We start from the raw sequence: 72,089 nt of genomic DNA, 5'->3' as shown, positions 1-72,089 counted from the left end.
AGTCCGTCAGCAGCACACTGCATGGGACATTTAGCACATTGGTCTTTTTTTGACTCTCTCCACTGATAGCAATTAAGTTAATTGTGAATGAAGTGTGTAAGAAATATGATCCAGCCGCTCCACACCGTAATTCAGAGCTCCTGGACAGAGAACAGCTCCTTTCCAACTGTGTTTCGAATTGTGAAAAACAATGGTGAATACTGGAAACATACTGTCAAATCAGAGATTGATGTAAAACTGTGGACCGTTCCGAACCGCAATTTAAATTTCGATTCTAAAAATGATTCTGGTAATTATTTTAACGTGTCTGTGTGAGAAGTCCTGAGATTGATTTCAATACCCTTGTTTATCCCTTTAAAATTAAACCTGCTAAAATATATAGGTTAAAGATTGCATTAAAATAGCAGCCAGAGGAGTTCACAGGATCGTGTTAGCCGATGCTACAATTGGGAGTCTTCAAATCGAACAGTCGTTCCTGATGCCGAGTGGCAGCTGTCATTCTGAATAGGCACAGTTGCACATTTGCAATCACCTTGCAGTTTCCCTCAATGTTGACTTTATCAGCACCTGCAAAAGAGCTTTGTGCCGATAGTTGTTTTTATAATAATCTTTATTGTCACAAGTAGGCTTACATTACACTGCAATGAAGTTTCTGTGAAAAGCCCCTGTTTAGGTACATGGAGGGAGAATTCAGAATGTCCAATTCACCTAACAGCACAACTTTCAGAACTGGTGGGAGGAAACCAGAGCATCCGGAGGTAACCTACGCAGACACGGGGAGAAGTGCAGACTCCGCACAAACAGTGACCCAAGCCAGGAATCGAACCTGGGATTCTGGCGCTGTGAAGTAACTGTGCAAACCACTGTGCTGCCCTAGCAGATTCATAAGGCACTGGTAATGACATGGTGGCGGCATCTCTTCCTGACAATTGCTTGGCAATATCATCACATGCTCCAACATTCCGTCAAGTGGCATGAGTTTGAAACCTCTCACCAGTGGCCTCTGATATCTGTCCAGCCTGAGGCTAAATAGGTTCTGTTGTCAATTTTGAAATCGGTGAACTAGTTTTGGAGCATTTATCTACAATTTATGAATTGGGCCATGTAATGCTGTGCAATGTGAGAGGGTCCATTTCCCATTTGAGGTGCACATTTGCTTCCCCAATCCTCCCCCCCTCAAAAATAAGACCCAATCATGGTTCTGCTGTATTACAAGCTTAACCTTCTTACAAAGAACAAAGAAAAGTACAGCACAGGAACAGGCCCTTTGGCCCTCCAAGCCCGTGCCGACCATGCCGCCCGACGAAACTAAAATCTTCTACACTTCAAGGGTCCGTATCCCTTTATTCCCATCCTATTCATGTATTTGTCAAGATGCCCCTTAAATGTCATGATCGCCCCTGCTTTCACCACCTCCTCTGCCAGAGAGTTCCAGGCACCCAATACTCTGTGCAAAAAACTTGCCTCGTACATCTACTCTTAACCTTGCCCCTCGCACCTTAAACCTATGCCCCCTAGTAATTGACCCCTCTACCCTGGGGAAAAGCCTCTGACTATCCACTCTGTCTATGCCCCTCATAATTTTGTAGACCTCTATCAGGTCGACCCTCAACCTCGTTCCAGTGAGAACAAACCGTTTATTCAACCACTCCTTATAGCTAATGCCCTACATACTAGGCAACATCCTGGTAAATCTCTTCTGCACCCTCTCTAAAGCCTCCACATCCTTCTGGTAGTGTGGCGACCATAATTGAACACTACTCCAAGTGTGGCCTAACTAAGGTTCTATACAGCTGCAACATGACTTGCCAATTCTTATACTCAATGCCCTGGCCAATGAAGGCAAGCATGACGTATGCCTTCTTTGCTACCTCCTCCACCTGTGTTGCCCCTTTCAGTGACCTGTGGACCTGTACACCTAGATCTCTCTTACTTTCAATACTCTTGAGGGTTCTACCATTCACTGTATATTCCCTACCTGCATTAGACCTTCCAAAATGCATTACCTCACATTTGTCCGGATTAAACTCCAACTGCCATCTCTCCACCCAAGTCTCCAAACGACCTAAACCCTGCTGTATCCTCTGACAGTCCTCATCACTATCCGCAATTCCACCAACCTTTGTGTCGTCTGCAAACTTACTAATTTACAGTATGTTTCATGAGGAATTTATTTCGCTTTTTCTGTGCAACCATCCTTATTATGGTGAGGAATTGCTTTTCCTCTGCTATTATCCTTATTATATCTTCTGCTTTTGATCTTACATTGACCAGCACATTCTTTGACATTTTTACTGTTTACAACAATATGTATTATTTGCCTTCTGTACCACTTCACTTCTTGTGTTGCTTGTCATCCATTTGCACCTTTCCTCAGCTGTTACCATCTATGACGGCTACTCCAGCTGATGCAACAAAGCAATCCCTTGTTACCTTTACACACCTGGAGGTTGTCAGGTGTTGCTCGTTCTGGGTGAGTGTGCTTAACACTCAATTTGGCTCTGTTTCATTACTTAGCTCTGGAGTCGCCAGGTATCGTTAAGATACCTCCACAAGTTTCAAGGTTACGTTCAAAGCAATAAAACCATACACCAATTAGTAAGTTCAAACAACTGAGTTTATTATAATACAATTATAATCCTACCCATGCACACGCTAAGAGGATTAAACTATTCCTACCGCTAAATAAACAAATACTTATCTCGAAAGAACTGCCGGATCGGGGACAAGGCCTCTTGCTCTGGTCTGCAGATTTCAGGTTGGTACGGGTTAAAAAGGGGTCAGGAGTGTCTATCTCTGGTCGCGATCATTGTGAGACACTTACTTGCTGGCGGCTGCTGTCCCAAACCTCTCCTCTCTCTCGTTCAAGGTCTTCTTGGCAAAAAGTGGTCGAAATGCTGTTCCGGAGAGGAGGGCTGGTCAAGAAGAGGAGGGCTGGTTCAGAAGAACAAACTAAGTGTGGGACCTGTCTTTTATAGGTCCCAGGGATCCACGCCCCTTTGGGCGGACCCCTTTACCTGCTCGGAATCGTTTGGGTCTCTTCCCAATCGATATGTTTGAATCCCCCCAATACTGAGGCTGTTCCTTGGCTACCGGGCGGGCCTTTCAGGTGCTTTGTTTTCGGACCCCGCTGGTGCCGGGGTGTCTGGTTTCCCATACACTGTTGCAGTTACTTCCCCATTTGTGTTCATTGTCCCTGGGATTGTTCCATTACTATGTTAACTATCCCGGAGATTGCCTCATTAGTATGCGGAATGTTCGTTTCGGTGCTGTCTGCTCTCTTAGCAGACAGAATCCACATTTGCTTGGTGCAGCCTGCTGGTGCTGCAAACATTGTCCATTTTAACCTGTAAGCTTTTCGTTCCTCCATTTTGTATTTAGGGAATGGCCAACATCGGTCGCTACACAGGTATGACCATTTCTGCAGTATTTGGAAGCAGTTCAACAAGTAATGTGGTCTGTACCCATCATACGCTTAGAGGTGTTTTACTCTCTTAATAGTGTTGCTTCTGGGACTAATGAGGACAAAATGGAAGAGGCAAGGGGTTGTTCATGGAGTGTTTGCAAATTAAGCAGAAACGGACATGGTCAGGCAGCATCTGTAAATGGGGTAGAAAAGTGGGCTAGATCAGGAAAGCTTGGCCAATTGAGGAGAATGAGATTGGTCGGGGACCATCTGGAAAAGGTTGAGAAATGCCAAATTGTGAAGGGTAATTGCAGGAGGAGGCTCCAGATGTCCCCCTCCTGAGTGTGGAGATGGTGATGTAGCCGTCATGTCACACAAAATTAGTCATTCAAAGGCCCACACTAATGTTTTGGGGTTGCAAGTTCTATGGCATCTGGCAGAATTGCAATCAATTAATTAATAATCCTGGAATTGAAAATTAGTCTCTTGTATAGGCGACCATGAAAGTACCATAGTGTTATGGCACAGAGAAAGTTTGTTGAGACACATGTTTGGTGAAACGACGTGTGAGAAGGGCTGTCTGTACTGAAAGTTGATAGGATTGGATGAGCGTATCCAAGGATACGGAGGCAAGTAAGATTGGAACACAGGAGTTGGAGTAGGCCATTCAGCCCATTGAACCTGCTCCACCATTCAATATTACCATGGCATCCACTTCAATGCATTTTCACACACTATCCCCATACCTTTACTTTTATATCATTAGTGTTTAGAAATCTATAAATCTGTGATTTAAATATACTCAATGTCTAAACTTCCACAGTCCACTGGGATAAAAAAATCCAAATATTCACAACTCTGAGTAAAAACAATAATCTCTTAATCTCTGTCCTATGGAAATTTCCCTTACTTTGAAATTGTGTCCCCTAGTTCTAGACTTCCCAAACAGGGGAAATACCTAACAAACATCTACCCTGTCTGTCCCTTTAATTATGTTGTAGGTTTCAAAGGGATCACTTCCCGTCGAAACTCCAGAGAATACCGGCACGATTTCCCCAATCTTTCTTCATAGGGCAGTCCCTCCATCCTGGGAACAAGTTTGGTGAACCTTTCCACATTGTCAATGGCAATAACATCCTTCCTAAGGTAAGGGGCCAAAACATCATACCATACTCCAGGTGCGGTCTAACGAAGGTTCTGAACAATCGAAGCAAAGTTTTGCTAATCTACTCAAATCTCTTGTGGTAAAGGCTAGCATACCATTCAGCTTCCTAATGGTTTACTGTACCTGTATTTTAGCTTGCAGAAGCAGTAGCCATAATTTTCCAATCCGCCGTAGACACAGGAGTTGTGCCGTAGAATTAGAGATTTGCATGATTGTTCAAAAAATGGCATTTGGATAAGCCCAGCAACTACAGACCAGTCTGTTTAACCTCCATATTTGGGAAGTTTGTAAACAATTTAGGACAGAAGTCACTTGGGGAAACACAGGCTAATTAAGGAAAGCCAGCACCAATTTCTTAAGAACAAATTGTATTTAACTAACTTGTTCGAGTCTCTTGATGAAACACTTGGTGCACGTAGACTTTCAAAAGGCATTTGATAAAGTGCTGCCTCTGTAAGCTAAGTTAGAACTAATGGAATAAAAGGTAAAATAGCAACATGCGCATGGAATTGGCTATTTGAGAGGAAAAAGAGTAGTGATGTGTGGTTGTTTCTAGAACTGATGGAAGGTTTATGGTGGCATTTTCCAGCGTTCCATATCGGGTTTTTATTAATTTCAAGAAGGAATTCGATATAGCTCTTGGGCCTAAAGGGGTCAAGGGATATGGGAAGAAGACGGGATCAGGGTATTGAACTTGCTGATCAGCCATGATCATAATGAATAGCAGAGCAGTCTCGAAGGCCCAAATGGTTCCTGCCTCTATTTTCTTTGTATGCTTCTGTGAAATGAGAAGGTTATTGACCTGAAATGTCAATATCAGTGGAGGGTGAAACAAAGTTAATCTGCTGTGTTTTTAAAATGTTCATTTTAATGGTTTAGACATGCAGGACTAAGAGCGTTTGACCTTTTTGTATGAGAACTTGTTAAGGATGTTGTTCATGTAGCTGTGATGGTCAAGTGGCTGAAGTGTTGGACTTGAAATCCAATGGGGATTGGAATGCATAATATGTAACAATGTTTCAAACAGCTCAATTTATTTCACCACTTCCTCTGGAAGGATTCTTGAATATTGATATCGAGACATCCAGATTAATTTCCTGATAATGGACCCAAGTTTGGTTAAAAGTATTATGAACTCTTAATAATGCTGCAAAGCTTGTCCAAATACCAAAGCATTCAGCTAACTGTCCAGAAAGTTGCAGGTGGGGAGGTTTTGGCAGACTGTGGGAATCGATCGTATACTGGGTTGCTGTTTGGTCGCAGCAGTCTGTCCCAAAAATGTGCCGCTATGTGGTACACCAATGGGAAGTTGCTTTTGTCAACAGCAAAGCGTAAAAAATAAAACAAAAATACTGCAGATGCTGGAAATCTGAAATAAAAACAAAATTATTTTTAAAAAACCTCATCAGACTGGAAAGCACTTGTGGAGAGAGAAACAGTTTATGTTTCAGGTCTATGATCTTTATATCCTTCAAATCATACGTTCCCATTTTTAACAAGGATTCCATAGGTCTATGATCTTTATATTCTTCAAATCATATGTTCCCATTTTTTAAACGAGGATTCCAGCCAAATATATTATCCTGAGCTCAACTTTCCAGACTCTGCTTATTTCTTCCTCTTATTGTCCTTTGCAGTAAACCACAGCACTCAGCCCTGAAGAATTTGGAAATTGAATTGTGCAAAAAAATGCTGGGAGCATACCACAGGTCTGGGGGCATCGGTGTATGAAGGAAACAAGTGGTTACTGTTGCATGTCATTTTTAAGTAAAATTGTTTCTATGTAATACATTTCCACATGTAACTTCTAGACCTATTTAACCTTGGCATTGTTAGTGCCACATGCTAGTTCAATAACTCAGCTAAAACCCGAATATCCAAGTCTTGCCCTCGTATGCAATTTCAGGCGAGCTCTTGATTTGTATTCAAGGCATGTGTTTAACCCCTCACAAATTGTCAAAGAACATCACGCACTGGCTTCTCTACATATAGGCTGCATTGTTGAGTAATACTGGAAAGGTTTGGAATACTCGACGGTTGAATCATAGAATCTCTAGCGTGGAGAAGGAGGCCGTTCAGCCCATTGAGTTTTCACAACCCTTCGAAAGAGCAATCTACATAGATTCCCACGGCCTGTCCACATAACGCCACGCATTGATCACGGACAATCGCCTCATCTTGACGTTTTTGGACATTCAGGGGCAATTTAGCACGGGCGATTTAGCACGGTCAATCCACCAATGCACTGGCAGCACTTTAACCCCTGGTGAAATGTCGGAAGCCTGAAAGTTTACTTCTGCTTGTCAAAATGTATTGCCAGTCCAGCTGAATATTTCCAGCATTTTTGTTCAGTCTTTACTTCATGCTTACTAGATATGGGTTATTTAGCTTAGTGTGAAGCCAGGCATTATTTGACAAAGTCTGTTGACAAAGCTCAACATGGGCACAAACCAAAAGCAAAGTGCCCACCCAATGAATTCCGCATTGCAGCACAAAGACAAAGGTTTTAAACAAGCAGGCTTCTAATTCTTCTCTCCAATGCAAATTCGCGGACTTGGTGGGCAGTCAGGTGGACAACTAGCTTTCCGTTCACAGACATCAGCTTTGAAACTCGCATCAGCTGTCTCTGGTAACCTAGCTGAAGGGTTCCACGATGAAGTCATACAAATTCAAAATGCTAACTCTGTTCCCCTTTCCACAGATGTTGCCAGACCCGCTGGGTCTTTTTAACATTTTATGTTTTTAATAAGCGGTTAAAGCACTGGTTTAAATCTCTGATTGTTGTTTCGGTGGCTGCTGAGTTTTATTGCAGTCAGCATTTTCTAGGCATTTTTGTGAGCAATATTTTTGACAAAGATAGGCAAGAAAGCAAACTGTAGCGAACTAAGTGAGTGGGCTAATGTGGGAAATGTGAGATTGTCTACTTTGGTGTGAAGAATAGAAAAGTAGAATACTGTTCAGATGATGGAGCACTAAAAAATGTGGTGGGACAGAGGGTACTGGGTGTCTGGGGAAATGTGCCACAAAGCATTAGCATGTTGGTAAAGCAAATAATAAGTGGAGGGTACTCAGCGGAACACATTCCTCTACCACAATTTTGAGAGCAAGAAACTTGTGTCAGAAACAACTAAGCTACATTTAAATGAGGGTAATTATGAAGGAATGAGGGCAGAGTTGGCTGGAGTGGACTAGGAAAGGAGTTTAGCAGAAAAGACGGTTGATCAGCAATGGCAGATGTTTCTGACTCAGAACAATGATATGCCAGTGAGGAAGAAGGATTCGCAGAAGGGGATACATCAACCAGAGTGAACCAAGGAAGTGAAGCATAGTATTAAATTGAAAGAAAAAAAACGTGTGGCAAAGATTAGTGGCAAGCCAGAGGATTGGGAAAGTTTTAAAAACGAATAAAAGTGTTCAAAAAAGAGGGAGAAGGTGAACTATTGGGGGTAAATTAGCAAGTAATATAGAAACAGACAGCAAGAGCTTATTTGAATATATAAAAAGGAAGAGCGAGGTCAAGGTGAGCATAGGTCCCTTAGAAAAGGAGACTGGGGAAGCAATGGTGAACCAGGAAATGGCAGAGGAGTTAAACAAAAACTTTGTATCAGTCTTCATGGTGGAAACACTAATAACATTGCAAAAATACTAAATAATCAATGGGCTCGAGATGGTGAAAGACCTACTTTGGTCTCGTACAGGCATTGAATGAACCAGCTCACTGAGCAGTGTGATATCCAGTTTGTTGTAGCCAGAGAGCTGGGGCCATTCTGGGCGCCCTGATCGCATAATGGTTAGTACTCTGCGTTGTGGTTGCAGCAACATCGGCTCGAATCCGAGTCACGGCAAGGTTTGTTTTAAACTTTTCGGTCTCTGTTGCAGAACATGAAAGAACAAAATGGGAAAACAAATTTCTTGACACCAAGCAATATTATTTTGAAAATAAGCATCTCTTATTGCTTCTTCTAACGCCGTCACACGTCCATTCCTGATCCACCGGACCACAAAGCCTGCTTCTTCCTACTATATGATTCTCCTTTCTGTAATCATCAACCGTTCTCTCCTTACCCAAGCCCCCCCCCCCCCCCCCAACAAATTAATTCCATTGTCACTTTGCTGAGGCACTCTGGTACTCATTTCCAAGACTGACACCATCATTGTCCCTGAGGGAAGCACCCATCCCCCACGAAGGACAACAGGTGAACTGAAGAACTGGGTTCGTTTGCTCAGCATTCCGAAAGCAAAACACTCCGAATGTTAAATCTGAAATTTTAAATGAAAAGAAACACAGAAAACGCTGCAAAAAGCACAGCGGGATCTGGCAGTGTCTGTGGAGGGGGGGAACAATTAACCGTGGCTCTTCAGGGCATTGTATTAGGTGTATGAGCGATTGGGCTGGCAGACTGTGCAGGGTAGGATTCCAAGTGTTGCGAACTCATCTCATCTGTCGAGACGCGCGAAATTGAAACGGGTGGACGACCAAAGGCCACCAGTGGGAAAAAGTGGGACGACCAAAGTAGGTCGGCCTTGAGATAAATGTCTTTTGAACCTCAAAGGTGCCGAACGGAAAACCTTCACTTGTGCGTTTTGGAAATTTAAAGTGGACTCAACGGTCCGGCGGCAGCTATGAGAAAAAATACTAAATTCTAGATCATTCTAATAGTATGCTGTCAGTGAGCTTTGATGATGATTTTCGGTGAAACCTGACCATTCTCACGCTCAGCTCCAATAAGTTAACAAGGTCAAAGGAAGCCATTTTAAATATTGCAGGCAGCCACCTCCAGCCGCCATCTCGCCCTTTGTGTCTGTTAACTTGCACTGACAGTGATTAGCCTCCAACTGATGATTTAAAACAAAACATTCGCCTCGATTAATTAGATTAAAACAATCAGCGGTTACTTAAAAATGGCGTGATTATATTCTTAAAATATACTTGCAAATCTTGAAAGAAGAGCTTTTGTAAGAAAGGAACGTGTACATCAGCTCGGAATACCTAGCAAACAATTAGCCTCAAATGGTCATTTGAAAACAAATGCTATTGAATGAACAAAGGATAATATCCAACAACAGATGTCTCAGGTAATGGAAGGGGTGAGTTGGAAGTGATTGCATTGGCATCATGGTAGCATTTGACTAAGTTCGTCATCAAGGAGCTCCAACAAAACTGGTCAATGGGAAGACTCGATGCTGGATGGAATCACGCCTGGCACAAAGGAAGACGGTCGCAGTTGTTGGTGGTCAATCATCTGAGTCAATCAGGATATCGCTACAGGCATCCCTCAGGGGTAGGCCCAACCAATCTTCAGCTGCTTCACCTTCCTTCAATTGTAAGAAGGTCAGAAGTAGGAATGTTTGTTGATGAGTGCAGAATATTTATTACCATTCATGACTTCTTAGATATTGAAGCAGCCCATGCCAAAACTCAGCAAGTTGTGGACACTATTGAGGCTTGAGATTATAGAATTAACAGTGCAGAAGGAGTCCATTTGGCCTATCGAGTCTGCATTGGCTCTTGGAAAGAGCACCCTACCCAAGCCCAAGATGACGAGTGGTGGAAATATTCATGCTACACAAGTGCCAGGCCATGAATATCTCCAATAAGAGAGGATCAAGCCACCGTGCCTTGACATTTAATGGCATTACCTTCACTGAGCCCCCATTGTCAACATCCTGGGGTTACCACTGACCAGAACTAGCCATATCAATAACATGCCTACCAGAGCAGGTCAAAGGCTATGGATCCCGTGGCAAAAATTCACCTTGTGACTCACCAAAGCCCATCCATAATCTACTCAGCACGACTCTGGATTTCAATAGATGCTCTCCAATTGACTGGCTGAGTGTAGCTCCAACATTGAAGAAGTTCAACAAAATCCAGAACAAAGCAGCCCCTGCTTGGTTGCTACCCCTTCCACAATCCCTCCACAATGAACAGTGGCAGCAGCATGCATCATCTACAAGATGTACTGCAAGAACTCACCAAAGCTCTTTAGGCAGCACCTTCCAAACCCACAACCACTACCATCGAGAAGTACAAGGGCAGCAGACCTGGAGGTTTGCATCAGAGTCACTCATCATCCTGACTTGGAAATATATTGCCACTCCTTCACTTTCACTGGGTAAAAATCATGGAACCCTCCCTAACAGTACGATGGATGTACATAAAATACATGGATTTCAACGATTGAAGAAGGCAGCTCACACAACTGCCTGAATTCAGAATGAACAATAAATGCTAATCCAGCCAGCAATGCTGACTTTTCATGAATTATAAAAGAAAAATAGTTTATCTTATTAGGAATGATGTGGAGATGCCGGCGTTGGACTGGGGTGAGCACAGCAAGAAGTCTCACAACACCAGGTTAAAGTCCAACAGGTTTGTTTCAAACACGAGCTTTCGGAGCACTGCTCCTTCCTCAGGTGAATGAAGAGATTCACCTGAGGAAGGAGCAGTGCTCCGCAAGCTCGTGATTGAAACAAACTTTTTGGACTTTAACCTGGTGTTGTAAGACTTCTTATTAGGAATGCACCAAGTTAAAAAGGTAATTCAATCACACACACATTAAAAATAATATCTTCAGCTAGCTATATGACCAAGTATGTGCTAAACCTATGAATCTCAGAATGACCACTCGATGCCCAGGTTTCTTCAATAAACAACAACATTATTCGTTTATTATCGAACCAGACTTGTCAATTAGAAGGCAAAGCTTATTCATATATATCATGAAATATGAAAGCATAATAATTACTCTTTCTGAATACTGGAATTCACACACGCACAAATCAAGAAAAGAGAAATTTGACAAAAGGTGAAAGGTCAATGGTTCAAGGGCCAAGATAGATGATGAAGTCCTCGATATTGTGTTCAGGTTATATGGTAGGTCTCTCGGCACTGATGTGCAAAATATTTGTTGACTTATGCACGACATTTCAGCTGTACTTTGTGGAAAACTTGCAGTCAGTCAATTTCAGAACACAAGAGCAAGCTTGGAGCAACTTCCATTTGTTCTTTGGTTTGGACTTTGTCTGCAGCTTCATGAGCTGATGTACTCTTCACCCAAGTAGATGATCTTCCTACTTTACCCAAAGCGAAACCAAAACCAGCTGTTAAACAAAGCTTTGCAGGCATGTTTTCTTTTTCAGCACCACCGTGTGACCATTTGTAAATAGTCCACCAGGGTGAAGAGGTTTCTAACTCCTTCAAAATGTCTCAATTTCCTTTTGTGGTGAAATATTGGCTTTAAAAGGAACCACAGCAAACAAGGTCCATGCATTCATTCTTTAACAGACAGTGTTTTGAAAATCAAACACATTTATCCCAGAGTCATTTTAGTCCTTGAAGATGAACTGAACTATTTTCTGAGATTAACATATTCATGACAAAATTTTTACATAGATACATATATTCAAAAGCCTAAGATGTCTTCAGCAGTTATTTCAGATAAGAGGAATATTTCAAATCCTTTGATAAGTGACAGAAAATTCAGACTGCCAAATTCTAGCTCAGCAATAAAGCATATTGTTCATAATCTGATCAAGATAATGAATGAGGAACCATTGTCTTCGATGGACTGCCCCGGTGAACCAAGGCATTTTCTTTAATTACACAATTAAATGCCAATCAAATTACCCTCACAATTGCCAGGAACAGTCAATTGGTTAAAGTTCCATGGCCTGACAAGACATGATGACCACTAAAAAGAACAATAATAGACCGGCGGGGGGGGGGGGGGGGGGGGGGGGGGGCATTTTATTCGCCCTTCACTGATTAAAGGCCTGTTCAAATGAAGAAGAGATAAGTAGGATACAGGTCATGGCTTTATCACACATTGAAAGTCGTAAAGTCTATCAGACTTGATAAATATACTTTCTTACTTTTGGTTCTTTAGTATCAGCCTAATACCAAAAGAAGATAGTGAATGGTTTGAATTAAGACACATGCTCTGTGTGTTAAAACCAAGAGTGCTTATTTGTATGAATACATGATCATTATACATTTTGACTAAAGTAATTCCTATTACAACTCTGAACCGATTAATATTTCCATTTGAATTAATATGTTTGAATTTACGACCTGAAAACCGCGTGCAGGAAGATGGGATTAGAAAGAGCTCCTCGGTGTCCTCAGGCTGGCATGGACAAGATGAGCCAAAATGGCCTCCTTCGGTGCTGTAGCTTTTCTACGATTCTAAATGTCTTGTCTTACCATGTTAGAAACTAAAAGGGTCTTCATTGAACTGTATATTTTAATGCACATTTAAAGCTGAGATTGCAATTACATTTTCAGGGTTTGGGTTTTCAGTTTACTCTCGCCATCCCTGATCAACTTTTGTTTATCCAAATATTCAAGATTCTGTAAATATGTTTTGTGTTTTTGTTATTTATTATAAGGAGTTATGCTGCAGTAAACCACTGAGGATACTGGATGACATTGCTCAGTCAGCTGCAAACATCCCTATTTCTGCCCTTCCATCATAAGGTCAGAAGAGGGATGTTTGCGGATGACTGCACAATGTTCAGCACCATTCACGACTCCTCAAATAATGAAGCAGTCCATGTCGAAATGTACCAAGACCCGGACAATGTCCAGGCTTAGGCTGACAAGCGGCAAGTAACATTTGCGCCACACAAGTGGCAGGCAATATCATTTCCTGTAAGAGAGGATCGATCTATCGCCCCTTGACATTTAATGGCATTACCATCTCTGACCCCCCCCCCCACAATCAACATCCTGGGGGTTACCATTGATCAGAAACTGAAATGGACTAGCCACATTAACACTGTGGCTACCAGGGCAGGTCAAAGGCTAGGAATCCTATGGTGAGTAACTAAGTTCTTGAACCCCCCCGCCCCCTCCCTCCCAAAGCCTGTCCACCATCTACAAGGCACTAGTCAAGAGTATCTTGGAATACTCCAACTTCCATGGATGAGTGCAGCTCCAACAAAACTCAAGAAGCTTGACACCATCCAGGACAAAGCAGCCCACTCGATTGCTCCCCCTTCCACAAACAGTCAAAAACTCCACCACCGACTAACAGTAGCAGCTGTGTACCATTACAAGATGCACTGCAGCAACTCACCAAGGTTCCTTTATCAGCACCTTTCCAACCCACGCCCATTACCATCTAGCGATACAAGAGCAGAGGATATCTGGGAACCCCACCACCTGGATGTTTTCCTCCAAGTCACTCACCACCCGGACTTGGAAATATATTGCCATTTGTTCACTTTTGCTGGGTCAAAATCCTGGAACTCCTTCCCTAACAGCAGAGTACCTACACCTGAAGGACTGCAGCGGTTCAAGAAGACAACTCACCACCACCTTCTGAAGGGCAACTAGGGATGAGCAATAAATGCTGGCCAAACCAGTGACACCCACATGCCATAAATGAATTTAAAAAATACATAATTACTCAGAAGATGCTGGCTGCACTCTGGGTTGATAGCACAATATTATCATTTCAAGTTGTTGCACTCACCTTCAAACAAAGTTTATGCAGAATCTTCTTTATGCAAATCTTCCAAACGCAATACTTAAAACCCTTGCATTATTAGCATCAGACACTAGTTAACCGAGTTTACCAAACCTGCATGTACGCATCTCAGCATCAGACACAACGTTGTGAGCTCTTGGCTTGTACTATAGACATTTATCAACCTATCTCAAACTGTCAAGAGACTTTCTTCCAGTTACCTCTCTACATACAGCCTGCTATGTTAATCGTAAACTCACTCCTGTGGTGGCTTCTCACCCTAATGAACCTGGGCATGGGAAAGAAAAACAGAAAATTCAGAAAATATTCAGCAAGAATGTCAGCTCTGATGAAATGTCACAATCTGAAAAGTTAACACTGTTTCTCTCTCCACAGATGCTGCCAGGTCTGCTAAATATTTCCTGCAATTCCAGTTTTTATTTTGGATTTGCAGCACCATTTCCTTTTCTTTTATGTGCAACTGTTTTTCTTTTATGCAAAACTGGGCGATATCTTTGACGATATCCAATGTGGATGATTTATAATGAGGTTTCCCAGGGGTCGCTGTCAGAGGACACCTGATTTTGTTGGTGAAATTAATGACCTGAAGTGATTTGCGTCGGACACAAATTCAAAATTTGCAGATAACGTGAAACTTGGAAGTATGGTGAACTGTGAGGAGGATGATATTAAACTTGGAAAGGTCATAGGCAGGCTGTAGAATGAGTGGACAAGTTGCTGATGACATTTAATGTAGCGAAGTGTGAAATGATTACTTTTCATAGGATTAGTCCAGGTAGTTTCCTGCAGCAATATGTCCCAGATACAGCAAGGGGACAGGCAATATTAAATTTAGTTGTAAGTAATGGACCAAATGTAATTCGCAGCTGAACTGTGCACGCACATTTATCAAATAGTGATCACAAGATGGTTCAATTCAGTGTAGTGTTTGAAAGTAAAAATCATGATTCAGAAACCAGAATTTTAGATTTGGGTAAGGCTGACTTTAACGGGGTGAGACAGAGAATGTTCATGGTAAACGGGGAAGACCTATTAATGGTCAAATGACTGACGATCAGTGGAGAATATTTAAAGAAACAATTAATAAGATACAGGGTGAGCATATAACACTGAGAGGAAAAGGCTGAACTTCACAAAATAAACAGCCATGGACAACACAACACAAAACTAGGGACAGGATAAAACTAAATAACGGGCTTACAAAAATGCAATACGTAGCAGAGATCTGGACAAATGGGATAGATACAAGACCAGAAAAGGGTCACAAAGCAGTTTATAAGAGCTACAAAAAGGGATTATGAAAGGAAGCTTACAAGGGACATTAAAATCAATAAGAAGAAATTTTAGATACATAAAGAGCAGGTTGTCAACAGCAATACAGGCCCACTCAAGGCTGAAAATGGAGATATTGTCAGTGATAGGTAAGGTAAACTTTCCAAAGTCCCAGACGACCATTGAGGAGGAGAGTTGACTGGTGGTGATTTAACCGAGAAACACCACACCTTAGGTGACGGCATGGTTGAGAAGGTGGCCTTCATGAATAACCTCAGCTAGTACGGGAATTGAATCTGCATCACAAACCAGCTTTCCAACCCATTGAACTAAACCAGCGCCCCGGGCAAATGGCAGTCATGTTGAACAATTACTCTGCCTCAGTACTTACAGTTAGAAAGGAGGATAATTTGCCAGAAGTTCCGAAAAATTAATAGTCAACAGAGGACAGCGACATTAATACAATTAATGTAAGCATCAGTAACCAAGAAATAATGAAACTAAAGAGTGACAAATCCCCAGGACCTGACAGTTTCCATCTAAAGGTATTAAAGGACATAGGGGAGCAAATTGTAGATTCCCGAACCATAATCTTTCACAGTTCCCCAGATTCAGTAGTAGTGGATTGGAAAATTACACACATCACTCCAATTTTTAAGAAGGGTGAAACTATGAAATTACAGACCGGTTAGCCTAACATCTGTGGTGCGCAAATAGCTAGGAGTATATAATCAGGAAAGAAGTAACAGAAAACTTAAAAAATTTGGGGCAGACAGGGAGAACCAGCATAGATTCGCGAAGGTCATGCCTGACTAATCTTATTGAATTTTTTGAAGACCACTACTTACAGTAAATTAGTGGACAGGGGAATGTCTATAGATGTTATTTATATGGACCCCAGAAGAGACTGTTAACTAACGTGGAAGGTTGAGGGAAAATTATTGACATTGGTAGGAAAGTGGTTGAGGGGCAGGTGAGAGAGAGTGAGGATAATGGGTAATTACTCCAATTGGAGGAGTTAACCAGTGCTGTACCACAAGGATGTGTGTTGGGGCCTCAGTTATTCATTAATGATTTGGATAATGGCATAGAAAGTCATGTGTCCAAATTTGTTGATGATGCAAAGTTAGGTGGCTTTATCGACAGCCTAGGTGGTAGCACAAAATTGCATGGAGATATTGACAGGCTGGATGAATGGGCAAAATTGTGGTCGATATAGTTCAAAGTGTGAGGTCATCCAATTTGAACCAAAAAAGAATAGAACAGAGTGGTTCTATATGGTAAGAGGTTAGGTATTGTTCAAGTTGGAAGAGACTTGGGGATTCACATGCATAAATCCTTAAAATGACCCGAACAAGTGCAGAAAATAATCACAACAGCTAATGGAATTGTAGTCTTTATATCGGGAGGTTATTCTGCAGCTGAACAAACCCTGGTTAGACCCCACTTGGGAGTACTGTGAGCAGCTCTGGGCACCACAGCGCAGGAAGGATATTTTAGCCTTGCAGTGCAATGTAGGTTGACAAAAATGATACCTGGATTACAGGGGTTATGTTCCAAAGAGAGATTACCCAGATTAGGCCTGTTTTCGCTCGCATTTAGAAGGTTAAGGGATTATCTGATCAAAGTGTTCAAGATATTAATAGGGAAAGACTGGGTAGGTAAAGGCAAACAGTTCCACTGGTTGAGATTCAAAAACCAGGGGGTAGAGTCTAAAGATTAGGGCTAGACTGTTCAGGAGAGATATCAGTAAGAATTTCTTCATGCAATGGGGGGGGGGGGGGGGGGGGGGGGGGGGAGTAATGGTTTGGAACTCTCTCCCACAAACAGCAGTTGAAGTTGGAAGTTGTTGATTTTAAATCTGAGATAGAATGATTTTTGTTAAGCAAGAATATTCAGGGATATGGGCCAAAGACAGGTATATGGCGTTCGGGCACAGATCAACCATGGTATCTTAGATGGCGGGACGGGTTTGTAGGGCAGAATGGCCTCCTTCTGTTTCTATAAAAAATGGACAGAAGCAAAATAAATTAAAACTACAATTCTGTTGTAAGTGGGGCCTGGGGGCTTTTGTGCAGACATCATTGAAGGTTGCAGCCCAAGCAGAGAGGAGTTTAAACACATTAGGGATCCTGGGCTTTAGAAATTGGAACAGCGAGTACAAAATCAAGGAGGTTATGATAAACCTGTAAGGAACAATAAGTCAAACTCAGCTGGCGTAATGTGTCCAGTTCTACACACCACACATTTGGAAGGATATGAAGGTCTTGGAGAGAATGCAGGAAATAGTAAAAAAATAGTTCCAACAATGAGGAACTACATCAACGTAAAGAATTTGGAGAAACAAAGTCCTAAATTACATTTCTAAGTCCGGAGCAGAGTTCCAGCTTATGTGTCGAGCTGTGATTGCACCATGGTAATTTTTGAGGGCTCTTGTTTTCGCTTCTTCACCAGATATTCATCTTTATGTGGCATGTCCTTCTAAATATGCTGCAGGGAAATAGTGATGCACAGGCTTTTATGTGGCACAGTGATTGTGTAATACTCAGTACTGTTCACTGTAGGTACAACGACATGGGTTCAACTCACAGCTCGTGCTACTTTCAATAGTTTCCTCAATGAGAAGCCTGGTAAAACAACAGGTGGCAGCGAATGTCCATTCCATGAAAAAAAAAATTCTGGTGTCGAAAACCTATTTATTCCTTCTAAATCTAGTGCTCTCACCTATCAATGCTGGAGGTTGCAAAATTCAAACCCGCCTCGTCTCACAGATCTTGCTTCCTTCCACATTCAAAAACACTCCTCTAATTTCATTGTCACTTTACTTTATTTAATATTTAAGCTAATATTCACTTTCAATACTTACATCCTTATGTAGGTATGCTACCGTCATTTGTTTTTGGGGGGGACTACAGGTTCCATTCACACAAATGTCCTTCTGTGCCTTGCAACCAATCAATACATCACGTGTGTGACCTCCAGAGGTGTGGACCAAGCAGGGTTGGGTTTAGGAAGAGCAACAATTTGATTGTTCGGAACATTTTCTTGGGAATCTAGTGCTGCAGTTAACACTAGCTGAGGAACAGGATTTGTCCGAATGACAGATGGTGTTTTTCTCTTAGCTGTTTAAGTGTATGGGATGGCAAGCTGGGGTGGCACAGCAATGTTGAAAAGTGTTCCAAATTCATCTAATCCTTACTACATGTTTCCATCCCAGCCACAGCAATGAGCAACGTAAATCTATGTTACAAAGTACATTATCTGTGACTCTGGGACACTTTCCCTCCTCATACATCTTAATTTTCCAGTCAACCGCAGCATTCTCCAATGCCTCTCCTCCACTGTCACTTTAAGTAAGACTGACCTCGCTTGTCTGCACTTGGAGAGCTATCCAATCTGAGGCAAAGAATCTCGAGCCTCACCTATTACGCTTGAAGTCCCCCCAAGGTTCTATCGGTGGATCCCTGCTATCTTTCAGCTAAAGGCTGCCCATTAATGCCACCATCCAGAGCTAAGAACATCCATCTCTACTATGCCACCATCTCTCTTCATTCCTCTACATAAGAGCAGATTCAATTGGCCAAGTCTTCTTGGTTCACAACACATGCCTTTAAATGAGCAGAATAAAGAGAATGCCCATGATACTATCAACATAATACAGAGCTGAACATGTCACTCCTTCATAAAAGGGACAGTAGAGGAGTGGAATGCATGCAAATAAAGGTGCAGGGCAGTTTCACCCCTCCATGTTTAATTTAGTATTTAAACTCATGGTGTCACTCTTTGCCTGTGGAATTGAAGTAGATTTTTAAAGGGACAGTATGTGGGAAACCCATTTATTAAACACGGCTACTGTTGAAGCATGCTAATGATTCCTCTGTACCTGGGCATCAAATATCTGCTCTATAGTTATACCAGCAGCTTCCACGCTCCTGCAAATTCCTACATCTGTTATTTTAATGCAAACTTTAACCAATTATTTTTAACAGGTATTAAAATGGTACTGAGAATTCTCAGAAAAGCATATTATTTCTTTACAGGATTATCATTCATTATTAAGCTGGAAAACTAAACTTGCCATTTCACTTACAGTCAATACAAATCATAGTATTGCACAGTCTTTGATTTGATAGCACGCTTCCAGCATTCATTGTTCATTTGGATTCTAAACACAATTGCAAAGTATCCTGTTGTTCGGTGCTTAGGAGCAGTGAACCACGAAAGAGCAATTATATTTTTTCTGTGCCTCAAAATCAACCAGGATGGGTATTTAGCTGTCAGACAAGGGATTCAAGAAAGACCAAAGTGCCATTTGTCCTTCTATGTGTGGCTCTGAAGGGCTGTCTCCAATCGAGTTCCATTCCTCCCGATTTTCCTTTCTGAGCCCCAGCCAGGTAATGCCGAACATTGGTGGGAAAGGCAAAAACCCGAAGCAACATGTTCAAAACAAAGCTGATTTAGTTCACATTGATCCAGAATCTCAAACACTAGTCCCTCACTGGGATTATTTACATCAGTAAAAGCAAAATCCAAATGTGAGAATGAAGCTGGTTCAATCCTGATGTCATAAACAGCAGCAAAAATGACAGAATAGAGTTTGCAATCACTTGTGAACTCGCTGATGTTTCAGCAGGTTGGATGAAACAGTAAATCCTTTGCCACATGTAGAGCAGGTGAATGGCCTCTCGCCAGTGTGAACCCGTTGATGTTTCAGCAGGTTAGATGAACAGGTGAACCTTTTCCCACACACGGAACAGGTGAATGGCTTCTCACCGCTGTGAACCCGTTGGTGTTTCAGTAGGTAGGATGAACAAGCAAATCCCTTCCCACACTCGGAGCAGGTGAATGGCCTCTCCCCAGTGTGAACCAGTTGGTGTTTCAGCAGGTAGGACGAGCGGCCAAAACCCTTCCCACACACAGAGCAGGTGAATGGTCTCTCTCCAGTATGAACTCTCTGGTGCGTCACCAGATGTTTTTTGCTTTTAAAGCTCTTCTCACAATCAGAACATTTAAATGGTCTCTTATCAGTGTGTACCAGTTGATGTGTACTGAGCTGGGATGACTGCGTGAATCCCTTCCCACACATGGGGCAGATGAATGGCTTCTCCCCAGTGTGACTACGCTGGTGCACAGTGAGGTCAGATGACCGTCTGAATCCAGTCCCGCAGTGGGAGCACCTGAACGGTCTTTCATCAGTGTGAACACGTTGATGGCATGTCAGTTCCCAGGAGCTTTTGTAGCTTTTTCCACAGTCTGAACACTTAAAAGGTCTCTTGTCAGTGTGAACTCGCCAGTGCTTCCGCAAGGCGGAGAAATGAGTGCATCCCTTACCACACATGGAGCAGGTGAACAGTCTCTCCCCAGTGTGCATGCGCTGATGAATCTCCAGCTCAAATGGGTAACTGAACCCCTTTCCACAATCCCCACACTTACAGGGTTTTTCACTGGTGTGACTGTGCTTGTGTCTCGACAGGCCAGATGACCGGCAGAAGCATCGACCACAGATAGTACATGCGTATGGCTTCTCTCCGGTGTGAATTATGCTTTTTGTTTCCATGTTCAAAGGCTGAAGGAATTCAGGCCCTGATGAATTGTATGATGATTCAGTCAGATTATGACTTTCCCGGGTGAAAATCCTCCTCTAACACTCTATAACATCAATTTAAAAGAAGAAGAAGAAGGGGTCATGAGAGAGAACCAACAAAAACACAAAGGAGGGTAGCCAAAACACAACTCATCTACAATATGGCAATATTGAGGGGCCAGCACTAGGTAACAAAGTTATCATGAAAGCTGCTGGATTGTTATAAAAACCCAAAGGGTTCAAATTTGTCATTCAGGAAAGGGAGCCACCATGTGGTCTGGCCATGCAGAAGATTGAACTACAGTGGAGGAGAAACAGTGGCAGAGAAACAGATGGGGGAGTGAGGCAAGGTGAAGGAGATGAGCTTTATGCAGTTGCAGCCTGAGCAGACTTTGCAGAACTTTCCAACCTGGGTCTTCCACCAGCACAAAGAATAAGGACAGCAGGTGCATGGGAAATAATTCACATCCAAATTCCCCTGGAAGACAAACATCATCCCGACTTGAATATAAGAACATAAGAACTAGGAGCAGAAGTAGACCGTCCGGTTCTTCGAGCCTGCTCCGCCATTCTATCAGATCATGGCTGATCTTTTCGTGGTCTCAGAACCACTGACCCCCATTCTCGCCATATCCCGTAATTCCACTATTTTTCAAAAAAACATCTCCCCCATCTTTAAATATATTCAATGAAGTAGCGTCTACTACTCCTTTCGGTAAGGATTGACATACATTAACCACCCTCTGAGTGAAGAAGTTCCTCCTTGATTCAGTCCTAAATCTGCTCCACCTAATCTTGAGGCTACGCCCTCTTGTCCTACTTTCACCTACCAGTGGAAACATCCTTTCTACTTCTATCTTATCCATTCCCTTCAAAATTGTATATGTTTCTATTAGATCCCCCCTCAACCTTCTGAATTCCAGTGAACATAATTCCAATCTACTCAGCCTCTCCTCATACGATAACCCCCTCAACCCCGGAATCAGCCTAGTGAACCTCCTCTGCACCCCCTCTCGTGCTAGCACATCCTTTCTCAAGTGTGGAGACCAAAACGGCACACAGTACTCCAGGTGTGGCCTCACCAGCACCTTGTACAACTGCAACATTACCTCTCTACTTTTAAACTCAATCCCCTTCGCAATGAAGGACAAAATTCCATTTGCCTTCCTAATTACTTGTTGCACCTGCAGACCAACCTTCTGTGACTCATGCACAAGTACAACCAGGTCCCTCTGCATTGCAGCATGCTGCAGCTTTTTACCATTTAAGTAATAATCCGTTCTATTGTTACTCCTACCAAAATGCATGACTTCACACTTATTGACATTATACTCCATCTGCCAGACCTTCACCCACTCACTCAATGTGTCAGTGTTACTCTGTAAGGTTTTACAGTCCTCAGTACACTTTGCTCTGCCACACACCTTCCACACACCTTCGCGTCATCTGCAAACTTGGATACCTTACACGTAGTTCACAACTCCAAATCGTCTATATAAATTATAAATAATTGTGGTCCCAACACCGATCCCTGAGGCACACCACTCGTCACTGATTGCCAGCCAGAATAGCACTCATTTATTCCCACTGTTTGTTTCCTGTTAGACAACCAATCTTCTATCCATGCTAGTACTCTACCCTTAACACCCTGCATCCTTATCTTATGCAGCAGCCTTTTGTGCGGTACCTTGTGCGGTATCATTCATCAAGCATGACCTGCCCTTCATGAATCCACGCTGCGGACTTCCGGTTGCGGCTATGCGGAGCTAAGCCGCACGTTCGGCAGCTCCCGCTTTAATAGGACTTGTGGGCTCTTTTAAGGGCCCCAAACAGCGCTGATTTGATGATTCCCGGTGGATAAAGGGGTCTGGAGCAAAACCCCCCCAGGATTTATGGTGCGGACTCGGAGTGGGGCGAGGAGAAAAACGGCAGCGGCTCCCCTGGAAAAGCGGGGGAAGGTGGACAAAATGGCGGCCGGTGGAGCCCCTGAGGAGTGGAGGCAGTGGGCGGAGGAGCAGCACGTGGCCCTTCTGCGCTATTTTACGGAGCTGAAAGGGGAGTTGTTGGAATCCCTGAAGGTAACGACTAGTAAGCTGCTGGATACCCAGACAACCCAGGGTGCAGCGATACTTGAGTTGCAGCAGCAGGCCTCTGAGCGCGAGGATGAGGTTTCGGCCCTCATGGGGAAGGTGGAGATACACGAGGCGCTTCATAAAAAGTGGCAAGATCGGTTCGAGGAGATGGAGCTTCGGTCATGGAGGAAGAACCTGCGGATCCTGGGCCTCGAGGAGGGGCTGGAGGGGTTGGACCTGCTGGCCAATGTGGCCGTGATGCTGAACTCGTTGGTGGGGACAGAATCCTTCCATCTGCCCCTGGTGCTGGAGGGGGCCCACAGAGTACTGGCCAGGCGGCCTAAGGCGAATGAACCCCCATGGGCGGTGCTGGTGCGGTTCCATCAGTTCAGTGACCGGGAGTGTGTTCTGCGATGGGCCAAGAAGGTGAGGAGTAGCAAGTGGGAGAATTCAGTAGCGCGTATCTACCAGGACTGGAGTGCGGAGGTGGCCAAGCGGAAAGCCGGGTTTCACCGGACGAAGGCGGTGCTCCACGGAAAGCAGGTGAAGTTCGGCATGCTGCCGCCTGCACGCATGTGAGTCACCTACAAGGACTGGCATTAATACTTTGAGTCCCCGGAGGAGGTGTGGGCCTTTGTGCAGGCTGAAAAGTTGGATTCGAACTAGAGATTTGGGGCTGTGGGAGTTTTTTTACTTCTGTATCACTGTTTATGCTTTTGCTGGTTATTCTGTTTGTTTCTGTTTTTTCTCTCGCTTTCGGATGATGTTGGTTATGGTATTGTGTTTTAAGGGGGGTATTGGGGTTTGTGGTTGATCTGTGTCTTTGTTTGTACCGAGTTGGTGGATGGGTTGGGACTGCTGTTTGGGAGCTGCGTTGGTGGGGTGGGGCAGTGTGAAAGCGCGGGATTTTCTCTGGTTTCCCGCGCTGCGGGACGAGGTGGTGGAGCTGGTGGCGAGGGGCGTGGTTATCAGATCCATTTTCCCGCGCTGAAGCGGTGCCAAGGAGCCGGTGCAGGGGAGAAGGGGTGACCTCATATCGGGAGGGGTCGGAGTTAGGGCGGCAGCTGCCGGGGTCAGCAGAAGTCAGCTGGCTCATGGGAGTACTGTGGAGGGAGCATCGCGGCTAGGAGGGGTCCTAGCCTGGGGGGGGGGGGAGGGGGAGAATACCGGGTTGCTGCTGGATTGGCCAGGGAGGCGTTGGTGCGGGTCGGGGTGAAGTTCTATCGCCCTGGGAAATGGGCCGAATGGGTGCTGGCCAGGGGCGAACAGTCGATGGGCTATGGCTAATCGACGGGGGAGGAGGGGGCGGGGTGCCCCCGGATCCGGCTGATTATGTGGAACGTGAGGGGGTTGAATGGGCCGGTTAAGTGGGCCCGGGTGTTTTCGCATCTGAAGGGGCTGAAGGCGGACATGGCCATGCTCCAGGAGACCCACCTGAAGGTGGCGGACCAGGTCCGTCTGATGAAGGGGTGGGTGCGGCAGGTTTTCCATTCAGGGCTCGACTCGATGAACCGGGGGTGGCGATCCTGGTGGGGAAGAGGGTGGCGTTTGCGGCGTCTGAAGTTGTGGCTGACAGTAGCGGCAAATATGTGATGGTGAGCGGTAAGCTGCAGGGGGAGAGGGTGGTGTTGGTAAATGTGTACACCCCAAATTGGGATGATGCTGGTTTCATGAGTCGTATGTTGGACCGCATTCCTGGCCTGGAGGTGGGGGGCTTGATCATGGGGGGGACTTCAATACGGTGCTGGATCCCCTACTGGATCGTTCTAGTTCAAGGACAGGCAGGAGGCCGGCGGCGGCCAAGGTGTTGAGGGGGTTTATGGACCAGATGGGAGGAGTGGATCCCTGGAGGTTCAGGTGGCCGAGGGCTCGGGAGTACTCTTTTTTTCTCCCATGTGCACAGGGTTTATTCACGCATTGATTTCTTTGTTTTGAGTAGGGGATGGGTCCCGCCGGTGGAGGAGGCCGAATATTCGGCTATTGCGATTTCGGACCATGCTCCGCATTGCGTGGATCTGGAGATGGGGGAGGTGCCCCGCTTTGGCGTCTGGACGTGGGGTTGTTGGCTGATGAGGAGGTGTGTAGGAGGGTTCGTGGATGTATCGAGAGGTACCTCGAGGTCAATCATACTGGGGAGGTCCAGGTGGGGATGGTGTGGAAGGCTCTGAAGGCAGTGATTAGGGGGGAGCTGATCTCCATCCGAGCCCATAGGGAGAGGGGGGAGAGGGAGAGACTGGTGGGGGAGCTGTTGAGTGTAGATAGGAGGTACGCGGAGGCCCCGGAGCATGGATTGCTGGGGGAGCGGCGTAGCTTGCAGACTAAGTTTGATTTATTAACCACCAGAAAGGCGGAGACACAGTGGAGGAAGGCGCAGGGAGCGGTCTATGAGTATGGAGAGAAGGCGAGCAGAATGCTGGCACATCAGCTTCGTAAGAGGGACGCGGCTAGGAAGATTGGTGGAGTGAAGGATAGGGGTGGGAATGTGGTGAGGCAGGGGGCAGAGGTCAATGAGGTCTTTAGGGACTTTTACAGGGAACTGTACTGGTCGGAGCCGCCGGCGGTGGGAGGGGAAATGGAGAGCGTTTTGGACAGGCTGCAATTTCCAAGGGTGCAGGAGGAGCAGGTGGAGGGACTGGGGGCGCTGATCGAGTTGGAGGAGCTGGTCAGTGGGATTGGCCACATGCAGTCGAGGAAGGCACTCGGACCGGATGGGTTCCCGGTTGAATTTTATAAGAAATACGCGGACCTGCTGGGCCCCCTGTTGGTTAGGACCTTTAACGAGGCATGGGAGGGGGGTGTTTTGCCCCCGACAATGTCTCGGGCACTGATTTCCCTGATCCTGAAGCGTGATAAGGACCCCTTGCAGTGCGGATCATACAGGCCAATTTCACTGCTGAATGTGGACGCCAAGTTGCTGGCGAAGATCTTGGCCACTAGAATAGAGGACTGGGTGCCGGGGGTGGTACATGAAGATCAGACGGGTTTTGTGAAGGGGAGGCAGCCGAACACTAACGTGCGAAGGCTGCTAAATGTGATAATGATGCTGGCAGCAGAAGGAGAGGCGGAGATTGTGGTGGCATTGGATGCGGAAAAGGCCTTTGACAGGGTTGAGTGGGGGTACTTGTGGGAGGTGTTGGAGAGGTTCGGTTTGGGGTGGGGTTTATTAAATGGGTGAGGTTGCTGTACGAGGCCCCGATGGCGAGTGTAGCGACAAATGGGAGGAGGTCTGAGTACTTCAGGCTCCACCGTGGGAAGAGGCAGGGGTGCCCCCTGTCCTCCTTGCTTTTTGCGTTGGCAATTGAGTCTCTTGCCATGGCTCTCAGGGAGTCGGGGAGGTGGAGGGGTTTGGTGCGAGGTGGGGAGGAACACAGAGTGTCGCTGTATGCGGATAGTGTTCAAGGGGGATAGTGTTTAAGTTAATTTGCTTATTGTTAATTCATTTTGTTGTTTATTGGGCTGGGGGGGTGTTGGTGGGGGGGGGGGGGTTTGCTATATGCGTTGTTACGGATGCTGGGGGGTGTTTATTATTGTTATTATTGTTCTGTTGATATTTATTTTTCAAAAATTCCAATAAAAATTATTTACACGAAAAATGAATCCATGCTGCGTCCGTCCAATGGGACAATTTCTATCGAGGTGCTTCCTATCTCTTTCTTGATAATTGACTCAAGCATCTTTCCCACGACGGAGGTTAAGCTAGCCGGTCTATAATTCCCCATCTTTTGTCTACTTCTCTTTTTAAACAGTGGCGTCATATTTGCTGTTTTCCAATCCTCTGGGACTGCCCCAGTTTTCAGCAAATTTTGGAAAATTACCGCCAGTGCACCAGCTATTACTCCAGCCATCTCTTTCAGTACACTGGGATGCATTCCATCAGGGCCAGGAGACTTATCTATCCTGCGCTCCATTAGCTTGCCCAACACTTGATCTTTCGTGATAGTAATGGTTTCCGGGTCCTCACCTACCTTCTTCTCTCGGTCAATTGCTGGCATGTTATTAGTGTCCTCCGCTGTGAAGACCGATACAAAATATTTGTTCAATGCCTCCGCCATTTCATCATATCCCATAACTAAATGACCACTCTCATCCTCTAACGGACCAATGTTTACTTTAGCCACTCTTTTTAGTTTTATATAATTATAAAAACTTTTGCTATCTGTCCTCATATTCTGTGCCAGTTTTCTTCGTGTTCTATCTTACTTTTCTTTATGGCTTTTTTCGTGGCTTTCTGCTGATTTTTAAAGTTTTCCCAATCTTCTAGTTTCCCGCTGATCTTGGCCATTTTGTAAGCCTTCTCTTTCAATTTGACAGCCTCGTGTATCTCCTTAGACACCCATGGTAGATTACCTCTTTTCTTACAATTCTTCCTTCTCACTGGAATATATTTTTGTTGAGCACTATGAAAGATTTCTTTGAAAGTACTCCACTGCTCCTCAACTGTCCTACCATAAAATATTTGTTTCCAGTCTACTTTAGCGAGGTTCTTCCTCATTCTATCGTAGTCCCCTTTGTTCAAGCATAAGACCCTGGTATTGGATTCTATTATCGCACTCTCCCTCTGTATACTAAATTCAACCATGCTGTGATCACTCCTCCCAAGAGGATCCCTAGCAATGAGGTCATTAATTATTCCTGCCTCATTACACAGGACCAGATCTAGGATAGCTTGCTCTCTCGTCGGTTCCATTACATATTGTTCCAGAAAATGATCCCGGATACATTCAACAAACTCCTCTTCAAGGCTACCCTGACCGAGCTGATTTGACCAATCTATATGCAGATTAAAATCTCCCACGATAACTGCTGTACCCTTTTCACAGGCATTAGTTATCTCTTCATTTACTGCCTGTCCCAGTGCGATGCTATTATTTGGTGGCCTATAGACTACGCCTATCAGTGTCTTTTTCTTCTCAGAATTTCTAATTTTGACCCAAATTGATTCAACCTCATTCTTCATAGAACCTATATCATTCCTCAATGCCACCCTGATGTCGTCCTTGATTATTAGTGCTACTCCACCTCCCTTACATACCTGTCTATCCCTCCAAAATGTCTGGTACCCCTGGATATTTAACTCTCAGTCGTGACCATCCTGCAACCATGTCTCCGTAATGGCTTTCAAGTCATATTCATTCGCAATGATTTGTGCCGTTAATTCATCAACTTTGTTACGAATGCCACGAGCATTCAGGTAAAGTGCCTTAATGCTGACTTTCTTATCATTATTAGAGAAATTGGACATCATGAGATGTTCTAAGTTATCCTTCCTTTTTGCTTAATTCCTAGTCTGCCTTGAACTTAAACCCACCTGCACACATGTTAACCTGCTGCTTATCATAGAACGATACAGCGCAGTACAGGCCCTTCGGCCCTCGATGTTGCACCGACATGGAAAAATCTAAAGGCCATCTAACCTACACTATGCCCTTATCATCCATATGCTTATCCAATAAATTTTTAAATGCCCTCAATGTTGGCGAGTTCACTACTGTTGCAGGTAGGGCATTCCACAGCCTCACCACTCTTTGCGTAAAAAACCCACCTCTGACCTCTGTCCTATATCTAATACCCCTCAATTTAAGGCTATGTCCCCTCGTGCTAGCCACCTCCATCCGCGGGAGAAGGCTCTCGCTGTCCACCCAATCTAACCCTCTGATTATTTTGTATGCCTCTATTAAGTCACCTCTTAACCTTCTTCTCTCTAACGAAAACAACCTCAAGTCCATCAGCCTTTCCTCATAAGATTTTCCCTCCATACCAGGCAACATCCTGGTAAATCTCCTCTGCACCCGTTCCAAAGCTTCCACGTCCTTCCTATAATGAGGCGACCAGAACTGTACGCAATACTCCAAATGCGGCCGTACTAGAGTTTTGTACAACTGCAACATGACCTCATGGCTCCGGAACTCAATCCCTCTACCAATAAAGGCCAACACACCACAGGCCTTCTTCACAACCCTATCAACCTGGGTGGCAACTTTCAGGGATCTATGTACATGGACACCGAGATCCCTCTGCTCATCCACACTACCAAGAATTTTACCATTAGCCAAATATTCCGCATTCCTGTTATTCTTTCCAAAGTGAATCACCTCACACTTCTCCACATTAAACTCCATTTGCCACCTCTCAGCCCAGCTCTGCAGCTTATCTATGTCCCTCTGTAACCTGCAACATCCTTCCGCACTGTCTACAACTCCACCGACTTTAGTGTTGTCTGCAAATTTACTCACCATCCTTCTGCGCCCTCCTCTAGGACATTTATAAAAATGACAAACAGCAACGGCCCCAGAACAGATCCTTGTGGTACGCCACTCGTAACTGAACTCCATTCTGAACATTTCCCATCAACTACCACTCCCTGTCTTCTTTCAACTAGCCAATTTCTGATCCACATCTCTAAATCACCCTCAATCCCCAGCCTCTGTATTTTCTGCAATAGCCGACCGTGGGGAACCTTATCAAACGCTTTACTGAAATCCATATACACCACATCAACTGCTCTACCCTCGTCTACCTGTTCAGTCACCTTCTCAAAGAACTCGATAAGGTTTGTGAGGCATGACCTACCCTTCACAAAACCATGCTGACTATCCCTAATCATATTATTCCTATCTAGATGATTATAAATCATATATTTTATAATCCTCTCCAAGACTTTACCCACCACAGACGTGAGGCTCACCGGCCTATAGTTACCGGGGTTATCTCTACTCCCCTTCTTGAACAAAGGGACCACATTTGCTATCCTCCAGTCCTCTGGCACTATTCCTGTAGCCAATGATGACCTAAAAATCAAAGCCAAAGGCTCAGCAATCTCTTCCCTGGCTTCCCAGAGAACCCTAGGATAAATCCCATCCGGCCCCAGGGACTTAAGTATTTTCACCTTGTCCAGAATTGCCAACACTTCTTCCCTACGCACCTCAATGCCATCTATTCTATTAGCCTGGGTCTCGGCGTTCTCCTCCACAATATTATCTTTTTCTTGAGTGAATACTGACGAAAAGTATTCATTTAGTATCTCGCTTATCTCCTCAGCCTCCACACACAACTTCCCACCACTGTCCTTGACTGGCCCTACTCTTACCCTAGTCATTCTTTTATTCCTGACATACCTATAGAAAGCTTTTGGGTTTTCCTTGATCCTACCTGCCAAAGACTTCTCATGCCCCCTCCTTGCTCGTCTCAGCTCTCTCTTTAGATCCTTCCTCGCTTCCTTGTAACTATCAAGCGCCCCAACTGAAACTTCACGCCTCATCTTCACATAGGCCTCCTTCTTCCTCTTAACAAGAGATTCCACTTCTTTGGTAAACCACGGTTCCCTCGCTCGACCCCTTCCTCCCTGCCTGACTGGTACGTACTTATCAAGAACATGCAATAGCTGTTCCTTGAACAAGCTCCACATATCCAGTGTGCCCAACCCTTGCAGCCTACTTCTCCAACCAACACATCCTAAGTCATGTCTAATGGCATCATAATTGCCCTTCCCCCAGCTATAACTCTTGCCCTGCGGGGTATAATTATCCCTTTCCATCACTAACGTAAAGGTCACCGAATTGTGGTCACTGTTTCCAAAGTGCTCACCTACCTCCAGATCTAACACCTGGCCTGGTTCATTACCCAAAACCAAATCCAATGTGGCCTCACCTCTTGTTGGCCTGTCAACATATTGTGTCAGGAAACCCTCCTGCACACATTGTACAAAGAATGACCCATCTAATGTACTCGAACTATATCTTTTCCAGTCAATATTTGGAAAGTTAAAGTCTCCCATAACAACTACCCTGTTACTTTCGCTCTTTTCCAGAATCATCTTCGCCATCCTTTCCTCTACATCCCTAGAACTATTAGGTGGCCTATAGAAAACTCCCAACAGGGTGACCTCTCCTTTCCTGTTTCTAACCTCAGCCCATACTACCTCAGAAGAAGAGTCCCCATCTAGCATCCTTTCCGCCACCGTAATACTGTCCTTGACTAGCAGCGCCACACCTCCCCCTCTTTTGCCCCCTTCTCTGAGCTTACTAAAACACCTAAACCCCGGAACCTGCAACAACCATTCCTGTCCCTGCTCTATCCATGTCTCTGAAATGGCCACAACATCGAAGTCCCAGGTACCAACCCATGCTGCCAGTTCCCCTACCTTATTTCGTATACTCCTGGCATTGAAGTAGACACACTTCAAACCACCTACCTGAACACTGGCACCCTCCTACGAAGTCAAATCTGTGCTCCTGACCTCTATACTCTCAATCTCCCGTACCCCAAAACTACAATCCAGGTTCCCATGCCCCTGCTGAATTAATTTAAACACCCCCAAAGAGCACTAACAAATCTCCCCCCCAGGATATTGGTGCTCCTCAGGTTCAGATGTAGACCATTCTGTCTATAGAGGTCCCACCTTCCCCAGAAAGAGCCCCAGTTATCCAGAAATCTGAATCCCTCCCGCCTGCACCATCCCTGTAGCCACGTGTTTAATTGCTCTCTCTCCCTATTCCTCATCTCACTATCACGTGGCACAGGCAACAACCCAGAGATAACAACTCTGTTTGTTCTCGCTCTGAGCTTCCATCCTAGCTCCCTAAAGGCCTGCCTGACATCCTTGTCCCCTTTCCTACCTATGTCGTTAGTGCCAATGTGGACTACGACTTGGGGCTGCTCCCCCTCCCCCTTAAGGACCCGGAAAACACGATCTGAGACATCACGTACCCTTGCACCTGGGAGGCAACATACCAAACGTGAGTCTCTCTCGCTCCCACAAAATCTCCTATCTGTGCCCCTGACTATTGAGTCCCCAATTACTAATGTTCTACTCCCTTCCCCCCTTCCCTTCTGAGCAACAGGGACAGACTCCGTGCCAGAGGCCCATACCCCATGGCTTACCCCTGGTAAGTCCCCCCCCCACAAGTATCCAAAACGGTATACTTGTTACTCAGGGGAACGACCGCAGGGGGTCCCTGCACTGACTGCTTCTTCCCAGTCCCTCTTACAGTTACCCATCTATCTCCAGTCTTTGGTGTAACTACTTCCCTGAACTATCTATGACCCCCTCTGCCTCCCGAATGATCCGAAGTTCATCCAGCTCAAGCTCCAGGTCCCTAACACGGTTTTTGAGGAGCTGGAGTTGGGTGCACTTCCCACAGATGAAAACAGCAGGGACACTGACGGCGTCCCTCACCTCAAACATTCTGCAGGAGGAGCATTGTACTGCCTTCCCTGACATCACCTCTACATTTAAAAAAAAAACAAGAAGAAAAAGAAAAAGAAAGGAAGAGGTTACCTGATATTACCTCAAACCCTGCTCCCGCTGAAAGGTAAGCAAATTTAAAGGCACTCATTTATCTCACTCACTCACTTATCCTTCCATTTAACTCTCTACTCCCTGTCGCTTCCCCCCCCCCCCCCCCGACTCAGAAGTTTAAAGTCCTACTGACCACCCTATTTATCCTTTTCGCTAGAACACCGATTCCAGATCGGTTCAGGTGGAGACCGTCCCAACGGTACAGATCCCCCCGGTTCCAAAACTGGAGCCAATGCCCCATGAAATGGGCCCCAATATAGATTATCATTCGAATATTGTCGCTGGATTAAAATCTAGTAACTTTGACTGCACGGATTCAAGAGGTCCAGCATCAAATAAGAATAGGAACTGACAATATGTTGTTGGTCTTCCTAGCGATAACCACATTCATGTAATAAATTATAAGTAAATGCATGTGTTAAAATGGATTTAAGGCTGCTAAAAAAAAACCCTGTTCCTAATACAAGTTAGGGTTTTACATTTTTTGTCCATTGTCTGTTTTACAACTACATCTCCACTACAGATGACCTCTTTTGATTATTTCAAATCTGCCATTCTTCCTCCATGGCCACTCCAGCTGAAACAGATGCAAACCAATTCTGGAGACAGGGACCATCTTCCATAGACAACTGCATCAGAACTAAAAGGGGCTCTTAATTGGCTTGTCTGATTCTGGGCAGGGTTCTATGAGCAATACTTGCAATTTTAAAAAATGCAATATACTAAACATTTCAAGCCTACGCCCTTGGGTCGTGTAATACAACACTTTCTAACAAGTACTAATGGCGGTTGAAGGTCCCACAATCCCCCGCGCACCAGAAACCGTTCTATCCAACGCCCTCATTTCCCTGGGCGCTTAATGCGCATGCTCCCCAGGGCCAGACGCGAGGCATTCTGGACGACTCCTTTGTTTCGAGACGGACTTGGTGCAAACCGGAGAAGAAACCGGGACGCGGCGGGTAGGATGGGGAAGGGAGTTTACCATCGGGTTAATCGTGCTCCTACCCACCTCGGGCACCTGTTCATACGTTCGCTGCGCTCGGTGACACTGATTCGGGACCTGATAGCCGCACTCGTTGTTGCTGAAGATGCACTCGCCCCCGCTCAGCTTCCTGGCGCCACAGCGCGCATGCTCCACGCGGACATTGCTTCTTCAAGGGCGGGACCTGTCTGCGCCTGCGCGCTACCACCCTTATATTAGGGATGAGCCGTTTCTAATGGCGCGGCGCTTTTTGGGTACTGTTACCTGCCATTTCAGTTAGTGTGTTGAGTGACAGTTCATAATATCAAGCATCTTCCAGAGGTTGAATTTAAAGCGGCAAGTCACGGAGCTTAATTCTGCTTTCCGTGCTTTTTGCGGGAATCATAGAATAGAATCATGTAATTCCGACAGTGCAGAATGCGGCACTTCGGTCCATCGAGTCTGCCCTGAAGCTCCAAAAGAACATCCCCCTTCCCCCCCAGGCAATCCCCTGTCCCCCGTAACAGCATAACCACATTTAAACTGCATATCCTTGGACACTAATGGGCAATTTATCATGGCCAATCACCTAACCTGCACTTTTTTGAACTGATGGAGGAAACCAGAGAACCCCAAGGAAACCTGGGCAGACACAGGGAGAAAATGCAAACTCCAAACAGTCACCCAAGGTAGGAATTGCACCCTGGTCACTTGCGCTTTGGGGCAGCACCATGGTTAGCACTGCTGCCTGAAAGCGCAAGTGACCAGGGTGCAATTCTTACCTTGGGTGACTTGGTTTCCTGCTCATTAACATTTATGCAGGAATTGTCTTCAGATGTACCTTCTGGAAGCCTGGATATTGGAGCTGGAATGGTGACTGGGGATAATGTGGAGCATTCACAAGGTGGAGAATATCATGGAAAGCACATATAGAGAGGTAGTCACATCGCAGGCTCAGACTCAACAGACAGGAAGGAAATGGGTGACCATCAGGCAAGGCAGGTAGTGCAGAAATCTTTTGTGGCCATTTCCCTGAAAAACAGATATACCCCATTGGATAGTGTGGAGGGGAATGACCTCTCAGGGGACAGAAGCAACAGCCAAATGTGTTCCATTACAGTTGGTTCTGCTGCAGAGAAGAGGAGTAAAAAGGGTAGGAGTGAAACAGTTCCAAGGGATTTGATTGTAAGGAGAATTGATGGGTATTTCTGTGGCCGCAACTGTGACTCCAGGATGTTATATTGCCTCCCTGGTGCTCGGGTCAAGGATGTCTCAGACCGGTTATAGGACATTATGGAGGGGGCAGGTGAACAACCAGTGGTCGTGGTACACATTGTACAAGTGACATAAGTAGAAAAAATGGAAGTGTTCCTGAAAACAGATATAGGGAGTTAGGAAGAAAGCTGAGAAGCCAGGCCTCAAAGTTAGTGATCTCAAGATTACTACCAGTGCCATATGCTGATCATAGGAACAGGATTAGGCCATTCAGCACCTCGGCCTGCCCAACCATTTGATGAGATCATTGCTGATCCATGGCCTCACTCCAAAAACCAGTTTTTGTCCCAAATTCCTTAATATTTTTGCTTAACAAAAATATATCTATCTCAGATTTAAAATTAACTGTTCCTGCTTGAACTTTTGCTTGTGGGAGAGTGTTCCAAATCTCTACCATCCTTTTAGTGAGGAGGTTATTCCTAACATCTCTCCTGAACAGTCCAGCCCTAATATTTAGACTATGCCCCCTAGTTTATGAATCTCCAACCAGTGGAAGTAGTTTATCTTTATCTATCCTGTCTTCCCTGTTAATATCTTGAAAACTTTGATCAGATCGCTCCTTAAATTTGTAAATTCTAGTGAAAACAGGCCTAATCTGTGTAATCTCTCCTCATAATTTAATGCCTGTAATCCAGCTATCACTTTTTGTAAACCCAAATTGCCTTTCATGGCCAACATATCTTTCCTAAAGTGAGGTGCTCAGAACCCTCACAATACTCCAAGTGGGGTCTAACCAGGGTTTTGTATTGGTGCAGCATGACCTCTGTATCTTTATACTCCAATCCTCTAGATATAAAGTCTAGCACAAATTAACCTTGATGATTATTTTCTGCACTTGTCTGGCATTTTCAGGATCTATGAACCTGAACCCCAAGTCTCTTTGGACGTCCGCTGTACTTAACCTCTGCCCATTTAGAAATTCCTCTGCACTGTCCTTTTTTAGTCCAAATGGATAACCTCACACTTGCTTACATTGAATTCACCTAGTCTCATATCATTTAGGCTGTCTACAATGCCACCTAACTTTGTATTATCACTCAATCTGGATATATGACTTTCAATGCCATTATCCAAGTCATCAATGACTAATATGAATAACTAAGGCCCCAACACACAATTTAGTCCAAATGATTAACCTCACACTTGCTTCCATTGAATTCACTGAGTCTCATATCATTTAGGCTGTCTACAATGCCACCTAACTTTGTATTATCACTCAATCTGGATATATCACATTTAATACCATTATCCAAGTCATCAATGACCAATATGAATAACTAAGGCCCCAACACACAAGTCATCTCTTGCCAATTAGAGTACTTACCAATTATCTCCACTCTGGCTTGGGTTACCGTCTGTGTGGAGTCTGCACGTTCTTCCCGTGTCTGCATCGGTTTCATTCGGGTGCTCCGGTTTCCTCCCATAATTCCCAAACGACATGCTGTTAGGTAATTTGGACATTCTGAGTACAGGCGGTAGAACAAGGGTATTTTCACAGTAACTTCATTGCAATGATAATGTAAGCCTACTGGTGACAATAAAGATTATTATTATCTCTGTCGCCTGCCACATAATCAATTTCCTAAACATGTCAATAATTTGCCCACAACTCTATGGGCTTCCGTCTCATGTGAGACTTTACAAAGACCTTGGAAGTTCACATAAATAACATCCATAGACATTCCCCTGTACACTATCTTTGTCACCTCTTTACAAAATGCAATAAGATTGCTCAAGTAGGTCCTTCCCTTCACAAATCCATGCTGGCACTCCCTGGTCGACCAAACGTTTTCAAGGTGTTCTGGTACCCCATCCCTGATTATAGACTCCAGCAATTTCCCATCAAAGATGTTAAGCTAACCGGTCTCAAATTTCCTGTTTTTTCTCATTTCATTCTTAAAAAGTGGAGCGACATGTGCAATTTTCCAATCCAGATGTACTACTCTGAAATCTAATGAGCTCTGTGTGTATAGGTGGGCGTCTATAATGTGCTCCCCTACTTCTTTCAGCATCCTCGGATGGAAACCGTCAGGTTCTGGGGATTTGTCACTCTTTAGTTCCATTAATTTTCTAGTTCCTTATGCTGTTGTTATAAGGGTCAGAAAGGAGCCCACACCGAGCCGAAAGATTGAGTGAAAGAAAAAAGTTTAATGCAACAAAACAAGAGTACAGAGCAGTTACTCTACTACAGGAGCCAGCTCACAGTTTATGGCCCTCCAGTTTTATACAGAAGTGTGGAGTGTGGATTTCCCATAGGTGGGGATATCAATAGCCCAGGTTGATAACTATCCCATGACCTCCTTAACCAACCCCACGTTACGACAGCTGTACTTGTATTAATTGTTTAAAGTCGCTGCCCTCTGTTGACTATTAATTTCTTCGGGAACTTCTGGCAAGTTATCCTCCTTATCAACTGTAAATACTGGGGCAAAGTAATTGTTCAATATGTATGCCATTTCCCCATTATCACTGACAATATCTCAATTTTTATTTTTTTGCGGACCTACATTGTTCTTGACCACCCTCTTTCCCTTTATATAACTATAAAATGTCTTATTGATTTTGATGTCACTTGCAAGTTTCCTTTCAGAATCTCTTTTAGTACTTCTCATAAGCTGCTTTGTGACCCATTGCTGGTCTTTTACGTCGATCCCACCTGTCCGCATCTGTGCTATTTCTTGCATTGTTGTAAGCTCATTCTTTTAGTTTTATGTTGTCCATGATGATTTTTTTTGTGAAGTAGTCTTTTCTTCTCGGGGGTATATACTCGCTTTGTATGTTTCTTTAAATACTCTACAATGATCTTCAGTGGTTTGACCCTGTAACAGCTCTCAGGCCTCTGTCTCATTTCATTAAAGTCAACCTCACACCAAGTCTAAACTTCTAGTATTTGAACCGTATTTTTCACTTTCAAATGCTTCACTCAATTCAATCATGCTGTGATCATTGTTTGATAAATGTTCGTGCATATTTAGACTAGTAATTAAATTTTGCTATTACTCATATCTAAATATAGTATTGCCTACCATCTTGCTGCAGGAAACTGACCCAAACACATTCCAGAAATTCACTATCTTTCGGACAGATGCTTGGCTGCATCTCCCAGTCTATGTGTAAGTTAAAATTCCCCAGTAATACTACTCTGCCTTTGCTACACAATTGCCTAATTTCTGTATTTGTACAATCTAATGCCTCAGAACAGCGACCAGCGGGTCGATACACAACACCCATTACAGTTTTAGATCATTTTCTGTTCCTGAGTTCCACACACAAGGTCTCCACTGGATGCTTTCCCCTCATTATATCCTCCCTCACCATTGATGTGATAGTATTTCTAATCAGTAAGACTACTCCACTCCCTCTGCATCTTCGCTGTCTCTCCTCTAAACTTTACAACCAGGTATATTTAGTTCCTCCTCCCGACCGTCCTGAAGTCATGTCTCCGTAATAGCTGTCGCTCCTGCTCACAACGGATGCTATCACTTCCCATAATTATGGATACCCCTTCCGCTACCAGTTGACGTTTAACTCTACCAACTTGAATTGCCTTCTGTGCCACGGTGCAGTGGTCAGCTTGCTCATTTGGGTAGCATAGTGGTTAGCACAGTTGCTTTACAGCTCCATTGTCCTAGGTTCGATTCCCAGCTTGGGTCACTGTATGTGCGTAGTCTGCACGTTCTCCCCATGTCTGCGTGGATTTCCTCTGGGTGCTCCAGTTTCCTCCCACAGTCCAAAGATGTGCAGGTTAGGTGGATTGGCCATGCTAAATTGCCCTTCGTATTCAAAAAAAGTGGTTGGGTTGGCTTACAGGGAGGGTGGAGGTGTGGGCTTGGGTAGGATGCTCTTTCTATGGGCCTGTGCAGACTCGATGGGCCGAATGGCCTCCTTCTGCACTGTAAGTTCTGTGAGTCTTTCCTTGTACAGTCCTTTTCCTCATCCACACAGGAAACAAGTGCCTCATACCTGTTTGACATGGTCAAGAACTGAGGCTCCGCCATTTCAGAATTCAGAATCCCTCTATCTGCCTCACTTGAATGAAATGAAATGAAATGAAAATTGCTTATTGTCACGAATAGGCTTCAATGAAGTGACTGTGAAAAGACCCTAGTCGCCACATTCCGGCACCTGTCCGGGGAGGCTGGTACTTGCAGTCACACACTGCTGTCTCTGACTAATGGCCAAATTTGAAATGCTTAATCTGTGGGATGTTATTCCCTCCTGAAACATGGAACATAGAACATTACAGCGCAGTAGAGGCCCTACGGCCCTCGATGTTGCGCCGTCCTGTGAAACCCCTCTAAAGTCCCTCTACACTACTCCCTTATCGTCCATATGCCTATCCAATGACCATTTGAATGTGTTTAGTGTTGGCAACTCAAGTACTGTTGCAGGCAGGGCATTCCATGCCCTTACTACTCTCTGAGTAAAGAACCTACCTCTGACATCTGTCCTATATCTATCTCCCATCAATTTAAAGCTATGTCCCCTCGTGCTGGACATCACCATCCGAGGAAAAAGGCTCTCAATGTCCATCCTATCTAATCCTCTGATCATCTTGTATGCCTCAATTAAGTCACCTCTTAACCTTCTTCTCTCTAATGAAAAATGCCTCAAGTCCTTCAGCCTTTCCTCATATGATCTTCCCTCCATAACAGGCAACATCCTTGTAAATCTCTGTACCCTTTCCAATGCTTCCACGTCCTTCCAATAATGCGGCGACTAGAATTGCACGCAATACTCCAAATGCAGCCGCACCAGAGTTTTGTACAACTGCAACATGACCTCATGGCTCTGAAACTCAATTCCTCTACCAATAAAAGCTAACACACCGTTTGCCTTCTTAACAACCCTCTCAACCTGGGTGGCAACTTTCAGGGATCTATGGACATGGACACTGAGATTTCTCTGCTCGTCCACACTACCAAGAATCTTACCATTAGCCCAGTACTCTGTCTTCCTGTTATTCCTTCCAAAATGAATCACCTCATACTTTTCTGCAATATACTCCATTTGCCACCTGTCAGCCTAGCTCTGCAGCTTATCTATGTCCCTCTGTAACTTGTAACATCCTTCTGCACTGTCCACAACTCCACCTACTTTAGTGTAATCTGCAAATTGATTCACCCATTCTTCTACACCCTCCTCCAGGTCTTTTATAAAAATGACAAACAGCAGCGGCACCAAAATAGATCCTTATGGTACACCACTAGTAACTGGACACCAGTCAGAACATTTCCCAACAACCACTGTCTTCTGTCAGCTAGCCAATTTCTGATCCAAACTGAATCCCGTGCCTCTGTATTTTCTGCAATAGCCTACCGTGGGGAACCTTATCAAACACTTTACTGAAATCCATATACACCACGTCAACTACTTTACCCTCATCCACCTGTTTGGTCACCTTCTCGAAGAACTCAATGAGGTTTGTGAGGCACGACCTACCCTTCACAAAACCATGTTGACTATCTCTAATCAAATTATTCCTTTCCAGATGATTATACATCCTATCTCTTATAACCCTTTCCAAGACCTTTCCCACAACAGAAGTAAATCTCACTGGTCTATAGTTACCGGGGTTATCTCTACTCCCCTTCTTGAACAAGGGGACAACATTTGCTCTCCTCCAGTCTTCTGGCACTATTCCTGTCGACAAAGATGACTTAAAGGTCAAAGCCAAAGGCTCAGCAATCTCCTCCCTAGCTTCCCAGAGAATCCTAGGATAAATCCCATCCGGCCCAGGGGACTTATCTATTTTCACACTTTCCAGAATCGCTACCAGCTCCTCCTTATGAACATCAAGCCCATCTAGTCTAGTAACCTATAGCTCAGTATTCTCCATGACAACTTTGTCTCTTTCCTGTGGGAATACAGATGAAAAATACTCATTTAGCACCTCTCCTATCTCCTCGTACTCCACGCACAACTTCCCACTACTGTCCTTGACTGGCCCTACTCTTACCTTAGTCATTCTTTTATTCCTGACATATCTGTAGTGTCCAGTTAACTCTCCCTCTCCTTCTCCCTGATATGCCACAGTGTCCTAAGCTTGGACTCCAGCTCATCAATTCTGAGCTAAAGTCAAATTAGGAATAGCAGGATATATTAGATGAATACATAGCTGAAGAGATGGTGTGACCGGGAGGGTGCAAATTACTGGGGCATTAGGATCAATTGTGCTGTTGGTGGGAGCAGTACAATCTGGATGGGTAACATCTGGGAAGGAGCAGGAGTGAAGTCCTAGGGGAATATTTCCGCGTGTATCTGGGGATCAAAAAAAATAAAGCGGTGGGAGATAGATTCCTGACATGGAGTCGGAGGACGGGGAATCAGGACAAAAGCGAAAGACAGAAAAGGGAATAAGAAAAGTGATAGGCAGAGAAACAAAGGGCCAGATTCAAACGGGGCCACAGGGAAAATAATGGGAACAAGACAAGAAATGTTAAAAAGACGAGCGTGAATATTTTGCGCCTTAATGGGCGGAGCATTCACAAAAAAGTGGATGAATTAATCGCACAAATTGACGTAAAAGGGTATGATATAGTCACGGTTACAGAGACATGGTGGAGGGTGACCAGGTATGGTACTGAACATCCAGTGGCATTCAGTATTTAGGAAGTACTGACAAAAAGGAAAAAGACGGTGGAGTTAAAATGCTGGGTAAATAGGAAGGATATTAGGTCCAATAATGAGCGTCTGGGCAGAGCTGAGAAAAACCAAGGGACAAAAACTGTTCATAGGGATTGTTCATAGACCCCAAAACTGTAGTGGTGATGTTGGGAATGGCATAAAGCAGGACATGAGAGACTCATGTGATAAAGGAACTTCTGTAATTATGGGTAATTTTAATCTGCACATGCATTGGCAAACTAAATTAGTCACAATACCATAGAGGAGAGATTCCTGGAGTGTTTGCAGGTTGGTTTTCTGGATATATCTGTTGAGGAACCAACATGGAGAATCGGCCATCCTAGATTGGGTATTGTGCAATGAGAAAAGAGTTATTGGGAGTGCAGTGCAAGATTCCTTGGGGATAGGTGACCATGACAGGATATAATTTTTCATCAAGGTGGAGAGTTACTTTGTTGATTCTGAGAGTACGGTCCTGAATCTTAATGAAGGAAATTAGATGATTCCCGTACCAGACTCCCCGGACAGGCGCCGTAATGTGGCGACTAGGGGCTTTTCACAGTAACTGCATTGAAGCCTACTCGTGACAATAAGCAATATTCATTTCCATTTCATTTCATGATGTGAGGCACGGGTTGGCTACAAAACATTTAGAAATGTTACTGAAAGGGGTCTCTGTGGATAGGCTGTGGTAAACATTCAAGAAGCACATGGGTGATCTGTAACAACTGTTTATTCCTGTAAAGACTCCGTCCAATTCTCCCAGTTCCCTCATCCTCATCGTATATGTTCCGATGATGCCACTTTCCAAAACAGCGCCACTGACATGTCTTCATTCTTCTTTAATCGTGGTTTCCCACCCACTGTGGTCGACTGGGCTCTCAACCATTTCTGACCCATTTCCCACACCTCTGCTCTCACCTGTTCCCCTCCAACCCAGAACCAGACTAGGGTCCCCCTTGTCCTCACATTTCACTCCACCATCCTCTGCATTCAAAGAATCATCCTCCACCAGTTCCGCCAACCCCAGCATGACTCCATCAAAAAATACATATTTCCCTTACTTCCCCGTCAACATTTTTCAGGGACCGTTCGCTGCAGGGTACATTGGTCCATTCCTCTATCACAGCCAACACGTCACCTTCTTTCCACAGCACTTTCCCATGCAATCGCAGAATGTTTGACACCTACTCCTTTACCTCCTCGCTCCTCAACACCCAAGGGCCTAAACTTTATTTTCAAGTGAGGCAGCACTTCCTCTCTTGATCTATTGCTTTTGCTGGTCCCAATGAGGTCTACTCTGCATTGCAGAGACTAAATGCAGACTAGTTGACTGCTTTACAGAACACCTTCGGTCCATTCACAATCAGGGCTCAGACCTTCCTGCCGCTTACCATTTGTCCACATATCTGACTTTTGCCTGTTGCAATGACCCAGTGAACACAGCCCAAACTGGACGAACAGCACCTCATCTTCTGATCAGGCATGTTACAGCCTCCCGAACTTAACATTGAATTGACCTACTTCAGACTGTGAACTCTCTGTCCTCCACCTTCCCCCCATTTTTATTTCTATCAATGTATTTTCATTTTTTCGATCGTTCTGTATTTCCCGCATCGTTGCCCCCCCCCCCCTCCCCCCCACAGTCCAAAGATGTGCAGGTTAGGTGGATTGGCCATGCTAAATTGCCGTTCGTGTTCAGAAAAAGAGGTTGGGTTGGCTTACAGGGTGGAGGTGTGGGCATGGGTAGGATGCTTTTTCAATGGGCCTGTGCAGACTCGATGGGCCGAATGGCCTCCTTCTGCACTGTAAGTTCTGTGAGTCTCTCCTTGTACAGTCCATTTCCTCATCCACACAGGAAACAAGTGCCTCATACCTGTTTGACATGGTCAAGAACTGGGGCTCCGCCATTTCAGAATTTATAATCCCTCTATCTGCCTCACTTGCAGTCACACATTGCTGTCCCTGTCTAATGGCCAAATTTGAAATGCTTAATCTGTGGGGTGTTATTCCCTCCTGAACCATAGAACATTACAGCGCAGTACAGGCCCTTCGGCCCTCGATGTTGCGCCGTCATGTGAAACCACTCTAAAGTCCCTCTACACCAGGGGTGGGAAAACTTTTCCGTGCAAGGGCCACATTCAGAAATTCACAATTTTAAAGGGCCGCATAGTATATTAAGTAAAATAATTACTTCACCCGGTTATGATTCTGGGCGCCTCATATAGAACATAGAACAGCACAGCACAGAACAGGCCCTTCGGCCCTTGATGTTGTGCCGAGCAATGATCACCCTACTCAAGTCAACGTATCCACCCTATACCAGTAAGTAACCCAACAGCCCCCCCCCCCCCCCGCCCATTAACCTTAAAAAAAAAATTTTGTTTTCAAATTTTTTTTATTTTTTATTTAATTTTTTTATGACTTGGTGGGCCGCATAAAGACCTTTGGCGGGCCGCATGCGGCCCGCGGGCCGTAGTTTTCCCACCCCTGCTCTACATTATTCCCTTATCGTCCATATGCCTATCCAATGACCATTTGAATGTGTTTAGTGTTGGCAACTCCACTAGTGTTGCAGGCATGGCATTCCACAACCTTACTATTCTCTGAGTAAAGAACCTACCTCTGACATCTGTCCTATATCTATCTCCCCTCAATTTAAAACCATGTCCCTTCGTGCTGGACATCACCATCCGAGGAAAAAGGCTCTCAATGTCCACCCTAGCTAACCCTCTGATCATCTTGTACGCCTCAATTAAGTCACCTCTTAACCTTCACTCTAATGAAAACAGCCTCAAGTCCTTCAGCCTTTCCTCATATGATCTTCCCTCCATAACAGGCAACATCCTTGGAAATCTCCTCTGTACCCTTTCCAATGCTTCCACATCCTTCCAATAATGTGGCGACCAGAATTGCACGCAATACTCCAAATGCAGCCACACCAGAGATTTGTACAACTGCAACATGACCTCATGGCTCCGAAACTCAATTCCTCTACCAATAAAAGCTAACACACCGTTTGCCTTCTTAACAACCCTCTCAACCTGGGTGGCAACTTTCAGGGATCTATGGATATGGACACTGAGATCTCTCTGCTCGTCCACACTACCAAGAATCTTACCATTAGCCCAGTACTCTGTCTTCCTGTTATTCCTTCCAAAATGAATCACCTCACACTTTTCTGCATTAAACTCCATTTACCACCTGTCAGCCCAGCTCTGCAGCTTATCTATGTCCCTCTGTAACTTGTAACATCCTTCTGCACTGTCCACAACTCCACCTACTTTAGTGTCACCTGCAATTTTACTCACCCATCCTTCTATGCCCTCCTCCAGGTCTTTTATACAAATGACAAACAGCAGCGGCCCCAAAACAGATCCTTGTGGTACACCACTAGTAATGGACACCAGTCAGAACATTTCCCATCAACCACTGTCTTCTGACAGCTAGCCAATTTCTGATCCAAACTGCTAAATCACCCTGAATCCCGTGCCTCTGTATTTTCTGCAATAGCCTACCGTGGGGAAACTTATCAAACGCTTTACTGAAATCCATATACACCACATCAACTGCTTTACCCTCATCCACCTGTTTGGTCATCTTCTCTAAGAACTCAATGAGGTTTGTGAGGCACGACCTACCCTTCACAAAACCATGTTGACTATCTCTATTCAAATTATTCCTTTCCAGATGATTATACATCCTATCTCTTATAACCCTTTCCAAGACTTTTCCCACAACAGAAGTAAGGCTCACTGGTCTATAGTTACCGGGGTTATCTCTACTCCCCTCTTGAAGAAGGGGACAACATTTGCTATCCTCCAGTCTTCTGGCACTATTCCTGTCGCAAAGATGACTTAAAGATCAAAGCCAAAGGCTCAGCAATTTCCTCCCTAGCTTCCCAGAGAATCCTAGGATAAATCCCATCCGGCCCAGGGGACTTATCTACTTTCACACTTTCCAGAATCGGTAACACCTCCTCCTTATGAACCTCAAGCCCTTCTATTCTAGTAACCTGTATCTCAGTATTCTCCTCGACAACTTTGTCTCTTTCCTGTGTGAATACAGACAGAAAATACTCATTTAGCACCTCTCCTATCTCCTCGGACTCCACGCACAACTTCCCACTACTGTCCTTGACTGGCCCTACTCTTACCTTAGTCATTCTTTTATTCCTGACATATCTGTAGTGTCCAAGTAACTCTCCCTCTCTCTGATATGCCACAGAGTCCTAAGCTTGGACTCCAGCTCATCAATTCTGAGCCAAAGTCAAATTAGGAATAGCAGGATATATTAGATGAATACATAGCTGAAGAGATGGTGTGACAGGGAGGGTGCAGATTCCTGGGGCATTAGGATCAATTGTGCTGTTGGTGGGAGCAGTACAAACTGGATGTGTAACATCTGGGAAGGAGCAGGAGTGAAGTCCTAGGTGAATATTTCTGAGAGTATCTGGGGATCGAAAAAAATAAAGCGGTGGGAGGTAGATTCCTGACATGGAGTCGGAAGAGGGAGAATCAGGACAAAAGCGAAAGACAGAAAAGGGAATAAGAAAAGTGATAGGCAGAGAAACGAAGGGCCAGATGCAAATGGGGCCACAGGGAAAATAATGGGAACAAGACAAGAAATGTTAAATAGACGAGCGTGAATGTTTTGCGCATTAATGGGCGGAGCATTCACAATAAAGTGGATGAATTAATCGCACAAATTGACGTAAAAGGGTATGATATAGTCACGGTTACATAGACATGGTGGAGGGTGACCAGGGATGGTACTGAACATCCAGTGGTATTCAGTATTTAGGAAGTACAGACAAAAAGGAAAAAGACGGTGGAGTTATAATGCTGGGTAAATAGGAAGGATATTAGCTCCAACAATGTGAGTCTGGGCAGAGCTGAGGAAAACCAAGGGACAAAAACTGTTCATAGGGATTGTTCATAGACCCCAAAACTGTAATGGTGATGTTGGGAATGGCGTAAAGCAGGACACGAAAGACCCATGTGATAATGGAACTTCTGTAATTATGGGTAATTTTAATCTGCACATGCGTTGGCAAACTAAATTAGTCACAATACCATAGAGGAGGGATTCCTGGAGTGTTTGCAGGTTGGTTTTCTGGATAAACCTGTTGAGGAACCAACATGGTGAATAGGCCATCCTAGATTGGGTATTGTGCAATGAGAAAAGAGTTATTGGCAGTGTAATGCAAGCTTCCTTGGGGATAGGTGACCATGACAGGATATAATTTTTCATCAAGGTGGAGAGTTACTTTATTGATTCTGAGAGTACGGTCCTGAATCTTAATAAAGGATATTAGATGATTCCCGTACCAGACTCCCCGGACAGGCGCCGTAATGTGGCGACTAGGGGCTTTTCACAGTAACTGCTTTGAAGCCTACTCGTGACAATAAGCAATTTTCATTTCCATTTCATTTCATGATGTGAGGCACGGGTTGGCTACAAAACATTTAGAAATGTTACTGAAAGGGGTCTCTGTGGATAGGCTGTGATAAACATTCAAGAAGCACATGGGTGATCTGTAACAACTGTTTATTCCTGTAAAGACACCATCCAATTCTCCCAGTTCCCTCACCTTCATCGTATATGTTCCGATGATGCCACTTTCCTAAACAGCGCTGCTGACATGTCTTCATCCTTCTTTAATCGTGGTTTCCCACCCACTGTGGTCGACTGGGCTCTCAACCATTTCTGACCCATTTCCCACACCTCTGCTCTCACCTGTTCCCCTCCAACCCAGAACCAGAATAGGGTCCCCCTTGTCCTCACATTTCACTCCACCATCCTCTGCATTCAAAGAATCATTCTCCACCAGTTCCGCCAACCCCAGCATGACTCCATCAAAAAATACATATTTCCCTTACTTCCCCGTCAACATTTTTCAGGGACCGTTCGCTGCAGGGTACATTGGTCCATTCCTCTATCACAGCCAACACGTCACCTTCTTTCCACAGCACTTTCCCATGCAATCATAGAATGTGTGACACCTACTCCTTTACCTCCTCGCTCCTCAACACCCAAGGGCCTAAACATTATTTTCAAGTGAGGCAGCACTTCCCCTCTTGATCAAATGCTTTTGCTGGTCCCAATGATGTCTACTCTGCATTGCAGAGACTAAATGCAGACTAGTTGACTGCTTTGCAGAACACCTTCGGTCCATCCACAAGTAGGGCACAGGCCTTCCTGCCGCTTACCATTTGTCCACATATCTGACCTTTGCCTGTTGCAATGATCAAGTGAAGCCCAGCCCAAACTGGAGGAACAGCACCTCATCTTCTGATCAAGCATGTTACAGCCTCCCGAACTTAACGTTGAATTGAACAACTTCAGACTGTGAACTCTCTCCTCCACCTTCACCCCATTTTTCTTTTTATCAATGTATTTTCATTTCTTCTGTCGTTCTGTATTTCCTGCATCGTTGTTCCCCCCCCCCCCAAGCCCCCTCACGCATCTGTTCCCTGTTCCCAGCTGCCTTTTGACACACTGCTTACCTTTGTTCAACCAATTACACATTCTAATCTATTGAAATGCCACCATCAGCACCCTTTTTAGCCTTAATCACCCCCATTTACATTCCTGTTGTCTTTCTTTCCATGGCATCTTGGTCAATCTCCACCTATCGCTAGCCCTCTACCCAGTCCCACTGTTATACGCTCCCCTTCCACACCCCACAGCAGTAAAAGTTCTCTCCAGCTTTGACAAAGAGTCTTCCAGACTTAAAACATTAGCTCCCTTCTCTCCAGAGATGCTGGTTTACCTGCTGAGATTGTCCAGTATTTTCTGTTTTTATTTCAGTTTCCAGCATCTGCAGTCATTTGCTTTTATCAAATTGTTTATTCCTGTCTGGCACAAAGTAAGATGGGAATGGTCGCCCAAAAATGGCATACATGGAAATTTAGAGATTGTATTAGATCAAAGGAAGAAGTACATAAATTGGCCGAGAAAAACAACAGACCTGATGATTGGGAGCAGCTTAGAATTCAGCAAATGAGGGATTGATTAAGAAGGGAAATAGAGTAGGAGAGTAATCATAGATCATAGAATTCACAGTGCAGAAGGAGGCGAATGAGCCCATCGAGTCTGTACTGACCCTTGGAAAGAGCACCCTATTCAAGCCCGTGCCTCCACCCTTAACCCAGTAACTACACCTAACCTTTTGGACACTAAGGGGCAATTTAGCATGGCCAATCCACCTAACTTGTGCATCTTTGGACTGTGGGAGGAAACCAGAGCACCCAGAGGAAACCCGTGCAGACATGGGGATAAAGTGCAAACTCCAAACAGACAGTAACCCGGAGCTGGAAGTGAACCTGGGGCCCTGGAGCTGTGAGGCAGCAGTGCTAACCACTGTTCCACTGTGTCGTGGGAACATAAAACTGACTTTCTATAGGTATGTGAAGAGAGAAAAAATTGGGAAAGATAAATGTTGTTCGCGTACAGTCAGAAACAGGGGAATTTGTAACGGGGAACAAAGGAATGGCTGACCACCTTTGGTTCTGTTTCCAGAAAGGAAGACATAAATGAGATACCAGAAACGTTGAGGAACACAGGTTTTATGATAGGGTGGAACTGAAGGAGATCAGTTTTAGCAGTAAAAAGGTGTTGTGGAACTTGATGGGATTGAAGGCCGACAAACCCCAGAGCCTAATAATCTACATCCCATTGTACTTAACAAAGTGGCCCGAGAAATAATGGATGCATTGGTGGCCATCTTTCATATTCTATCGCCTCTGGAACAGTTCTTAAAGTTTGGAGGGTAGCTAATGTAACTCCACTATTTAAAAAAGGAGGCGAGAGAAAACAGCCAATTATAGACCAGTAAACTTGACATTAGTTGTCCGGAAAATTTTAGAATCTGTTGTCAGGTATTCTATAGCAGAGCATTTGGAGAACAGTGGCAGGATCGGACAGAGTCACGATGGATTTATGAGAGGGAAATCATGCTCGACAAATCTACAGAATTTCTTCAAGGCTATAACTAGTACGATTTATTCATAAGAGACTAAAGTGTAAAATTAAAGCACATGGGATTAGGGGTAGTGTATTGAGATGGATAGAAAACTGATTGGCAGACAAGAAATAAAGAGGTATTTTTCCAAGTTGCAGAGAGTGACTAGTGGAATACCGCAGAGATTGGTACTGGGTCCTCAGCTGTTCACAATATATATGAATGATTTAGATCAGGGTACAAAATGTAATATCTGTAAGTTTGCAGATGACATAAAGCTGGGTGGGAGGGTGAGCTATAAGGAGGAAAGGAGGATGTGATTTGGACAAGTTGACTGAGTGGGAAAATGAATGACAGATGCAGTAAAATATGGATGAATGCAAGGTTATCCACTTTGATGACAGAAACGGGAAGACAGATTATTATCTGAATGGCCATAGAGAGGGGAATGTGAACCGAGACCTGGGTGTCCTCATACGTCAGTCGCTGAAGGTAAGCATCCAGGTGCAGCAGGCGGTAAAGAAGGCAAATAGTATATTGGCCTTTATTTCATGAGGATTCAGGTACAGGAGCAGGGGTGTCATGCTGCCATCATACAGGGTCTAGGTGATGCCACACTTGGAATAGTTTTGGTCTTGTTATCTGAGGAAGGATGTTCCTGCTGTAGATAGAGTGCAGAGAAAGTTTCAGACTAATTGCTGGGATGGCAGGACTGACATATGAAGAGAGATTGAGTCAGTTATGATTGCCTTTGCTGGAGGTCAGAAGAATGAGGAGGTATCTCATAGAAACCTATAAAATTCGAACAGGACGAGACTGGCTAGATGCACAAAGTATGTTTCAGATGGTAGTGGTGACCAAAACCAGGGACCACATGAGGATACAGGGTAGACCATTTATGAGATGGAGAAGTTTTTTCACCAGCAATTTGGCAGCCTGTGGAATTTGTTGCCACAGGAAGTAGTTGAGGCCAAAACATTGTATGTTTTCAAGAAGCAGTTATATTTGGCACTTGGGGCAAAGGGGATGCAAGGATATGGGGGAAGATGAGATCAGGCTATTGAGTTGCATGATCGGCCATGATTATAATGAATGGTGAAGCAGGCTCGAAGAGCTGAATGGCCTCCTCCTATTTTCTATGTGTGTGTTCTTATTTCAAGGTTCTTGTTTGAATGAAATGAAAATCGCTTATTGTTACAAGTAGGCTTCAAATGAAGTTACTGTGAAAAGCCACTAGTCGCCACATTGCAGCGCCTGTTTGAGGAGGCTGGTACGGGAATTGAACCCGGGCTGCTGGCCTTGGTCTGCTTTACAAGTCAGTTAGTTAGCCCACTGTGCTAAACCAGCCCCTATGGTATCAAACAGTGAACATTATTCAGTCCCACTCCACACCTGGGTCAAGGACAATGGTGACATATTAATAAATAGTGGGAAATAATATATTAATTTTGAGGTTCCTTTCTTTTGTTTTGACATTTCTGGCTTACAAGTAGAATCGTGTTTCTCCATTTGTATTTTCCAACTCCGATTGCTAGCCTCCTTTTTGTTCTCACTCTGAGTCTCACCTGGCGGTGCAGTGTTGACATGTGCCGATTGAGAAAAATTAGGAAGAGAGCACAGAGGCTGAAGCATCAAAAGAGCATTCTGTGTTTCAGGGTTGAAACCTGAGTCAGTCAGTCAGCTGAGCCAATAGGAGCCCCTATTAAATCATTTCACCTTTCACGTTAATTCGGACCTATTTTGTCAACATAACAGTTTTATTTGGTGATTGTTTTCCTGCAATAAGTGTCTTATTACACTCATCAGCTGAGAGCAGTGGAATAAGGTTTCGACACTCACTTTCAGTGTTCACATAGGTAGATGGAGATCATCAAAGGTCTATTCATTGGAATTAAACTGGTGGTAAAGAACTGATCCTGGCCCAAGTCAACACTCACTGGATAGAGAAAAGATAACTGAATTGAAAAATGTGAGGGATGGATCACATATGTTTGAATTTCAGACAAGTGAGGTATGAGGTTTGAGAATTTGAGGAAACATGTTTTAGAGAAAGTAGAATTGCCGCTTCTGAATTGATATACTGTACTTATAGGCTTTTGTAAACTACTTTTACAGGTTTTGGAAGGGCGCGATTTGGTGCTAGGAAAGAAATTACACCTCCAAACAGAACCTGGCAGAGCTATCACATTCATCAGGCCTGAATAGCATGAGCTATTGAATTTGGCAGGAGAAATATTTGCCTGTTTCGTTTGTGAAAAAGGATGTCGAACATCAGTGTGACTGGAAACGCACAATGACGCAAACCACAGAGTCGGAGTGATCTAGTGCACTGTATGTGCTTTAATCAGTTACACAACATGAGAAAATATATTACATAATTCAGAGTGGGCAGGACCAGTATATGTGTTTTGTGTGTGGACAAGACTTCCGTTGATTGTTCAGCCTGGAGGAATACAAGGGCACATGCACCACAGGGAGACTGTGGAAATGTGGGGACTGTGGAAAGGGATTCAGTTATCCCTCCAAACTGGAAACTCATCGACGGAGCCACACTGGGGAGAGGCCTTTCACCTGCTCCCTGTGTGGGAAGGGATTCACGGAGTTATCCAAGCTCCATGTGCATGTGAGAGTTCACACTGGAGAGAGGCCGTTCACCTGCTCCATGTGTCAGAAGGGATTCACTCAGTTATCCACCCTCCTGGCACACCAGCGTGTTCACACTGATAAACGGCCTTTTAAATGCTGTGAATGTGAGAAGAGCTTTAAAAGCACAAGTGAAGTGCTGACACACCAGCGCACTCACTCTGGGGAGAGACCGTTCATGTGCTCAGTGTGTGGGAAGGGATTCACTCAATCGTGCTCCCTCATGCGACACCAACGAGTCCACACCGGGGAGAGACCATTCACCTGCCCTGTATGTGGCAATGGGTTCAGTCATTCATCAACTCTATTGAAACACCAGCTCGTTCACACTGGGGAGCGGCCATTCACCTGCACTGTGTGTGGAAAGGGATTCACACGTTCATCCAACCTGTTGATACATCAGCGTATTCACACTGGGGAGAAACCATTCACATGTTCCATATGTGGAAAAGGATTTGCACAATCACAACATCTGCTAAGACACCAGCGAATTCACATGTGATGCAGTGTTTTGGATTGTGCCCTTCGCAACATTATTTGTTTGTTTCTGCTGCTGGTAACACCCACTATAACTGCTGTAGTTTTATGTTCGGGTTATCTGTAAAATACATCTGGTTTGCTGGAATAACAGTGCGTATTGCATTATTTAGTTCTCCAAGGTAAGCGGATGCTAATCAATAATTAAAACATTAAATGCTAAGTAGGTTCTTCACATCTTTGGAGATAGGAATAGAGCAAACATTTTAGGTCTGTGACCTTTCATGTGTACTCATAAAAGTGAGAAGTGTATTAGTGTTGAGCAAGGGATATGTTTAGCAATGCTGAGAAGAAAGTTTGTGACAGAGTGAAAGATGGGAGAGTTTGAAAGATAGGAAAGATCTTCTGGGGCCAAGGGAATGGTGATGGGACAAGAAAAAAAACAAAAGAAACACAATTTATGCCTACATGTGTGATACTAACCAAAAAAAAAATAAAGAAAACAAAATATACATCAAAATGAGTGGATTAAATTATTGATTCTGGGAGGCTGTAAAATACCTAATTGAAAAAGAAAGTTCTGTTCCGCAAGGTTCATTGAGCTTCACTGGAAAAGTGCAGGAGACCAATAACAAATATCTGCATCAGAGCAAAATGGGCAATGAAAGTGACCTGCCACTGGAAGCTCAAGACCTTCTTTGTGGACTTGCTTGTTCTGGGTGAGTGTGCTTAACACTCAATTGGATCTATTTTATTCCTAAGCTCAAGAGTCACCAGGTATCATGATGATACCGCCGCAATGTTCAAGTTCAAGTTCAGATCAATGACTCAATACACCAGTTAGTAAGTTCAAACAAGACACGTTTATTATTACAGTTATTTGCCACTCATGCATATAAAACTAAGATAAACTGTTCCTACCACTACTAGGCCAATACTTACCTGAAATAATGGAACTGCCGGATCAGGGAACAATGGCCTCTTGCTTTGTCCTGGATCCGCAGGCTTCCAGTTGGTGCGGACTAAAGGTGTCAGGAGTGTCTACTCTCGTAGCGTGCGTTGTATGGCACTTACTTGTCGGTGTAGCAATTGGCCAGGCCTCCACACGTTCACGTTCCTGGAGAGCTGCTGCAAAGGTGTTCTGCTGGGAGGGCCGGCTAAGAGAGAGAGCTGGGGTCGGGGTCTCTGTCTTATACTGTTTTGGGTTTCGCGCCCACCTGGGCGGACCCTCTATAAACTTGCAATCGATTGGGTTGCTTCCCAATCGATTGATTTGAATTTCCCCAATAACGGGGCTGTTCCTCGATCACTGGGCGGTTCTTGGAGCTGTTTGTATTTTATGGTGCGGGACCCCTGCTGGCGCCGATGAGTCTAGCTTGGCCTTTGTTATTCTTAATTGTGTCCATTGTGCCCGGGAATCACCGGGAATCGCTCAATTAATATGCGCAGCTTGTTATTTTCTATGCTGTCTGGTTTCTTCACAGACAGAATCCACAGAGAGGTTCTGCAACTTGCTTGCCTCTCTGTCATTGTCCAATTTTCCCTGCATGCAACTCAATGTTCCATTTTATGTCGGGAAGTGGCCAGCTTCGGTGGCTACACTCCCTCCTTGTCATCCTAACGCGATAGCGTGAAGGATCACACAACTACGGTGTCTTTGTTCCCTGACCTCAGCGAGTTCCATGGCCTCTGCACTTTCCTCAACTATGCAGAGAATTTTACCTACAATCTCTATTTGGCGCTATGTCATAAGGGGACATGCATTATCAAAATCACAATGGCAACCTCTAACTCACCTTAAATACACTACACTCAACTTACATTCCATTATTCTATCTTCCTATCAGTACAGATTATAACAATATTCATTATACACTTCTCTGACTCGGCAGTCGAGCTCAGAGATACATAAGCAATCAAAGCACATTCCTTTATTTACATGGCAACAACGAAAAAATCCTTTATTACATTTCAAGCGTTTCGGGGGACTGATGGAAACCTTAGATGGGGATCTCATCCTATATACCGTCAAGGTATGAGAGCGGTATGCTATCCTTCGCCATTTCCTCATCCTAAAAGTCTGTACTCTGATGCAGACAATTGACAATTGCCTGTGCCAAAACCGATTCTACTACATATGACAAGGAGTACCAATTCATAAATTTGGTACACCAGGTCGGGTTACCGTTGCTTGTTACTGGGCTTTGAGAGGCCTGGGGAAGTGAAACATTAACGGCCGATGGAGTGGGCGAAAGGGGGTTCGCGTCTGCGCGCAACCACGTGGATCACATAATGCAGAATACAACAATGAAAGACAGTTGCTGCATCTTCTCTTCTCCTCTTTTCCTGCTTTGGTCTTCTCTTGCTTTGATCCTGTTCTTGGTCTCTCCTCGGAATGTCCAAGCTATGGGATCAAGCATAGTGTTTGTTAGTGATCCGTTTAACATCTTGAATTTTTGTATGTCTGTTCTCTAATGCCAAGTGTCCCTTTATGATTGGTCACTCCATGTGACTCCCTCAATTTTTTTTTTCAGACGAATTTAGGACCAGACATACCCTTGACTACTGTGCCACTGCGAGCCGTCTCGCAGGCTTTGCAATTTACCATCCCAAAGTTCCTGGATGTAAATTGCATGTGGAATGGCAACCAAAGGGCTACCTAAAATAAAACAAACAAAACCAAACTTTTACTTTTAGAAACAAGACTTTCAAAATGAGTTGTGTATGGGCCACGACGGGTAAGATTTGGGCGGAATCCCCGGGTAGGGCATGCTGTGCTGTACCTGAGCTTAATTGACCTGTGGGGGGGTCCCCAGACAGGGCGGGTCCTCAATGCAGTTTCTCCACTGCCTGAGCGACCTGAAACGAACGGGCAAGAATGTAGTCATCATGTTGGTTGCCTCTTCTGTCCTCCAAACAGAAGAGCAGTTATGAAACTGGAGCTAGGGAGCTGTCAGTGGATTCAAGGGAGAAGCCTTTAGCTGGGCTTCAGACATTTCAGCTGATTTGGCGTCTTGCAAGTTCTCTGAGATATCTACTGATAAGACTTCCATCGAATCAGAAAGGCAGTTATGAAATGGGGTCCGGGCAAGCCCTCAGCTGTCCTAGCTGACCAGCAAGCCTGGCAAGTTCTCTTAGGTATCTGCGGACAAACTGTGCGTGTGGCCACAGAGACACTGTTGCTGGAAAACAAACAAAACACAAACAAACAAACATGCAACAAACATATTGCAGGTTTCATTAGAAAAGGACACCGTTGATCTCTCAAGCCGTGTCGCGTCTTTTCGTCCGACGTCACTTCGTCCAACGACACTTTGTCCACGTCTTTTGGTCCAACGTCTTTTTGTCCGCCCGTCTTTTGGTCCAACGTCACTTCGTCCAATTATCCAATTACAAATTAACTCCGTATAAAACCATTTAATTGATAAAATGCAAGTACAATACAGCAAGTGAATTTAATTGCTAAAATGCAAGTAATTGATAAAATGCAAGTAAAATGCAAGTTGAAAAATACAGTTAAAAAGTTAAAAAATCTAAAAATGCAGTTAAAAAATCTAAAAGTTTACTAATTACTTAAAATTCCCGAAATTACTTAAAATTGATGTAAATTGTAAATTCCCAAAATTACTTAAAATTGATGTAAATTGTAAGCAACATTCCTCAAGAAATCAATTTTTGTTGTAGAATCATATTCAACGACCAATCTTTTGAGGCGTTCAGTTATTTTCTTATATCGCGTACATGAAGTCGACTGATCTCCCCGAAGAATTTGAGCCTTTTTGCCTATTATGAACCCTTCCTCTTCCTTCAGAGTTTTGATTAACCTCCAGATATTCAAATGAGCTCCACCCGCCGAACGCTTTATCGCAGAATGAAACCCCTCAGCAGCATTATTTGTTCTTGGTAGATCTTGTAGAACACGCTGATTAACATTCCATACAGCTGTCGGGAATGTAGGTGTTTCTCTCCTTCGTCTGGCACCACGTCCTCTCACAATGCCTATGTAAGTCAAGTCGAAGTAAACGATGAATTCAGCAGGTATTTCTTCATCGTCTATCAAATCTTCATAAGCCTCTTCGACATCTTCAACGGGGAGGAAAGCTAATGCTGAAAAACATCGAATTTTAAGACAGAATTCAGAATCTGTATTGTATTTTTCTTTGAGGCCTAAATCGGTAATTTTTCGAAACACAGATTGGCTCAAATGAAACAAACATGCCACAACAGATGAATTAAGGAATGATGAATTAATTGCCTTGTGAACTGCAACTTCGAAATCTGCCATGATATCAATCAGATCTGCATTAGGTTGCATAATTTTCAATTGGTCAAAGAATAAATCGTATGTCTGCTTTCTTTTATTCGGCAGTTATGCAAAGACCCGTGGAAAACTGCTTCCTTTAACTTGTACATGAATGCAGAACAGTTGAAACCACTGTTGTGGCACAATCTTGAATGTCCCATCGCATGCCCAATGACGATATGATGCTAAATCCTGAAGAGCACTTTCTGATGCGAATACTAGTAAGCGCTGTTGATCCTCGGCGCCCGAATCGTATCTCAGAAACTGTTCGCCATTGTCAAGTTTACAATATTTGTCAGGTATTTCAAAACCGTGTCTAGCCGCTGGATTAGCGGGAAATCCAGAATTTGTTTGGTCGGCACCTTTGAATAGTCCTTGAGACGACGGGCAACCTTGGGAGTTGAGAGCAGGTATTTTCTGATAGCTGCGTAAACTTGGCCGCTAGTATGCTACGCGAACTTGCTGCTATGTTTTCCACTGCTTCATGCTTTATTTCTGCAACTGCTTTTCTAGCATTTAACGAATCAACATCAGCAGGATGAAGGTGCTTATTAGAGAAATAAATAATTTTCGGCTCATTGTTTTCCGTGACCGTGTGAATCCGCACTGAACACAGCCTTCTTTTCTCACATCTCCAGTATTCTTTTCCTAGGTTTGCACTGCTCGAATGAAAATCGTAGATATAGTTATTTCCATCAGCTACCTTCCGTTTACTCTTCGTTGACACAATGAACTTTGCCATTTCGGGATGGGCGAATTAAGAAAGAGAACGATAATATCTATCTATCCTTTAACAAGGCTCGTTAAAGGAAAGAGAACGATAATAACTATCCTTTAACGAGTCTCGTTAAAGGAAAGAGACCGGTAATAAAAATCCTTTATTGCATATTATACCTTGCTATGTGCATTAGAGAAGATTTCTATTTACAAAAGGTTAATGTGGGGAGTGGAGTGGAGTGCAACTAAGCAAGTTACAAAAAGTCAAGTTACAAAAAGTCTTTTACAAAAAAAATCATCCGACAAAAAAACGTAACAAGTCACAAAACGTCTTTGACGAAAAAAATCATCGGACAAAAAGACGTTGGACCAAAAGACAGGCGGACAAAAAGACGTTGGACCAAAAGACGTGGACGAAGTGTCGTTGGACGAAATGACGTCGGACGAAAAGACATAGAACCCTCTCAAGCGGTTCCTCATTTTACATCATCTGGACACCTCAATCATTTTCTTCTGCGAAGAGGGTCGCAAAGGGGTTGCCGTATCAGGAGTCAGACTTAAAGTCATCCTCTTCTCCCGGATCCCATACCCTTGTATGGATCGGGCGTGCTATGGTTGCATTGTGTCGCTGCGGGTTTGTAGTCGCTCTATGTGTGGTCTGTTGTATCGGGGCAGTAGAGAGGCGTGCTGTGGCTGTCATCAGAGTCACAGTCGCTGTCTCTGCTGTGGCAGCTTGTGGGCGTGTCGGGGCGTGGTCTAAAGTCAATGGCGGAGTCGAGGTCGAGTCCAATGAGGTGCTGGTCTGTGAGGGGGAGGGTGGAAATGCATCTCTTGTGGAAGGGGCGTGGAGGTCTGCTGCGTCAAGCATGACGTGATGTGTGTGGTCGGACTGTGTTCCATATGCCTTTAAGTGATTGATATGGAACCAGGCACTCTTCCCGTCAGGGTACTTTATTTTATATACTGAAAGGCTGACATTGTCCGCAATTGAGAACGAAACTGAATACTTTGGGGCCAGAAATGTGCTGGGATTATAAACAGACAATATTACTTGCTGTCCAACCTGATACTCTGTGGAACGTACTGTCCGGTCGAAACAAGCCTTGCTCTGTTTCTTTTTCTTTCCCAATTTAACTGCGGCTGTTAACTGAGCCGATCTTAAATTTTCCACTAATTGTTTGACTGCTGTCTCGTGTATGAGGGTCGTCACTTCTGGGCTGGTCATGTCAAGTCCTAAAAGGAATTCAGAATCTTTCATGGGGCGTCCGGTCATGAGTGTGTGTGGGTTGAAACCTGTTGAAGACGAAACAGTATTCCTTAAAAACACTAGTACGAATGGGAGCACCGAATCCCAAGTCGTATTGTTTTCCTGGACCATCTTTCGAAGGGTCGATTTTAGAGACCGATTCATGCGTTCCTCTATACCGCTGCACTGGGGGTGGTACGCAATGTGGAAATTTTGTTTAATGCCGAATATGGTGAGGACGTTCTTCATGACCCGTCCTGTGAAATGAGATCCCTGGTCCGACTCAATATTTCTGGGGAGTCCCCATCTAATAAAGATGTGGTGTGTCAGGGTCTTTGCGGTTGTCTTGGCCATGTTAGATCGTGATGGAAATGCCTCTATCCATTTGGTGAATGTATCTATTACCACCAAAACGTATTTATAGACATTCCTGCATGGGGGCAATGGACCTATAAAATCGATCTGGAGGTTAGTCCAGGGGCCATTAACGGGGCGAGTGTGACCAAGCTGAGCCTTTTTAGAATACCTCTCCGGGTTATTCTGTGCACAAATTAAACAAATCTCGATGTAATGCGTTACATTTTCTCTCAAATCTGGCCACCAACAGAGCTGTCTCAGGTGGGCTGTGGTGGGGTCTATCCCTTGGTGTCCATGACTGTCATGGAATAGGCAAATCATTTGATTCCTGTCCTTCTCAGGAACCACATAAAATTTATCTTTGAGAACCACACCATCATATGTGGTCAGAGTGTGTTTAAGCTTATCATACAGGGCCAAAAACTTTCCTCTCAAAATCTCCCTGAGATTGCTGTCCTGTTTTTGGACCTGTATTAAATCCTCAATGTTTGTCTGTGAGACCTGAACTGCACTCACAGGGGCGCTAGCGGGGGATGTCCAAAAATGTCCGTGCCTGGAACCTGCTTTTGCCAGTGCGTCAGCTTTCACATTTCCTAGGGGGGATGACCGATGATGACTTCTTACTTTAATTATTCCGTATATCCTATCCTTTGCCTTTTCTAGGATATGGCAGAGCAATGGGGCTGATGGAAAGGGCTTTCCATCCGCGGAAACAAAACCTCTTGTCTTCCACAGGGGTAGGAAATCCGTCAGACGATTGCAGACATATAGACTATCAGAATATATATCTGCTGGGCTGCAGAACGAATCTGGGTGGTCCACTATGTAAGCTATAACCGTGAGCTCTGCTGCCTGTGCACCAAAGTGACCGGGTAACTTTAAAGATATCTCTTCTAATGCGCATCCCTGCGCATCCTCTACACAGATGCCACATCCTGTCATGCGCGCACCATTTAAAACAGTGGATGAACCATCCACATAAATCTTCAAGGGGGCATACTTTTCTGCATGCTGGGGGCTTTGAGTTGAACTTCCTATCTTCCTGGGGGGTGTCTTTGCAATGAAGGGTCCTGTGTTGTGGAGGGGGGCTACTGTCTCGTAATCATGGGGTTGTCCTGGGTATTGGAAGTTGTCTGCTAAGAAGGTGTGTGTCTTAGTCCGTTTCACTGTGATGGCCGTCCTTGTAAAAGAAGGATCCACCTAGCTGCTCTAATTTGGCTAACTGAACCATCCTTAAGTCATCCGTCCAATAGAAGCTGTGTGGGGGTGTGTTCGGTCAGAATCGTTATGGGGGTTGAGTCCGGTAATGTACGAAAAGTACTGTACTGCCCAGAATACTGCGAGTAGGTGCCTTTCGCAGGCTGAAAATCCTTGCTCTACTTGGTCTATAAATCGGGAGGCATAAGCCACTGGTCGTAGCTGCTTGTGCTGTTCCTGAAGGAGCACGGCCGAGAGGGTCAAATCTGTGATTGCTACCTCAATTGCACAGGGGGAAAGTGGGTCTGGAACTTGGAGTGCAGGCCCTGCACTCCAAGGGCTTTCTTTAAATCGTCCACAGCCTCTGTATGCTGTGGACGCTATTCCCAAGGGGCTCCTTTCTTAAGGAGGCCTGAAAGGGGGGCTGCTTTTGTCGCAAAACCGTCAATATGGTTCCGACAGTACCCAGCCAGTCCTAAAAATGACCGGAGGGCTGAAACATTTTGGGGAAGGGGCAATTTGACGATCGAGTCAATTCTTTTGAACTCGATCTCGCGTTTGCCGTGCGTGATGACTGTACCCAAATACGTCACTTTATTCTCCAATATTTGGGCCTTTCTGGGGTTCATTTTACATCCGATTGTTTGAAGTAGCTGTAGGAGTTCAGACAGAAGCATGATGTGCTCTGCCTTGGTGTCTGTCTGCAGTAATAGGTCGTCCACATACTATACCAGACATTCGGGTCGGGAAAATTTAGCTAATCCATTTGCCAGCTGTCGGTGGAAAATGGAGGGGGAATTGTGGAATCCTTGTGGGAGGCATGTCCACGTGTACTGCTGACCATTAAAGTGAATGCGAATTTGTACTGTCACGCCTTCACCAATGGGATTGACCAGAAGCCGTTGCTAATGTTCAAAACCGTAAAATACTTGGAGTTGAGTACCTGCTTGAGCATGGTCTCGGGACATGTTGCTACCGTGGGGGCTACTGCGGGGGTGACTTTATTGAGTTCCCGATAATCAATGGTCAGACGCTATGATCCGTCGGGCTTCCTCACGGCCCAAATTGGGGCATTATTAGTCGAGGCTACTGATCTAAGTACACACTGCTCTAATAAACTCTCCATTACTGTCGCAATTTCTCCCTCTGCTTCCTGGGGAAATCTGTATTGTCACTGAGGTTTAGGGTCATGTCCTGTAACATGAACGGATCCAGTCATTCTGCCGCAGTCGTGCCTGTGACTGGCAAATGCTGATCGGTTGCAGTTTAAAACTGCCCTAACCTGTCTGTCTGTGGAGAGCGTGGTCGGATCAAAGCACTAATCTCCTACTGCGCTAATCCTGTTTCCATACTCACCTACTGTGAGCATTGCGGGGTCCCTTTCAGATCTTGCCATTTGCCAGACACACTGATTGTCTGGGTCGAACGACAGGCTGTGTGCATTCATGAAATCAATTCAGAGTATGTGTTCTGCTGTGTGGGGCAGATCTACTAGAACAATAGGGTGCCTGGTGGAGATATTCCCTAGTTGGATGGGCACAGGGGCTGTAATGTGTCCCTGCTGTGAGTGGCCAGTAAAGCCGCTGAGTGCTATTGTGGCTGTAGTGGGCCACGTGTCAGCCTGTGGTGTAGTGGCGGAATTAATGGTCGTGCGGGACCCTCCTGTGTCCCAGAGTAATTCTATGGGCTGTCCCCGAATTTTCGCTGTGACTACCGGTCATACGGATCTGTCCCAGAGGTTGTCACAGACCCAAGTGGGGGAGCCTGAACACCGTCAGTCCGTTCCGTCCACATTGGTCTGTCCTGACTGCGTCCCTATACTGTGGATGGGCTTCGCTCTATTCCTGTTCAGAGTGCCTGCCTGTTGGCTTCTCTGTGTTTTCTGTGGCGCACTACATTCTCTAGCAAAATGCCCTAACTGTCCGCAGTTAAAACATTACTGTGACTTCAGTGGGGGGGCTGTTCTGTCCCTCATTTACCCATGCAGGGTTTTGGTGTGCTCTTACTGCTTGAATGTCTACCTCGGTTTGCGCCACCTTGGGCTTCTTAAATGCTGTCTTACTATGAATAGATTGCTCCCAAGCGAGGGACAATCTTTTCAAGACCCATTTTTCATTATGGGCCTCTTCTGAGGGGTCGTAATTAGAGCAGGCTTTCTGTCCTGCCTCTGTGGCATGGGAGAAAATAGTGCGGGTCCATTTTACCATGTTATCTTGGGTCAAATGTGTGCGGTCTAATTCACCGAAAACTGCAGTGAAGTGAATCCACAGCCTTCCTGCAAATGCTGTGGGGTGCTTGGTCTTTTTCTGCCTACATCTGTTTAGGCCTTCTACTGGGTCTCCTCTGTTATACCCTATCACATCCAAAATAGCTATATGCATTTCTTAGAGGGTGCCTCCTTCAACGTTCTGTGGGTTGGGGAGGGCTGTTACTGCTGATGAGTCTAAACTTAATACTGTGAACTTAACCTGCTCTCGCGCATCAAGGCCGTACATGGTCTCCTGCTGTTTAACTTCCGCAAAAAATTGGTGGGTGTCTGAAGTGGGGAGGAATGGGGTGATTTTCTCACATGTGTCCCTTAATTGAGCCACGGTTAAGGGGGTGGTGCAAGTGATCTTGGGTGCGCCGTGTGCGGTTGCTTTTCGTTGGGTGGTGACTGGGTTCATTGGTGAGGGTGCTATCTGATCTGTGGGGGGTTGGGGCGCTTTACTTTTCTGCTGCGTTTCTAGTGCAGATGTTCCCTGAACATATCGCTGCACTGTCTCGCTTAACTCCTGCCAATCTGGTGCATTCTCTTTCTCTAGTTGCGTTCCAAAAGTATCTTGGAAGCCGTTCTGAACAGAAAGCAGAGATTGCAGCTCCACAATCTGCTTCCTACACTTTGCATGTATGTGCTTTGCCTTTGCGCAGTGGTGGCAGCATGGAGTGCTCTTAAAGCTGCCTTCAGGTCGCTGCACTGCTTCTTCAGTGCCTCTACCTGCTTTTCTGATTCCTGCTTATCAAGACTGCACGCTGTGCATCCTGATAGGCTTTTTCATATTGTATTTGGGAGCTGCTCAGATGGGCTAGACAATACTGGTGTGCCCTGTTGGCATCATCCACCTCTCTATCCTTATCTGCCAACTTCTTTCTTAATTCTAGATTCTCTCTATATATATATCACTGACATCCACTTTACTCATGCGATGCCTTTCCTCTAATTCTGCTCGGAGCGTCCTGACGACCTCCTCTGTGCCTCGCAATTGTGCCAGACAGGACACAATTGCCATCGGCTTACGTGCTTTACTAGATTATTTTTGTGAATTACACTCAGGTCCTCCCACCAAGTATGTCATATACTCACGGGGCCTGTTTCCTCATTCGAACAGAATTCGCTCCAAAGGGGCCATCCTTTCCCTTTGAGGTACTTCCTGATCTCTTGTTCACAAATGGGACACTGACCTACTCTGCTGGTCGCTGCGACCACAAACTATTGGGGGTGCATGAGGTGTTCCAGTGCCTGCATGGCCATCTCTTTCTCAATGCTCTCGCTTAAATTTAGAACAAGGGATGCTAAGACGGTGTTATAAATTGCAGGTACGCCTTTCGCTATTTTCCGAAGTATAAACTCCCGACAGTTTGTCGCTACAAAAATCTCTCTGTTTTACCTTATAACCCTGTTAGTTACGCATGCAAAAACACACTTCAGAACTGTGAGGATTGATGTGAACTACTTGAACACGTGTGGTTTTTCCTTTTCCCAATTGGATTTCTGATTCAAATTGCTGGGTTCTCTCGGAGTGGGGGGGCCACTTCTAGTCCAGTCCCATCTGTGGTGCCACTAAATGTTGCTTGTTTTGTGTGAGTGTGCCTAACACTCAATTAGCTCTGTTTTATTCCTAAGCTCTAGAATCGCCAGGTATCTTGATGATACCAGCACAATGTTCAAGTTCAAGTTCAGATCAATGACTCAATACACCAGTTAGTAAGTTCAAACAAGACACGTTTATTATTACACAGTTATTTGCCACTCATGCATATAAAACTAACACTAAACTGCTCCTACCACTACTAGGCCAATACTTATCTGACAAAAGGGAACTGCTGGATCAGGGAACAATGGCCTGTTGCTTTGTGCTGGATCTGCAGGCTTCCAGTTGGTGTGGACTAAAGGGGTCAGGAATGTCTACTCTCGTAGCGTGCATTGTATGACATTACTTGTCGGTGTAGCAATTGGCCAGGCCTCTTCTTCTCACGTTCACGTTCCTGGAGAGCTGCTGCAAAGGTGTTTTGCTGGGAGGGCCGGCTAAGAGAGAGAGCTGGGGTCGGGTTCTCTGTCTTATACTGTTTTGGGTTTCGCGCCCATTTGGGCGGACCCTCTATAAACTTGTAATCGATTGGGTCTCTTCCCAATCGATTGATTTGAATTTCCCCAATAACGGGGCTGTTCTTCGATCACTGGGCGGTTCTTGGGGCTGTTTGTATCTTATTGTCCGGGACTCCTGCTGGCGCCGAAGAGTCTAGCTTGGTCTTTGTTATTCTTAATTGTGTCCATTGTGCCCGGGAATCACCGGGAATCGCTCAATTAATGTGTGCAGCTTGTTAGTTTCTATGCTGTCTGGTTTCTTCACAGACAGAATCCACAGAGAGGTTCTGCAACTTGCTTGCTTCTCTGTCATTGTCCAATTTTCCCTGCATGCAACTCAATGTTCCATTTTATGTCGGGAAGTGGCCAGCTTCGGTGGCTACAGGACTGACCAGACATGTTTTACAAAGTGGTCACCCAATCTATGTTCGATCTTCCCAGGGCAAAGGAGAACATGTGAGCAGTAAATATAGCAAAGTAGTTTCAAAGAAGTACATGTGCTTCACCTGGAAGGAGTATTTAGGTCCTTGGACAGTGAGCAGAAAAGAGGTAAGAGTGTGACATCGCCTACATATGCATGTGAAACTTGCATGGAAATGGAAGGGGTGGTCAGATGTGACTGAAATGGAACATAGAGTGAATTGTCATAGAGGTTTACAGCACAGGAAAGACCCTTCAGCCCATCACATCTGTGCCTGTCGAAACAACCAACTAAGTATTCTTAATTCAATTTTCCAGCACGCGCCATATGCCTTTTGTGCCTTGGCATCACAAGTTCACATCTAAATACTTCTAAAATGCTGTGAGGGTTTTGGCCTCCACCAATCTTTCAGGCAGTGAGTTCCAGACTCTTTCAGAACCCTCTGGCTGAAAACATTTTCTCGACATTCCCTCTGAACCTCCTGCCCCTTAACTTAAATGTATGCTCCCTGGTCATTGATCCTTTCACCAAGGGGAAACAGTTTCTTCCTGTCTACTCTGTGCCCCTCATAATATTATACATCAAAATCATGCCCACCCCCCTCAGTCTCCTCTGCGCCACGACATACAACCATGGTCTACCAATCTCTTCACAGCTAAACTCTTCAGCCCTGTTAAACCTTCAGTGCACCATTTCCAGTGATATCATATCCCTCCTATAATATGGATTGCAGAACTGCATGCAATACTCTGGCTGTGGCTGAACCAATGTTGCTTACAAATCCAGCATAATCCCCCTGCTCTTAAACTCTATGGCCGTGATTTAATAGCCACGCTATGGCCAAAAAACAGCTGCGATGCACCATGACCGATAAAAGCCGGGAGGCCCCACTCCTGAGATCGACCCGGCTCACAACGCATCACGAGATCTGACTTGATGACGCGAGATATTGCAATGTTAATCCAGCTCATTTTAGGCAGAACCACTTCGGCAAATCTGCAAATAAGAGCGCAACAGCTAGGCTCGCTTTATTGTGCAGATTCCCAAGGTACACGAGGTGTGGGGCGACGTTTACGAGACCCCCATGGACGGGAACCATTGACTCGGATCACGAGCCACCCCAGAGCTCGAGTCTGGGGATGATACTGACTATCGGCCATCATTGTATCCAACCTTCTCAGAGCCACTCACATCTGTTTGGTGCTTTAGTGTTGAGGCTTCTGAGACACTGTCTGATGCGCACCACTCACATTCTCCAGTACAGCAGTTGGAGGTAGGAACTCCAGAGTTCCAACTGCGGGCTATGCCCACTCAGGTCACTCGCCCACACCACTACCCTCCCCTGTCGGTATCCGGCACGATCGATGCCATGGTCCTGGCGCTCACCCCTGCTGCCATGGGAACAGTTGGCTGGCATTGTCTTTGCTGGGGTCTGCCGTATGTGTGGCCTGGGTGGTTTTCCGGTGAGTGGCAGCTGGTTGGATGATGTTTTGGGACCGGGGAGTGTGCATGTCGTGGTGGTGTGTAGGGATAGGCGCACCCATATGGCAAGTATCACCGCGGAGAGGAGAGCCACATTGGGTGGTCAGTGAGAGCGCAGCAGGGTGGCGGTCATGCCTGGGCACCGCCTCAGTCCTGTGCGGGAGCACCACGCCTGCTCGAACTGTCACACCCCCCACTCCCTGTGCTCCATGTCCACAAGCATGCAGACCCTCGATTAAAACAGAGCGGACCTCCAGGACTGGCAGCACCAGATAGATAGTGAGTCTCAGGTAATAGCTGTCCTCGCACTCCATCCCATGGGCGCCATCAAGCACCCGAGGGAGTAGGACGTGATGGGGCCCATGCCAGTGACTCACACAGAGTCGGTGCCGGAACACTGCAGTGCTTTGGACTCGCCCCTCCTGTCCTGGATACTTCTGGTGTGTAACGAGTCGAACAGGCTGTCACCACACCACCCAGGATATTCGAGCAGCAGCCGGGCCCATACAGGCACGGTTGCCCCAGGAATCGACCGCCCACGGGAACCTAGGTAACATGGCAGGAATCAAAGCTGGCTGCCTCAATTCCTGGTGCCTGGTGAACCACTTAGATGCCGTGTGAGGCCCTGTAAGACAAGGATGTTAGACAATAGATAAGTTGGCATGGGTGCAGGACCCTGTTTGTTTATAGGGACTATGGCACAAATATGTACGTATTGTTAAACATTAGTCACCTGTTGACACCTTTAGAACATAGAACATAGAACGATACAGCGCAGTACAGGCCCTTCGGCCCACGATGTTGCACCGACCGGGGAAGTCAAAAACTAAAGGCCATCGAACCTACACTATGCCATTATCATCCATATGCTTATCCAATAAACTTTTAAATGCCCTCAATGTTGACGAGTTCACTACTGTTGCAGGCAGGGCATTCCATACCCTTACTACTCTCTGAGTAAAGAACCTACCTCTGACATCTGTCCTATATCTATCTCCCCTCAATTTAAAGCTATGTACCCTCGTGCTGGACATCACCATCCGAGGAAAAAGGCTCTCAATGTCCACCCTATCTAATCCTCTGATCATTTTGTATGCCTCTATTAAGTCACCTCTTAACCTTCTTCTCTCTAACAAAAACAACTTCAAGTCCATCAGCCTTTCCTCATAAGATTTTCCCTCCATGCCAGACAACATCCTGGTAAATCTCCTCTGCACCCGTTCCAAAGCTTCCACGTCCTTCCTATAATGAGGCGACCAGAACTGTACGCAATACTCCAAATGCGGCCGTACCAGAGGTTTGTACAGCTGCAACATGACCTCATGGCTCCGGAACTCAATCCCTTTACCAATAAAGGCCAACACACCACAGTCCTTCTTCACAACCCTATCAACCTGGATGGCAACTTTCAGGGATCTATGTACATGGACACCGAGATCCCTCTGCTCATCCACACTACCAAGAATTTTAACATTAGCCAAATATTCCGCATTCCTGTTATTCTTTCTAAAGTGAATCACCTCACACTTCTCCACATTAAACTCCATTTGCCACCTCTCAGCTCAGCTCTGCAGCTTATCTATGTCCCTCTGTAACCTGCAACATCCTTCCACACTGTCTACAACTCCACCGCCTTTAGTGTCGTCTACAAATTTACTCACCCAACCTTCTGTGCCCTCCTCTAGGTCATTTATAAAAACGACAAACAGCAACGGCCCCAGAACAGATCCTTGTGGTACGCCACTCGTAACTGAACTCCATTCTGAACATTTTCCATCAACCACCACCCTCTGTCTTCTTTCAACTAGCCAACTTCTGATCAACATCTCTAAATCACCCTCAATCCCCAGCCTCCGTATTTTCTGCAATAGCCGACCGTGGGGAACCATATCAAATGCTTTACTGAAATCCATATACACCACATCAACTGCTCTACCCTCGCCTACCTGTTCAGTCACCTTCTCAAAGAACTCGATAAGGTTTGTGAGGCATGGCCCACCCTTCACAAAACCATGCTGACTATCCTTAATCATATTATTCCTATCTAGATGATTATAAATCGTATCTCTTATAATCCTCTCCAAGACTTTACCCACAACAAACGTGAGGCTCACCAGCCTATAGTTGCCGGGGTTATCTCTACTCCCCTTCTTGAACAAAGGGACCACATTTGCTATCCTCCAGTCCTGTGGCACTATTCCTGAGCCAATGATGACATAAAAATCAAAGCCAAAGGCTCAGCAATCTCTTCCCTGGCTTCCCAGAGAATCCTAGGATAAATCCCATCAAGCACCGGGGACTTATCTATTTTCACCAATTCATCCAGAATTGCCAACACTTCTTCCCTATGCACCTCAATGCCATCTATTCTAATAGCCTGGGTCTCAGCATTCTCCTCCACAACATTATCTTTTTCCTGAGTGAATACTGACGAAAAGTATTCTTTTAGTATCTCGCTTATCTCCTCAGCCTCCACACACAACTTCCCACCACTGTCCTTGACTGGCCTTACTCTTACCCGAGTCATTCTTTTATTCCTGACATACCTATTGAAAACTTTTGGGTTTTCCTTGATCCTACCTGCCAAAGACTTCTCATGTCCCCTCCTTGCTCGTCTTAGCTCTCTCTTTAGATCCTTCCTCGCTTCCTTGTAACTCTCAAGCGCCCAAACTGAAACGACATGCCTCATATTCACATAGGCGTCCTTCTTCCTCTTAACAAGAGATTCCACTTCTTTGGTAAACCACGGTTCCCTCGCTCTACCCCTTCCTCCCTGCCTGACTGGTATGTACTTATCAAGAACACGCAATAGCTGTTTCTTGAACAAGCTCCACATATCCAGTGTGCCCAACCCTTGCAGCCTACTTCTCCAACCTACACATCCTAAGTCATGTCTAATGGCATCATAATTGCCCTTCCCGCAGCTATAACTCTTGCCCTGCGGGGTATACGTATCCCTTTCCATCACTAATGTAAAGATCACCGAATTGTGGTCACTGTCTCCAGAGTGCTCACCTTCCTCCAGATCTAACACCTGGCCTGGTTCATTACCCAAAACCAAATCCAATGTGGCCTTGCCTCTTGTTGGCCTGTCAACATATGGTGTCAGGAAACCCTCCTGCACACATTGTACAAAGAACGACCCATCTAATGTACTCGAACTATATCTTTTCCAGTCAATATTTGGAAAGTTAAAGTCTCCCATAACAACTACCCTGTTACTTTCGCTCTTTTCCAGAATCATCTTCGCCATCCTTTCCTCTACATCCCTAGAACTATTAGGTGGCCTATAGAAAACTCCCAACAGGGTGACCTCTCCTTTCCTATTTCTAACCTCAGCCCATACTACCTCGGAAGAAGAGTCCCCATCTAGTATCCTTTCCGCCAAGGTAATACTGTCCTTGACTAGCAGCGCCACATCTCCCCCTCTTTTGCCCCCTTCTCTGAGCTTACTAAAACACCTAAACCCCGGAACCTGCAACAACCATTCCTGTCCCTGCTCTATCCATGTCTCTGAATTGGCCACAACATCGAAGTCCCAGGTACCAACCCATGCTGCCAGTTCCCCTACCTTATTTCGTATACTCCTGGCATTGAAGTAGACACACTTCAAACCATCTACCTGAACACTGGCACCCTCCTGCGAAGTCAAATCTGTGCTCCTGACCTCTATACTCTCAATCTCCCGTACCCCAAAACTACAATCCAGGTTCCCATGCCCCTGCTGAATTAATTTAAACACCCCCAAAGAGCACTAACAAATCTCCCCCCCCAGGATATTGGTGCCCCTCAGGTTCAGATGTAGACCATCCTGTCTATAGAGGTCCCACCTTCCCCAGAAAGAGCCCCAGTTATCCAGAAATCTGAATCCCTCCCGCCTGCACCATCCCTGTAGCCACGTGTTTAATTGCTATCTCTCCCTATTCCTCGTCTCACTATCACGTGGCACGGGCAACAACCCAGAGATAACAACTCTGTTTGTTCTCGCTCTGAGCTTCCATCCTAGATCCCTAAAGGCCTGCCTGACATCATTGTCCCCTTTCCTACCTATGTCGTTAGTGCCAATGTGGACTACGACTTGGGGCTGCTCCCCCTCCCCCTTAAGGACCTGGAAAACACAATCCGAGACATCACGTACCCTTGCACCTGGGAGGCAACATACCAAACGTGAGTCTCTCTTGCTCCCACAAGCTCTCCTATCTGTGCCCCTGACTATTGAGTCCCCAATTACTAATGTTCTACTCCTTTCCCCCCTTCCCTTCTGAGCAACAGGGACAGACTCCGTGCCAGAGGCCCGTACCCCATGGCTTACCCCTGGTAAATCGTCCCCCCCACAAGTATCCAAAATGGTATACTTGTTACTCAGGGGAATGACCGCAGGGGGTCCCTGCACTGACTGCTTCTTCCCAGTCCCTCTTACAGTTACCAATCTATCTCCAGTCTTTGGTGTAACGACCTCCCTGAAGCTTCTATCTATGACCCCCTCTGCCTCCCGAATGATCTGAAGTTAATCCAGTTCAAGCTCCAGGTCCCTCACACGGTTTGTGAGGAGCTGGAGTTGGGTGCACTTCCCACAGATGAAATCAGCAGGGACACTGACGGTGTCCCTCACCTCAAACATTCTGCAGGAGGCGCATTGTACTGCCTTCCCTGACATCACCTCTAGATTTAAAAAAAAAACAAGAAAATGAAAAAGAAAGGAAGAGCTTACCTGATATTCCCTCAAACCCTGCTCCCGCTGAAAGGTAAGCAAATTTAAAGGCACTCACTGACCTTCACGACAGGCCTCTGCTCCCGCTTCCCAATGACCGTGGGCTTTTGTTTCTGGTTAGAGGAGTAGGTAGGGTGGGAAACACTGACGAAGTGTTTCGGGTTTAACTGTCACTTGACAACAGCCCCTCCACAAACCACCTTCAAATTAGGCTGACCGCACTGCACGTTTGCAAATTTCCCCAGAACAGCTGATCAGTAGCTCTGCTCTGCTGCCCTCGGCTGGATGCTTTCCTTCACTCAAACTCCTCGGGTCTCCTTCGCAGGTACACCTTCAAATTAGGCTTCATAACATGTCTCAGTGTTCTGTCTGATGAAATGAAATGAAAATCGCTTATTGTCATGAGTAGGCTTCAATGAAGTTACTGTGAAAAGCGCCTAGTCGCCACATTCCGGCGCCTGTCCGGGGAGACAGTATGGAATTGAACAGTGCTGCTGGCCTGCCTTGGTCTGCTTTAAAAGCCAGCGATTTAGCTGAGTGAACTAAACCAGCCTGGGTATGAAAGGTGGGCTGCTCGGTGGAGGATAATAGGCGGACATTGAGGGTGGGGGAATTGGTGGACGCTGTGGGTGGCCCATCCTACCCCCTCCTGCCGCTTCCAGCTGTCCCACCACCGCCACCCCAAAGATCCGATGGGACCATGTGATAAAATGACCAGCTTGCATGCATGGGTCACCCAGGTGGACAGTGGAATGTGCTAACATGCACAGGAGTCAGACATTGTCATACAGTGCTGAGCACGAGAACTCATTGCAGAGCAGATTGTCATCATCCTCCATACCATGGGCCAGACATAAGAACATAAGAACTAGGAGCAGTTGTAGGCCATCTGGCCCCTCGAGACTGCTCTGCCATTCAATTAGATCATGGCTGATCTTTTATGGACTCAGCTCCACTTTCCGGCCCGAACATCATAACCCTTAATCCCTTTATTCTTCAAAAAACTATCTATCTTTACCTTAAAAACATGTAACGGAGCCTCAACTGCTTCACTGGGCAAGGAATTCCAT

General features: G+C 45.1%; 1 protein-coding gene and 1 long non-coding RNA gene across 3 annotated transcripts; one reads left to right on the top strand and one right to left on the bottom strand.

The window, feature by feature from the left end:
* Positions 1 to 19,159: 19,159 nt before the first annotated feature.
* On the bottom strand, positions 19,160 to 33,434 carry LOC119975789 (zinc finger protein 2-like). Of its 2 annotated transcripts, none has more exons than XM_038815646.1 (2): positions 33,274 to 33,434; positions 19,160 to 20,986 (listed from the first exon to the last, which is right to left on the bottom strand). In XM_038815646.1, exon 2 carries the CDS (start codon positions 20,892 to 20,894, stop codon positions 19,941 to 19,943), a length of 954 nt encoding a protein of 317 aa, XP_038671574.1. In that variant the 5' UTR covers positions 20,895 to 20,986; positions 33,274 to 33,434; the 3' UTR covers positions 19,160 to 19,940. The 2 variants fall into 2 exon arrangements, with proteins under 2 accessions (XP_038671574.1, XP_038671573.1); XM_038815645.1 differs by having other exon boundaries at positions 33,301 to 33,434.
* Positions 33,165 to 52,752, top strand: LOC119975793. The gene is made up of 2 exons (XR_005462803.1): positions 33,165 to 33,250; positions 51,236 to 52,752. It is a non-coding gene; the product is annotated as an uncharacterized LOC119975793 (long non-coding RNA).
* The last annotated feature ends 19,337 nt before the right edge of the window (positions 52,753 to 72,089 follow it).

Source organism: Scyliorhinus canicula, chromosome 13, assembly GCF_902713615.1.
Source record: "Scyliorhinus canicula chromosome 13, sScyCan1.1, whole genome shotgun sequence".
In the NCBI taxonomy this organism is placed as follows: Eukaryota; Metazoa; Chordata; class Chondrichthyes; order Carcharhiniformes; family Scyliorhinidae; genus Scyliorhinus; species Scyliorhinus canicula.
This window is presented reverse-complemented; position numbering and strand designations above follow the sequence as displayed.

Bases quoted from the DNA above. Each gene is read 5' to 3' on its own strand.
- LOC119975789 (XM_038815646.1), bottom strand. From the start codon at position 20,894: ATGGAAACAAAAAGCATAATTCACACCGGAGAGAAGCCATACGCATGT.